This window comes from Salmo salar, chromosome 05 (genome assembly GCF_965601325.2).
Source record: "Salmo salar chromosome 05, fSalSal1, whole genome shotgun sequence".
NCBI lineage: Eukaryota > Metazoa > Chordata > Actinopteri > Salmoniformes > Salmonidae > Salmo > Salmo salar.
Window position 1 is genome coordinate 30,004,518 of NC_138295.1, and position 72,089 is coordinate 30,076,606.

Sequence of the window (72,089 nt, forward strand, 5' to 3'; positions counted from 1 at the left end):
ATACTGCATGATAGGCGGATGGTGTATCCAGGTCAGCGGAAGTCAGTCAGTCTCTGTAAGGGGAAACTTCCCTTCCCTATCGTTGCATCGGGGCTAGAAGCCAACTGGATCAGTGTCTAGTGTTTACTGTCTTTAAGGCATGCTTTCTGTCTAAATCACCACAGTGGAAGCCAGAAAGGAAGTGTTGACCCAGAGGTAAAAAGACAATGGAAAAAGTGTTTACTGTCAATGGCCAAGTTTTAAATTGAGACTGCTCGCGCAACTCAGACTGTGGTGCGAGTCCTCCGTTAACATCAATGTATGACTTAACGCAAGTGTGTTTCAGTGTAGAATTTGGCCCTATGACAGGGTTCCACAGTAGCAGAGGATGGGGGTGGATAGTCTGTGTTAAGATTCCACCCAATCCTAATCAGCTCCTCCTTATCATCAGAAAGGAAACACAGACAGTTTGAAGACTAAAATGGGACCCTTGTGGCAGTGTGTGTTGTAGTTTTTGCTTGTTGTCATAAGTCTTTATCATGTTTCTGTACTAGTTGATGTCTTGCCATTTTTCCGTTGCTGTACCAACAACTGAATTCCTAGTACCCCTGGTTGGGAACCACTGGATTAGGCTAACAAGACCTTATTGTGGAGGGATTTTTGTGATTTTTGATGATTCAATTCATTGTTATGAGTGGGAATGTGTTCACAATCAAGTTACTGGTGGAAATGAAGTTAAATGAAAGTCAAGCTCATTTGTATCCCACCTATTCCTTCCTCTTCCTATAAGCCCAACCCCTGCATTCTCTATTATCACATAAATAAAAACACTTCTGTTAAAGTGTCATAGTCAGTAAGGAAAACAATAAACCATAAAGGTGAATGAAGCAACAAGGACTGTGGTAGGTGATTGTTCGGGCTGGTGTTACAATATCACAGGCAGTGTGGTATAAAGTCATGTTTGGCACGGCCACGCACAGGAAGTCAAAGTGCAGGTTTATCACTGTGTTGTGTCTGGGTTGTGTAATGCCTAGTGCTAATGCTAAGGGGCTAACAGCTGGGGCTGTTTATAGCATTTTGTTAGCATTTAGCATGCTAGGCCTAGGGCATGTTAATTAATAGACAAGAGTTGGTGTAAACGCCAAAGAGTGGCCATGCTGCATAACCACCATAAGAAAGAAGACATTTAGTAGCCTTTGTTCTCACTGAGTTATATAGTGTCGTCAACCCCATGGGTTTGGAGGAGGCCGGGGAAAACACAAGGCTGTTAGATCATTGGGAAAGGAAAGTGACCACTTCACCTTGCCGTTGACCACTGCACCCTGCCGTTGACCACTGCACCCTGCCGTTGACCACTTCACCCTGCCGTTGACCATTTCAACCTGCCGTTGACCACTTCACCCTGCCGTTGACCACTTCACCCTGCCGTTGTCCACTTCACCCTGCCGTTGACCACTTCACCCTGCCGGTGAGCCCTTCACCCTGCTGTTGACCACTTCACCCTGCCGTTGACCACTTCACCCTGCCGTTGTCCACTTCACCCTGCCGTTGACCACTTCACCCTGCCGTTGACCACTTCACCCTGCCGTTGACCACTGCACCCTGCCGGTGAGCACTTCAACCTGCCGGTGACCACTTCACCCTGCCGGTGACCACTTCACCCTGCTGGTGAGCACTGCACCCAGCACTGCACCCTCCACTGCACCCTCCACTGCACCCTGCCGTTGACCACTTCAACCTGCCGGTGACCACTTCACCCTGCCGGTGACCACTGCACCCTCCACTGCACCCTGCCGGTGAGCACTGCACCCTCCACTGCACCCTGCCGGTGAGCACTGCACCCTCCACTGCACCCTGCCGTTGACCACTTCACCCTGCCATTGACCACTGCACCCTGCCGTTGACCACTGCACCCTGCCGGTGAGCACTGCACCCTTCACTGCACCCTCCACTGCACCCTCCACTGCACCCTGCCGGTGACCACTTCACCCTGCCGGTGACCACTGCACCCTCCACTGCACCCTGCCAGTGACCACTTCAACCTGCCGGTGACCACTTCAACCTGCCGGTGACCACTTCACCCTGCCGGTGACCACTTCACCCTGCCGGTGACCACTTCACCCTGCCGGTGACCACTGCACCCTCCACTGCACCCTGCCGGTGACCACTTCAACCTGCCGGTGACCACTGCACCCTGTCGGTGACCACTGCACCCTCCACTGCACCCTGCCGGTGACCACTGAACCTTGTCTGTGACCATTGCACCTTGTCTGTGACCAATGCACTAACAGCTGATATGAATTTGAAGAATGCTGATGGGTTGACATCTGAGACAAAGCAGAGTGCTTCTCTAGCCAGAATAGATTCAGACCCTACACTTGCTTACAGCTGGAATGGCAGTGCCAGCCAATCAGCCCCTTTGTTGTTCAACGTGAGGTGCCATTCCATAATGGCTGCTGTGGCTACTGCTAGCAAGCATGAGAATGAAAACAGCAACAATCTTCTCTGTGTAACAGTTGGGATAATAGGACAAGTAAAGAAAACCTGTGGATGTCCCTGCCATCTTATTAGTGCACGGCCACAACATTCTCTCCCCTTTCCTCACCTCTCTCTCTCTCTCCTGTAATTGACATTGGTGTTTCAACACCACCATCCCGGCTCCAGGAAGTCTGTTTCTGGCACTGACCACCAGATGGGATTTAGCTTCTTCCTGTGGCAGGAAGCTGGTTCAAGGATGCTAGGTGATGGTGAGGAGAGAGGGGGCAGAAAGGTTGAACGGGAGAGGACAGGGTGTTTGGGGGGAGGACAGGGATAGAGTGGGACTCAACGAGGGTTGGAGCTATGTCAACAAACAGCTCCAGGTTCTAACAAAGGCAGTGGGACAATGGTCGAAGGGTTAGTGGGTTCAGATCGCTGAGTGTTTGGGTGTAAACGGGCCGTGTCATTGCCTGTTGGTGTTGTCTATAGGCTAGCTATCCAATAGGCTTAAGGCTTAGGGTAGAAGATTCACTAAGGAAGCTAAGGTAGCAGAGCTAGCATCCTCAGAGCTTAGCTTGGGGATTGGTCATGTGTGGTTGGGTTGGGCAGAATGTGTTAGGGATAGTGGTTAAACAGGCTGTTGTGGAAAAAGTGTACTGCCACTACCTTGCATGAATTTCAGAACAAACGGAATAGATAGCTTGAGTGTGTTGTATAGTTGTGTGCATGTGTTGGTAAGCGTACAGACTCAGATTTAGGTTAAGAAAAATGTTAATATAGCAGATGAGTGGCATGACCTTTTCCACACCTGCATCCTCCCTGGGGAGTGGTGTCATACAACCTCTATCCTGTCCCAATGATCACTGTAATACAACCTCTATCCTGTCCCAATGATCACTGTAATACAACCTCTATCCTGTCCCAGTGATCACTGTCATACAACCTCTATCCTGTCCCAATGATCCCTATCATACAACCTCCATCCTGTCCCGATGATCACTGTCATATAACCTCTATCCTATCACAATGATCACTGTCATATAACTTCTATCCTGTCACAATGATCACTGTCTCACTTCCAATATGTAGGTCAGTAGTCCAGCTACAATATATCCTGTCTTTACATATAGCCAAATCACTCACACACACACATGCGCACACGCGCACACAAGCACCCACACACACACACACACACACACACACACACACACACACACACACACACACACACACACACACACACACACACACACACACACACACACACACACACACACATACACACATACACACACACACACACACACACACACACACACACACACACACACACACACACACACACACACACACACACACACACGCACACACACACACACGCACACACAACCTCACTTGTCTGAGTAGGCACTGAGAGAGACTGAGCCAGGTAAGACTACTTAATTGTGTGTGTGGATGTTTAGAAGAGTTCCTGGTCTTGTAATCATGGGGCCTTAGCAGGACAATAGGAAAGTATTGGGTGCTGACTGCACTCACTCTGCACTCTGAATGGGAGTGGAGGGTCAAAGGAAGAGCTTCTCTAAATGTAGCCTGGAGGTGACCCCTTAACTGGACACAACATGTTAATATATTGAGGGCTGTGAGGGGTGACTGTTAATACTAACTTCTTTGGGGAATTGTGTTTTATTTCTGAATTCATGCAACATACTGGACATAATGTCAGCATGATTGACAAAGTCGAGCAATTTCTCTCATCTCTAGTTAAAGATTTATATTGTGTATCCATTCAAATGTGTGATTCAAGGCTATTGTGTGTATGTGGGGGTGGTGGTTGGGGGGGGGGGTGTTGGAGAGGAGTTTGAAGAGTTTCAAAACATTTTCTCCCTCTCCGTTCCTACTGAATACCGCTGCTGGTTTGGAGTGTGGCTAGATTCTACCAATATGACTGGAAGTCAGAGAGATTCGGTTTTCCTTTTCTTTTTCTAAGTGCATTAGACCTCTCTAGGCCTCTCTGTCCTGAGTTGTTCCTGCCTTCACTGGGTGACGACCACACACACACACAGCTGGACTACAAAAATACACATGCACGCACACATTCACACGCACACACTTACATACCAACACCCTGTCTTGAGGTAGACTAAATTCCTCTTACCAATTCAACATGTTTCATACAAAACAACATTTATCACAAGTGTTATTTCTGTATTGGTACACACTGTATCATCACTGAAAAATGAGGAGCAACTCTGATACAGAAACGAGGTCACAAAATCACCACATCCCACAAAAAGCTGGGAAAACTAGTGGGTGGTCACGAGGGGTGTGAAAGTGGCACTTAGAAAAAGAAAAGGAAAACCGAATCTCTCTGACTTCCAGTCATATTGGTAGAATCTAGCCACACTCCAAACCAGCAGCGGTATTCAGTAGGAACGGAGAGGGAGAAAATGTTTTGAAACTCTTCAAACTCCTCTCCAACCCCCCCACCCCCCACCCCCTCCCTCCCTCCCTCCCCCACACACACACACACACACACACACACACACACACACACACACACACACACACACACACACACACACACACACACACACACACACACACACACAATAGCCTTGAATCGCACATTTGAATGGATACACAATATACACCTTTAACTAGAGATGAGAGAAATTGCTCGACTTTGTCAATCATGCTGACATTATGTCCAGTATGTTGCATGAATTCACAAATAAAACATGATTCCCCAAAGAAGTTAGTATTAACAGTCACCCCTCACAGCCCTCAATATATTAACATGTTGTGTCCAGTTAAGGGGTCACCTCCAGGCTACGTTCAAATGGATGTAGAGGTCAATGCCTTGGTTAGAGAAGCTCTTCATTTGACCCTCCACTTCCATTCAGAGTGCAAAGTGAGTGCAGTCACCAACCAAGACTTTCCTATTGTCCTATACATTTTTTTCACCCATCTATACACAATACCCCATAATGACAAAGTGAAAACAAGTTTTTATAAATATTAGCACATTTAGTGAAAATTAAATACAGAATGAACTCATTTACATAAGTATTCACACCCCTGAGTCTGTACTTTGTAGAAACACATTTGTCAGAGATTACAGCTGTGAGTCTTTCTGGGTACCGTCATTTCCGGACTATTAAGCGCACCTGAATATAAGCCGCATCCACTGAATTAATTTTTTTTATTTATTTTGAACATAAATAAGCCGCACATGTCTATAAGCCGCAGGTGCCTACCGGTACATTGAAACAAATTAACTTTACACAGGCTTTAACGAAACACGGCTTGTAACAAAAATAAATAGGCTTTAACGAAACACGGCTTGTAACAAAAATAAATAGGGTTTAACGAAACATGGCTTGGTACAAAAATAAAACATTTGCAGTAAGCTTTACCGGTAGTTGTCTTTTTGCACTGAGTCAATTCCTCACGCTACTGTTTCCAACATCTTATCATCGACTCATTAAGACCAAGCTCCCGTGCAGCAGCTCTATTTCCTTTTCCAACAGCCAGATCAATCGCCTTCAACTTGAAAGCTGCATCATATGCATTTCTCCATGTCTTTGCCATGATGAGGGTGACAAAATGACTACCGTAATCAGAATGATGGGAAGTTTGAGAGCGCTCGATTTAATCTAAACAGTAAACAAAAAAGTTGTTTGACCTTAACCTGTTCGACAATTTCATTGGTCTAATGAAAGCTTCATGCTGCCAAAAAACTGAGCACGTCACAGAATGTGTTTTTTTTTTTTTTAATTGAAAGCGGGAAAAATCCATATATTAGCCGCGTCATTGTGTAAGCCGCGAGGTTCAAAGCCTGGGAAAAAAGTTGCGGCTTATAGTCCGGAATTGTTCCTTGTGAAATTGGTTGTTGATCATTGCTAGACAACAATTTTCAGGTTTTGCCATAGATCTTCAAGTAGATTTAACTAAAAACTGTTATTCAGCTACTCAGGAATATCTGTCTTCTTGGTAAGCAACTCCAGTGTATATTTGGCCTTGTGTTTTAGGTTATTGTCTTGCTGAAAGGGGAATTCATCTCCCAGTATCTGGTGGAAAGCAGACTGAACCAGGTTTTTCTCTAGGATTTTGCCTGTGCTTAGCTCCATTCTGTTTAGTTTTTATCCTGAAAAATTCCCCAGCCCTTAACGATTAAAACAATACCCATAACATGATGCAGCAACCAATATGCTTGAAAATATGTAGAGTGGTACTCAGTAATGTGTTGTATTGGATTTGCCACACACACACATTTACACACCCCAACTGATTAATGGACTGCTGAATGCCTTCCCTATATCTGTCTATCCTGACCTGTTTCATGTCTGTTTATTAATTAAATGTTCACTCCCTGTACTTGTTTCGCGTCTCCCAGCATCGGTCCTTACAGAATGCTGACACCACAATTTTGAGCATCAGGAAGCTTTTGTTTTTTGTTTTTGTTGGTGACATCGGGTCCGGGTGCCGCTCCAGATGGAACCGGGGGTGCCTCAGCTGGCTCGTCGGGCTTCCACGCCTTAGCTGGCTCGAGAGGTTTCCTTGCCTCGGTTGGCTCGGCAGGCTCCCGTCCCACTTTATGCCTCAGCCGGCTCGTCAGGCTCCCACGCCTCAGTCGGCTCGTCGGGCTTCTACGCCTCAGCCGGCTTGTCCAGCGCCCATGCCTCGGCCGGCCCATCAGGCTCACCCAGGTGGGACGCCGGGTGGCGCCCCTGGGGGGGGGGGGGGGGGGGGGGGTACTGGGCCTAAAATAGTGTATACAAAAGATTTTGCTGTGACTCTTATCTGGATAATATTAAAAATATATGTTGGTCTGATGTGATTCATAAGGAGCATCCAGACGCTGCACTTGATTCATTTATGAAATTGCTTCTTCCAATTATTGATAAACATGCACCTGTTAAGAAACTCACTGTTAGAACTGTTAAGGCTCCATTGATTGATGAGGAATTTAAAAACTGTATGGTTGAAAGAGATTAGGCAAAAGGAGTGGCTAATAAGTCTGGCTGCACATCTGGCTTACTGCATATTGAGCAATGATGTGACTAAACTTACCAAAAAGAAGAAAAAATTGTATTATGAAGCAAAGATAAATGATATACAGTGGGCATAGAAAGTCACCACTCCCTTTCAAAATGTTCACCTTTTGTTACCTTACAGCCAGAATTGAAAACACATAAAATTATACTTTTTCGGACTTTATTTACACACAGTAACCCACAATTTCCAAGTAAAAAAAACATCTTTATTAATATTAAAACAATAAAATTCTCTATTTGGATAAGTGAGTGGCCTAGTCAGAGCCTTGATCTTAATCCCATTGAGAATCTGCGGAATGACTTGAAGAGCGCAGTCCATGAGTGGTCACTATGCAATTTGATTGAGTTTGAACAATTCTGCAAGGAAGAATGGGCAAACATTGGACAGTCTAGGTGTGCAAAGTTAATAGAGACATATTCAAAGACACTCATGGCTGTAATTCAAGCATGGCTGTAATTTTTTTTCTTCTCACTTGGATATTGTGGGTTACTGTAGGTAAATAAAGCCAGAAAAAGTCTGATTTTGTGTTTTTATTTCAGGCTGTAAGGCAACAAATCGTAAACATTTTGAAAGGGGGTGGTGACTTTCTATACCCACTGTAAGGAATTATGTAAAAAATACTTTGTTATACTTGAAATGCAATTATGGGCAGAAAGACACATTCAACTCCATCTTTCATTGAATCAGATGCAGTGGTATAACATACTTAAGTAAAAATACTTTAAAGTACTACTTAAGTAGTTTTGAGGGGTATCTGTACTTTACTATTCATATTTTTGACAACTTTTACCTTTACTTCACTATATTCCTAAAGAAAATAATGTACTTTTTTATACATTTTCCCTGACACCCAAAAGTACTCGTTACATTTTGAATCCTTAGCAGGAAAGGAAAATGGTCCAATTCACTTATCAAGAGATCATCCCTACAACTTAGATGGAAAGCTACTGAGGATGGTAGCTGACTCTATAGCCACTCCTATCTGTCATATCTTTAATCTGAGCCTGGAGGAAAGTCTTTGTCCTCAGTCCTGGAGGGAAGCCAAAGTCATTCCGCTACCCAAGAGTGGTAAAGCGTCCTTCACTGGTTCTAACAGCAGACCTATCAGCTTTCTGCCAGCTCTTAGCAAACTGTTGAAAAAACGGTGTTTGACCAAATACAATACTACTTCTCTAAACTAATTAACAACAGACTTTCAGCATGCTTATAGAGGGTCACTCAACACACAAATGACTGATGATTGGTTGAAATACATTTATAATAAGAAGATTGTGGGAGCTGTACTGTTAGATTTCAGTGCAGCGTTTGATATTATTGACCATAACCTGTTGTTGAGAAAACATATGTGTTATGTAATTTCAAACTCTGCCGTATCGTGGAATCAGAGCTATCTCTCTATTTTCACCAATGACCTGCCACTGGCATTATACAAATCATGTGTGTCCATGTATGCTGATGATTCCACCATATACGCATCAGCAACCACAGGTAATGAAGTCACTGAAACCCTTAACAAATAGTTGCAGTCTGTTTTGGAATGGGTGGCCAGTAATTAACTGGTCCTGAACATCTCTAAAACTAAGAGCATTGTATTTGGTACAAATCATTCCGTAAGTTCTAGCTCTCAGCTGAATCTGGAAATGAATGGTGTGGCTGTTGAACAAGTTGAGGAGACTCAATTACTTGGTGTTACCTTAGATTGTTAACTGTCATGGTCAAAACATATACACTGCTCAAAAAAATAAAGGGAACACTAAATTAACACATCCTAGATCTGAATGAATGACATAATCTTATTAAATACTTTTTTCTTTACAAAGTTGAATGTGCTGACAACAAAATCACACAAAAATAATCAATGGAAATCCAATTTATCAACCCATGGAGGTCTGGATTTGGAGTCACACTCAAAAAAAAGTGGAAAGTGGAAAACCACACTACAGGCTGATCCAACTTTGATGTAATGTCCTTAAAACAAGTCAAAATGAGGCTCAGTAGTGTGTGTGGCCTCTACGTGCCTGTATGAGAGACTGACTGCATCACTTCTTATTTTTATAAGAAACATTCATGTGTTGAAATTTCAAAATTGTTTGCATAGTCAACTTACACACAGCTCTGACACACACACTTACCCCACCAGAGGTCTATTCACAGTCCCTAAATCCAGAACAAATTCAAGAAAGCTTACAGTATTATATGGAGCCATTATTGCATGGAACGCTCATCTCATATTGCTCAAATGAACAGCAAATCTGGTTTCAAAAAACAGATAAAGCAACACTTCACACCACAACGCCTCTCCCCTATTTGATCTAGATAGGTTGTGTGTATGTACTGATATGATGGCTATGTGTGCTTTTTTAAAATTGATATAGTTCTGTCCTTGAGCTGTTCTTGTCTATTAATGTTCTGTATTATGTAATTTTTATGTTTTGTGTGGACCCCCAAGAAGAGTAGCTGCTGCTTTTATAACAGCTAATGGGGATCCTAATAAAATACCAAATAACACTTTGTATTCAGGACAAAAAGTGAATTGCTTTGCCACGTTTTTTGCAGTATTACTTTAGTGCCTTGTTGCAAACAGGATGTATGTTTTGGAATATGTTTATTCTGTACAGGCTTCCTTCTTTTCATTCTGTCAATTAGGTTAATATTGTGGAGTAATGTTTTTTTTAATCCATCCTCAGATTTCTCCTATCACAGCCATTAAACTCTGTAACTCTTTTAAAGTCACCATTGGCCTCATGGTGAAATCCCTGAACGGTTTCATTCCTCTCCGACAACTGAGTTAGGAAGGATGCCTGTATCTTTGTAATAACTGGGTGTATTGATACACCATCCAAAGTGTAATTAAAAACTTCACCATGCTCAAAGGGATATTCAATGTCTGGATTTTTATTTGTATGTTTACCTATCTACCGTTATTATCTGACTCATTAAGCACATTTTTACTCCTGAACTTATTTAGGCTTGCCATAACAAAGTATTTGAATAATTTTTGAACAAAGACATTTCAGCTTTTCATTTTAAATTAATTTGTACAAATAATTCCACTTTGACATTATGGGGTATTGTGTGCAGGCCAGTGGCAAAATAAATTCAGGCTGTAACACAACAGAATGATGAAAAAGTCAAGGGGTGTGAATACTTTCTGAAGGCACTGAATTTCCCTCTGCTGGCTTTCTTAATTTCCCTAATCTGCTATCTTTTCTCTTTCTTCATTTCCCCAAACTGCTTTTGTCACTTGTGCTCCCTCTCTGGCCTCTAGGTCATCAGGCTGCTCGTTATGGCGGACACCTGTCACCATTGTTACGCGCATCTGTGCATAATGACTCTCACCTGGACTCCATTAGCTCCTTGATTACCTGCCCTATATATGTCACTCCCTTTGGTTCCTTCCCCAAGCATCATTGGTTCAGTTCATGTCTGTGTGTTGTTCGTGGTTCGTTTATTCATATATATTTATAATATATTCACTCCCTGAACCTGCTTCCTGACACTCAGCTCACATGTTACAGCTATCTTTTCTCTTCCTTCATTGCCCCAGTTCATTGCCTCAGTCTGCTAGCTTTTGAAGCTCTCTATTTTGCACTTTCTACTTTAGGGCAATTCCATGGTAACGGAATTATGCTGAGACTCAGATGTTTCACTTTAAAATGTATGCCAAACTAAACACTGGTTTAACAAACCATACAACTCTATGCCCAATGACTACCTTGAACAATTGACACAGTATGTGCACAGTTTTTTCTGTAAATGTGTCTTTGTAAAATGTTCAGTGGAAATTATTCAAAGTAGTCATTGTGCATAGAGTTCTATGGTTTGTTAAACTTTGAAATCAATGTTTTTTGTTTGCCATACATTGTAAGGTGAAAAAATCTCTGCTCGAATCCAAATGTTTTCTTTAGGTGTCGGTTCAGTAAGTCAGTAATTCTGTCTTTAGAAAAGCATGTGTGTGTCTGTGAGTGGTTATGCATTTATGTGTGTGTTGGTGTGTAATCACTATGGTCAGACAGAGCCTCTCCCGTAGAGACTCCAGCAGCTACTAGACAGAGGCAGGGAAATTGCACTTGGCCTTGCTGTCTTGTTTACCAGCGTCCATATCCTTTATCTGTCTGGAAAACAACTCAAATAGCTGGTTTCTTCCAGTGTCCCTATGTGGCTTTGTCGACTCACTTTCCTGTTTTTCCAAGTATCACCAGCTATTGTTTTCACTTCACAATGATGTTTAGATTAGATATGCAACCCCGGTCCGAACTAAAATGAGAATGAAAAGGAAGGTGTGTAGGAGGCTCTCTGTTGGGGGTCTCCAACGTGAGACGTGGGAGCGAGAGGGATGGATGTATATGTTTAAGTGAGGGGGAAATGCTCTACACACACAAGAAAACTTGCATCTTGACGGGATGTACACACACTCACCACAAATGTGGCAACCAGACTACTACCAGCAGGAAGTCTCCCCCACATGAAAAGTCTTGTCAGATGCCAGTCTACATTGGCAGAACAATTTTAAGGGGGTTGAGGAAGGAAAAGGAGGGGGGAGATAATAGTTCGTTAGATGCTCTCTGATCTGTTGTTTCCACATGCTCTGCTTATCTGCATTTTGGAACAGAAGAGCACAACTCAAGCCAGAGCCAAATGTTACCATCTCCCTCTGGTCCTACTGTGTTACACTCCCTGAGGCTGTCTGTGCTTTTGGCTGAATGTTTTCCTCCTTCTCCTTAGCTGCTGTGTATTTGTCTGTATTGACGAGCGACAGATGAATTATCTGAGTGCCAAAAAGGGGATTGAGCATTATTCTAAAGCAGTGTAGCAGTAGCTGCTCTGGAATGTGTATGTGTGCTGCAGTGGAGGCTGCTGAGGGGAGGACGGCTCATAATAATGGCCGGGATGGAGTGAATGGAATGGTGTCAAACATGGTTTCCATGTGGTTTTTACCATTCCATTCTCTCCATTCCAGACATTATTATGAGCCGTCCTCCCCTCAGAAGCCTCCACTAGTGTGCTTGTAATGCATACTAAAGTTAAGGATCAGACTATAACCTAAGAGCAGTGTTTCCCAAATGGTCACCGGTGGTCACTCGGCAAGGTGTGTGATGCCATGTGTGTGTGTTTGTACGTGTATCTGTATGTAGGAGGCTTTCCTTTGCTTTTCCTGTTCTACTCCAGTGGTGAGGATGACAAGTGGCTCAGGATTGTTTGTAGGGAACGAAATGCTTCAGTGGTGCATGTTATTGGAATGCAAACAAACTCTAAACAGGGATGGTAGACACACACACACACCACTACCTTGCTACATTTTTCTCTCCTTGATGTCCTCCACTCTATGAATTCTCAATTGGTCCTAAGAGTCCAGCTTTATGTCCACTTCTAGGTTTTCTTGACTGCTCGACTTCTCATAGAGCCTGCAAAATATCAAGACGCTTATGTCTGACAGTATGACAGCAATTCCAATCAGAGCCCTCCCACCGGGCAAAAACTGGTTGAATCAATGTTGTTTCCACGTAATTTCAACAAAAAAAACTACATGTGATGACGTTGAATAACGTGGAAAACTGATTGGATTTGAAAAAAGTAATCAACTTAAGGCAATTTGGTCGTTTTTTTTTTACCCAACTGTTAACAGAAATCCAATGACAAGGTGACACTTTATGATTTCGCGTTGAATTCACATTAGTTGATAACTCAACCAAGTGTAAACCAAAACTAGACGTTAAAATGACGTCTGTGCCCAGTGGTGGCGTATTCTTATTCTGAAATCTTTCAGGTAACAGCGTTTTTTTTGTTGTATAAACCATTTCAAAAAGTTTGCTTTGTAGAAGAAAAAAAAAATAGGGCTAATCATTACCACACACTAACCACACGCCCTCCCGCTGATGTGGAGGTTGAGACTGTTGAAAGTTACAACACAGCTTCATACACGTTATGTATATAGGAGAGGGAGTAGTGATGTGTTTGCCCGTGTGTGTGTGAATGTGCATGTGTGTTTATACTCTGATAGAGAGACAGAACTGTTAAGGACTCCCACCAGCTCTCCAAATGGGAACAGCTTTATGTGTGAAACGGATCCCCTGTTTGTTTAGGAGATAGAACCTAATCGCATTGGCCGACCTCTGCTCTCTCTGGCCGCACAGAGACGGTCGCTCTGAGGGGAGTCAGCCTCCCCTTTTGGCTTTTTACGAGGTCTGGGGACCCTTAACTATGTCTCTGAAAACATACAGTGGAGAGGGACTGGTATCTTTAGCATCATCTTTCCCAGAGTTATCACCCTGTCCGGTGTTATCACTCTGTGAAAAGCTTTTATTGGCCTGCACAGTGATAGGTTTGTTGATGTCCGAGCTGAAAGGGAAACTTCCCATGCTATTGTTTCTGGTATAGGTTATAGGCCTACGGTTCCTTCGGTCCAGCTCATCAAATAACTGATAAGCATTGTGATAATACAAACAGGATATTTATGTTAAAGTAAACATTGATTGATCAGGTTGATTGGTCAGGTTTTACATGTTGTGTTAACCGTAAAGAGTATAACAAACTTTGTCTATGTAGGCTATTAGATCATTTCCTGTCACACATTCAACTTTTATATATACATGCAGAGCTAAGATTAGGCCATTTCACGCTCCTTTATCATTTTCCTATTGTGGAGATCCATATAATTGGCAAGATGTCTGTTGTTTATCAGGATTGTTTGCCCTGTTTGTTAGCATCTATATTATCTGAAACTGCAGTTTTGCATTATACACTACATTGTTGCTAGCCCTTCAGTATGGATAGCTTCTACTTTTTACAACAGAAAAAATGTTATGTTCTTGACTGTGCTATGTGTGATAAAAAAAAAAATGCTCAACAATTGCAGCTTACTGCTGAGAAACCCAACAAAAACCATATGATATTACAATAAAACATGAAAGAAGACAAAGTAATCCAGAAATGGGCATTTGACAATCTAAAAGACGTTTTCTACTGACAAGTTTGAAGTTGCCCACACATTTATCAGCAAGTGCTATCTAGTGTTTAGGATTTCTGTCGTGAGCCCAGACCGTAGATCATGCAGCTCTGAGTGGAGAGCAGGCCTGGTTACAGCTAAAAGTCCCATAGGGGCGGCGCTTCAAGCCCACTACTGAGTTAAAGATCCACAATGCAAGGTTCTGATGTTTTTTTGAAAATTGCAGGAAAAAATTAACAAGGCAAAATGTGGTCTGGGGGCAGAGAGGGAGGAACACATTTCTTTAAAGCACTCAAATGTTGTTTCAACTCCTGCTTCATTTCCTGAGACCATTTTTTTTCTGTTTTAGGTTGCGGAGTCCAGATTTGCATATGCTCCATGCCTCCTGTTCTGATTGGCTGGGTCCTCCCCTGCTTGTATCATCACAGATCCAAACTTCCTCAGTGTTCTCCTAACTTTACTTTGTAGCTACAGGCTGATGAACCGAGAGGCTGGGAGCCAGCAGCTGTGTGAGTGAATAATGCAGTGAGCTATGAGTGTATGTATGTGTAAGAGAGGGAGGCAAGAGTTATAGTTATAGGGTTCTGTAATTTGGTTCTCTGACTCAACTTAAGGGTTGTAAGGTTGTTGGTATAAAAAGGATGTAGGGTTATCTTTAATTTCATTTTAATTCTGTTTTGTTCGGAAATACATTTGATTGTTTCATTGATAGATTTAGCTGTAATTGTTGGTATATTTTGTGCTGATATTCAGAGCTCTGTAAAGGTGTAAGAATATGGGTGGATGAGCTGTTTGATTCATGGTTTATACTGATAAAAACATAATTCTATGTTTTGTTGATTTATAACTCAGATATTGAACTATCAATATTTTACTGTAGTAGGCTATTTTCAAAGACATATTTTCTATCAAAAGGTTAAACTTTTTTCATCAGTCATCAGTATTTAAATTGAAGAAGATAATTTTAGAGTAGGGGAAAACAAATACACTACCTTATCGCAGTAGTTTATAGTGGGTGTTAGACATGCCCTTTTAAATGCTGAACAGGACAGTAATATCTCACACAGTCATGCTGCTGGCTCTACTGCTGGTTCTGTGTCTTGCTTCTGGGGCCCAGTCTTTAGACCCGGCCCCATTAACTGTTATGTACAGAGTCTGGGAGGAGCAGCCTGTGGGCACCAGGGTCGGCCATCTGGTCGATGACCTGCGTCAGAGAGGCGAGACAGAGGTATTGGAGGATTTCCAGGTCGTGGAGCACGGTCAAGCCCTGCCTTTCTCCATCGGAGCGAGAGACGGAACTATCTCCACTCTGGGACAGCTGGACCGGGAGGAGCTGTGTCGAGGCTCGGACCTGTGTGAGCTGGCCTTCAGTGTCCTCTACAGGAAAGGTGGTGCTATCCACTTTCTGAGGGTGCGGGTGGAGGTGATGGACCTGAATGACCACAGCCCCACCTTCCCCAGCGGCAAGCAGGAATTGGAGATCTCTGAGACGGCCACATTGAGGATGCGGATCCCCCTGGACCGAGCCGTGGACCCGGATGCTGGCCCCAATGGACTGCAGACCTACTCACTGTCTGTTAACCAGCACTTTGCCCTGGATGTAAGGAGCACTGCGGATGGGCCAAAGCAAGCAGAGCTGGTGGTGATCAAGGAGCTGGACAGGGAGGTGCAGTCCTCCTTCGAGCTGACTCTGGTGGCTTGGGACAAGGGGAACCCTCCCAGGTCGGGCAGTACTCTGGTCAGAGTCAAAGTCTTGGACTCTAACGATAACAGCCCCATGTTTGAGGATAGCACCCCCACCGTGGAACTAACCGAGGACACAGCCCGTGGGACTATCGTCATCAACCTCAAGGCCATGGACCCTGATCAAGGGGCCAATGGGGAGGTTGAGTACTCTCTAAGCAAACATGCTCCACCTGAGGTGCAGAAGCTTTTCAGTGTCCACCCCCAGAGTGGGGCAGTGACCTTAAAAGGCCAACTGGACTATGAGGACAAACACTCTTATGAGGTGGACATCCAGGCTCGCGATCTTGGGCCCAACGCCATCCCCTCTCACTGTAAACTACACGTCAAGCTGAGGGACGTCAATGATAATGCACCAAGGATCCACGTGACTTGGACACCTCCTGATTCCCCAGTGGCAACTGTTTTAGAGGGTGCACCGGAGGACACATTCCTTGCACTGGTGATGGTCTCTGATGCAGATTCCGGGGACAATGGGAATGTGCATGCCCACATCCAACACGGATCAGGCCACTTCCGCCTCAAGAAAATCCATGGCGACAACTACATGATCGTAACCAATGGCACACTGGATCGCGAAAAGGTCATGGAGTATAATCTCACGTTACTTGCCCAGGATTACGGTGACCCTCCACTGTCATGTGTTAGATACCTAGTTGTCCATGTGTTGGATGAGAATGACAATGCCCCTGTGTTCTCCAAGTCCCACTACAGGGCTTCCTTCAAGGAGAACAATGCCGTAGGCCTACAGGTCCTCAAGGTAGAAGCTAATGATGTGGACATTGAGCTCAGCGGAAGGGTGTCCTACTCCATCCGAGAGTCCAATGAACTGGGAACTCCCACAGCGTCTTTTGCCATCCACCCCATCAGTGGTGTAGTCAGCACCCAGGAGTCATTGGACTATGAGGAGTCTCCCACCTACTCCTTCATCGTGGAGGCCATAGACCATGGGCATCCACCCCTCACCAGCACTGCCACGGTACTCATCGAGATCCAGGATGTCAATGACAACTACCCCGTCATCAAGGAGCCAATGCCAAAGAAAGGCATAGCCTTTGTGAGCGTCCCGGTCAACGCAGAGAAGGGGGAGATGGTGACAGAGCTAGGGGATGGTGCTGAAGAAGGCTCCACCTATCCTCCGATCGATCGCTCTGCACAAAATGGACTTTATGGATTCCTGGCCACTACCATCAAGGCCAACGATCTAGACTCGGGCCTCAATGGAAGACTAAGCTACATGATCACAGATGGAAACCCCACAGGACTGTTCAGACTCGACGACACTACCGGACAACTGTATGTTAACACGACCAATGCTACAGAGCTCATTGGGAAGACTTTCAAAGTAGATATCGCTGTATCGGACATGGGCTCTCCAAGGCTAGTGACAAAGGTCACTTTGAAGGTGACTTTTGTCAACTTGCAGGACCATCTGAAGAACTCAGCCCCTGGTAACCGTGGCCATCTGAGTTTCACCATGATGATGGCCATCTGCCTTGGGGCCAGCTGCCTCCTGCTTCTCCTGGCTGTTGCCCTGGTGACCACCTTCTGTCGCCCCACGAAACGAGACAACCATGCCTACAACTGCAGGACGGCTGAGTCCACCTACACGCGTCACCCTCGCCGTCCACAGAAGAACATCAGGAAGACGGACATCCAGCTGGTGCCAGTCCTGAGGGGACGAAGGGAGGACCCTCCGGAAGATGAGGATGAAGCCCAGCCCTTCTCCCCTATGCCCCTGGTGGTTGAAGAGCAGCACACCGAAAGGCAATACAGCATAGCCACCTCCATGCATCCAACAGTCCACTCCCAGGCCTACCCTGATGGGGGCGCAACACTGCCAGTCTCCCATACCAGAACACTCAGGAAACCTGGGAGCATCGAGCTGGACGGCACTCTCCCTCGAACCCCCACCACTCCTTACCGAGGCAAGGCAAGAAACCCTTCGTTGTCCTCCTCACTCTCTCAGACCGGCACCCTGAGGCGACACGGGAACTCTGAGATCCAGGCTAGGCCTGACGTTGAAGAGCCAGAACCATCCTCCCCAGTGTCCCAGGTAGCAACACTTAGAAGGTCCAAGAACACAGACACCAGAGGTGGACATGATGCTGAAGACCACAGACGGATGCTGAGGAACTTAGTCCGTCTCTCCATGGCTGCCTTCGGAGACAACTCCATCGAGCTGTCTGCTGCCTCTCCAGAAGTACAGGTAATAAACATTTTAGTTATAAATACTACAAACATGAATGCACATTTGGTATATATCATGCAATGCATTACCTTGATTTCCATCATTCTCATGTTAGATGATACCGTATATACATCTAACTAATAACAGACTTTTGCTTTAGAAATAGGCCTTATTTTTTTTCACTTAAAGAATTACTGTACGTAATTAAGTGTAACCTACAGGAATATAAATTGAATGTCCTGAGAGAAAATATTTTTCCCCCCTCTGTTCCTCTCTGCTATTTTGGCCTGGTGTATAGCTTACATGTAGGAAGCCTGAGGGGACAGCTGACAGATGATGCTGGAGCCAAAGCATTGAGTTCATTCAGGTGCTTATGTGTCAGCCACTGTAATCCTGTCTACTTCTGTGCCCCCCGAGCAATCTCTCCTTTTACTCAATATCACATAACAGATTCATACACGGGAGGAAAAATGCCAGGAAGAATCAGTAGACCACTCTTATTCTCTAAGGGGGAAACCCAGCCAATGTAAGCTCTGATATGTCTGTAGTGTAAGGTAATACTGCTTTGACATGTAAGGACCTCGAGTCGTCAGTTACAAATGGCCCAAATTGCTATTGCTGAGCTCACTTTAAGCAAGAAAAACAGCAACTGTAAAGGTCTGGTTTCCAAATACTCCAGAAGTGCTGTGCTAGTCAAACGATGCATCCTCATTGAGGGAGAATTCACGCAGTCGACAATGCCAACACCCAATGGGCTTAGAACATAGAGTCTGGCAAGGTCTAAAGGCCTCACGTGAATTCCATTTTAACAGCAGGAAGAGGCCTGATTCTTGACCCACCTTTCCTGCACCCCCGCTCGCTCGCCCCACTTGGCACTTTGGCTTTAGAGTCCCCCCGTCCTCCTCCTCCACACGTTCATATTTCGGAGGTTCATCCTGGAAGGAAACTGGTCAGAGAAGAATAGTCCTTTATGTTAAAACACTTTCCTGTCCACCCTCGGCCCTCTGAGTGCAACACATACATGTGCCTACGCACGCACACACACACACACACACACACACACACACACACACACACACACACACACACACACACACACACACACACACACACACACACACACACACACACACACACACACACACACACACACACACCTCCCTCTCTTCACATCACAGAGGCTGTTTCCTCTCTGAGCTTGGGGCCACAGTTAGCAGCACATCCGGTCCTATAAAAAAGATGCCAGCACAAATCGTTCCAATTGTCTAATTGAATGACACCCATTCCCTTTCCCACAAGTCACCTTTCTTTCACATGTTGCAACAGTTAAACCAACATATACCATGAACAAAGATAAACAATGAGAACCACAGCACTTCATGGTATTTACATGCTGTTCAATTTAGTATATTAAAAACTGATGTTTGTCGGCCTTGCCTTTGTCAGGGAGTAAAACGATATCCCATACAGTTGGTATAAAACTGTCCAAACAGCATACACCACATTCCCCAAGCCCTAGTTTTTACTCTGACTTCTGTTTTATAATATCAGTAGCTGGTTTCCATCCAATTAGTGACATATTTTCATGCGAATATTCTCAAATCTGAGAATTTCCCCACTAGAGGAGCGCTTCCATCAAATGGACTTTTTGCGAATAAAATGCTGTGTGTGATGATGAAGTGGACATAAAAAACACTTTTGGGCTTAAGTTTCCATGTACCGAATAAAAAGTTCTATGTGTTTCCATTCAATTGTTATCTTTGTCGATGATTTTGGCACAAAAGGTATTTGATAAAGAGCAAATGTGCCCACTCTGGTCTTGGCACCAACAGCTTGCAGATTGGCTACAGTGCAGACGGTACATGATGCGGTTATGGATAAGAGCGAGATCATTTTTATTAGTAAATTAGCAGCCAAGCACCGATTATCATTTCACCAGCAGTATTTATTTCATCTGTAGCCTAATAAACTGCATGGTTTTCGAAGTCGTCGTGGGAGGACCACAAAACATAGTATTTTGTGACTGCAAGTTTACTTCGACATGATGGTTATTCTATTAATATTTGCGCTTAAAAACTTTTCCATTACAATTGTTGCATAATTAGTTTTACAGACACAAAAATATCGCACCATGTCCAACGAAACAAAAAATCTATCGACATTTATGAAATTGTATCGACACTTAGTCTTTCCATCACACCTGTCGTTTACATTTTTTTTTTATAAGGCATGACTTAACATAAAAAGGGGGACTGGAAACATGGTTACTGTCTCCTAACCCCTCTCTCCTGCAAATTTAAATCATGGTTACTGTCTCCTAACCCCTCTCTCCTCCTGCAAATTTAAATCATGGTTACTGTCTCCTAACCCCTCTCTCCTCCTGCCAATTTACAGCAGATCTCCCAGCTCCTCTCCCTGCTCCACCAGGGCCAGCTGCAGCCGAGACCCAACTTCCGAGGCAACAAGTACTCCCATCGCGCTGGCAGGTGAGTACATTTCCTCTTTCTTTTTTTATTTTCTTCCCTTTTTCTTTTAAGTATCCCTCCTTTGTTTCAGAGCCATTTGGCTGTTGATCACTTTTACCACTACATGCATAATTTATTTGAGATTTTCATTATGTATTTCTTCACAAAATGTTCACTTATCTCAAAAACGTATATTTACAACGTTATGTTTTTTATTTATATGTATCCTTTATATGTACAAGTGATCCTATTGAGATTTTTTTTTCTGCTCGAAGGCACCCTATAAATAATTATAGTTTCAAATGCTCCAATGAATAGGCAATAGAGCTCAGGTTTGTGTCTGATAAACCGGAAGACCTCCTCTGCCTTCAGTCTGCCAGTAACAGGAAGAGTGTCTCATAACCTAGGTGGTCTGCCAGTCAGTCAATGTGTCAGGGGGCATGTTAGAGCATGACTCACTGCCCTGACTCATGCCTCTAGGGAAGGAACCAGCCCATCCAATGACCACAATGTTATTATCATCTATAGTATGGCGTGAAGAGTTTATATCTGGTTCGGCTTCTTTGCTAACACGAGGAATGAAGTCTGTCATAGTGTTTTCTTTAATTGATATCTTAAAACCAGACACAGGCACAATGCAGACTTTTCTCCTCTACTCGGGTATCTGTTTTTATGTGTCATCATGACCAACTATGTGGGATGTTGTGACCCCCCCCCCACTGAGAGGTGACATTTGTCTACCTGACTGGATGAGACTTCCTGTCTCTGGCCTAATTGGCCAAGCTATCTCCCTTGGGTCCAGGTCTGTCTGGCTCTGACTAGCTCAGATAACGTCTCTGAGCATGTTCTGTTATCAGTCTATACCTCAAGTCTCTGGTATTTTATCATTAAACACTAAAACACCTAGAAGTACAGTGCATTCGGGAGGGTATTCAGACCCCTTGACTTTTTCCACATTTTGTTACGTTACAGCCTTATTCTAAAATGGATTAAATCGTTTTTTCCCCTCATCAATCTACACACAATACCCCATAATGACAAACCAAAAACATTTTTTTTTTTTTTAAATGTCTCCAAATTTATTAAAGATAAAAAACTGAAATATCACATTTACAAAATAATTCAGCCCTTTACGCAGTACTTTGTTGAAGCACCTTTGGCAGTGATTACAGCCTTGAGTCTTCTTGGGTATGACGCTATAAGCTGGGCACACCTGCATTTGGGGAGTTTCTCCCATTCTTCTCTGCAGATCCTCTCAAGCTCTGTCAGGTTGGATGGGTAGCCTCACTGCACAGATATTTTCAGGTCTCTCCAGAGATGTTCGATCGGGTTCAAGTCTGGGCTCTGGCTGGGCCACTCAAGGACATTCAGAGACTTGTCCCAAAGCCACTCCTGCGTTGTCTTGGCTGTGTGCTTAGAGTCGCCCGAGTCGCCCCAGTCCTGAGCACTCTGGAGCAGGTTTTCATCAAGGATCTGTCTGTACTTTGCTCCGTTCATCTTTCCCTTGATCCTGACTAGTCTCCCAGTCCTTGCCGCTGAAAAACATCCCCACAGCATGATGCTGCCATCACGATGCTTCACTGTAGGGATGTTGCCAGGTTTCCTCCAGATGTGACGCTTGGCATTCAGGCTAGAGTTCAATCTTGGTTTCATCAGACCAGAGAATCTTGTTTCTCATGGTCTGAGAGTCTTTAGGAGCCTTTTGGCAAACTCCATGTGCCTTTTACTGAGGAGTGGCTTCCATCTGGCCACTCTACCATAAAGGCCTGAATGGTGGAGTGCTGCAGCCTTATTAAATTGTAAAAAAAAAATGCTTCTTAGCAAAGAGCAATTTCTCAAGCAATAGTTTTGCTAGGACTGTCTGGGAGGAGAGAGGTTAGGAACTACCTTTCTTATTGGTCTATTAACTCATTTACCCCCCTGGTGATGTCACAAGGCAGGCCAAAACTCCATCCCACCAAAACAGGCTGAAATTTTGGGCAGTCTTTATTAACAGGGCTTACACTAAAAGGGCATTATCATAATTTTCAGAGTATTGTTCCAACCTCTTGTTGTGGCAATATATATAAAACACAGGAAAATCAAGGTTTTGACTGCACTGGTCCTTTAAACTATTATATTGAGCTCAGGTCAGCATATTTCCAGAATGGAATCAACTTTCTTCCATCACATTTTTGGAAAATTGAACAGGACAGTCATAATGATGGTTCCACAAGATGGCTGTCGTTGGTTCTAAAATGTCTTCCCTCACTGTCCCTGACACTCCCCTGTCTGTTTCCTCTGCTTCCCCGAAGGACCGGCGTTCAGGACACTGATTGTCAGAGCACCAAGGACAGTGGCCATGGCGAGAGTGAAGCCGGAGACATGGACTGGGACACGGGCCGAGACTCCCCTGTCGACCTGCTACTGGAGGAGGACCTTAACACCCTGCTCAACAACCCTGGTAAGAACCTTTCTTATTTTTTTATTAAACCTTTATTTTACTAGGTTGTCCCATAGACATCAGAATACCCTTTCACCACTAAAGAGAACTTATACTATTTTATAGTCAACAAACAACAATAACTTTGAAGAAAACCTAAAACAAATAATGGTCAACACTAACAAAGAGAAAATACTTTTAGTTGCATTCCTAGCTCTCTGTGGGGCTTCATTCTGTTCTGACAATTCATAGCTGACTTAAAATGACTAACAATGGGTGTTTTCACTCAGCCGTAAAGAGTCACATTGTGATATACTATATGTGATACAGTAGTGAGCACAGCGCTCCGTATGGTCGAACAGACTAATATGTTCAACATACACGGTAAATATATGTGTGGAGTTCCTTCCAGGTATTGTTCAGGTCATTGTCTCGTTCTGACTAGGGGCCCTGTCTTTATTCCTTTTCAAATTAAAGACACACCCCATAGTTTTTCTCACTTAAGACCTCTGGGCAAATACAGGGATTTCTATCTTTCTGTTGATCTTCAGTGAGAGCATTTTAAAGTCTATGCTGGTACAGTGATCTCACACAGGGGTGTTACAAAGACCTGCGTGTGTGTCTGTGTGTAATCCTTGAGTCACTCGTGCACAAAGGCAAACGGGTCCTCCATTAGCGTTGTCACACAATATTTGTGAGACACGCGAATGGTGAGAAGCTCAGGCTCTTTGAGGATTCCTGACTATGTTTAAGCCACCTGTTTCTCAGATGTTTTGTGTTCTCACCTGGAGAGTCTTTCTTTCTTGTATATTGCTATGGTAGTCCCATATTTTAAGTTGTATAGAACAACCAGACAGACACACACACACACACACACACACCGTCACCACCACCCACTCTGCCCTGAGGCAGTGAACAGATAGTCTCAACCCTGACATCATGTTTCAAATCAAATTTATTTGCCACATGCTTCGTAAACAACAGGTGTAGTGAAATGCTTACTTACGGGGCCCTTCCCAACGATGCAGAGAGAAAGAAAATTGAGAAATAAAGAAAAGTAAAACACATAATAATATAAGTAAAAATAGACACACAATAAGTAACGATAACTTGGCTATATACATGGGTTACCAGTACCGAGTCGATGTGCAGGGGTACGAGGGAATTTAGGTCGACTGCTACCTTCATGTACAAATTACCTTGACTAACCTGTACCCCAGCACATTGACTCGGTACTGGTACCCCCTGTATATATTCTTGTTATGTAATTTTCTGTTACTTTTAGATTTTATTGATTACATTTTTTTACTTTAGTTTATTTAGTCAATATTTTCTTAACTCTATTTCTTGAACTGCATTGCTGGTTAAGGACTTGTAAGTAAGCATTTCACGGTAAGGTCTACACCTGTTGTATTTGGTGCATGTGACAAATACAATTTCATTTGATATACATATGAATAGAGTGACAGATAATAAACAGTAGCAGAAGCGTATGTGATAAGTCAAAAAAATGTAGTGCAAAACAAAATGGTCAATACAGATAGTCCGGGTAGCTATTTGGTTAACTATTTAACTAACTATTTAGCAGTCTTATGGCATGCGGGTAGAAGCTGTTCAGGGTCCTGTTAGTTCCAAACTTTGTTCATCGGTACCGCTTGCAGGGCAGTAACAGAGAACAGTCTGTGAATTGTATGGCTGGAGTCTTTGGCAATTTTTATGGTCTTCCTCTGACACCACCTGGTATAGAGGTCCTGGATGGCAGGGAGCTCGGCCCCAGTGATGTACTGAGCCCTCCAAACTACCTTCTGTAGCACCTTGTGGTCGGCTGCCAAGCAGTTTCCATACCAAGCAGTGATGCAGCTAGTCAAGAGGCTCTCAATGGTGCAGCTGTAGAACTTTCTGAGAATCTGAGGGCCTATGCCAAATCTTTTCAGCCTCCTGAGGGAAAAGAGTCATTGTCGTGCCTCTTCACAACTATGTTGGTGAGTTTGGGCCATGACAGATCCTTAGTGATGTCGATACAGAGGAACTTGAAACATTCGGCCCGCTCCACTACAGCCACGTTAATGTGAATGGAGGCGTGCTCGGCCCTCCGCTTCCTGTAGTCAACAATTTTTTTTCTTTCGATCAACTCCTTTGTCTTGCTGACATTGAGGGAGAGGTTGTTTTTCTGGCACCACACTGCCAGGTCTCTGACCTCCTCCCTGTAGGCTATCTCATTGTCGTTGGTGATCAGGCCCGTTGTGTCTTCAGAAAACTTTAAAAGGATGTTGGAGTCGTGCGCATCCATGCAGTCGTGGGGGGAACAGCGAGTACAGGAGTACAGATTTGCCAAATGGAGGGCGAGTGAGTGCTTTGTATGCATCTGTGTGAGTGGAATAAAGGTGATCTAGAGTTTTTTTCACCTCTAGTTGTATAGGTGACATTCTGGTAGAAATGAGGTAAGACTGATTTCAGTTTTCCTGCATTAAATTCACCGGCCACTAGGAGCGCCGCCTCTGGATGAGCATTTTCCTGTTTGTTTATGGCCGTATACAGCTCATTGAGTGCGGTCTTAGTGCCAGCATCTTAGTGCCAGCTCCAACTTCTTAATCATAGCCTCAATTTTGTCCCGCACATTGAATATAGTTGTGGAGAGTTCCTGTAATCCTAGATTCAGATCATTCAGGCGAGAAAAACATCACCCAGATAGGCCAGTCCTGTGAGAAAGTAATTATCATGCAAGACAAGTGAAAATCATGGTCAGTAAAGAAAACTTTAAGCTCGTCTCTCAATTCAATACTTTGCCCCTTGATAACCAGCGCACTTCTGTATGTTGTAAAAGCGTTACATGGTCACTGCCTTTATCATTGCATAGTGCAGAAAATACACGAGAGTTCAGGTGCCTTGCTTTAACAAAATTAATCATGTTCACTGTAGTGTCCAAAATGTCTTTCAAGCTGTCAGGCATTCCCTTGGCAGAAAAAGCCTCTCAGTGGATGCTGCAGTGTACCCAAGTGGCGTCAGGAGCAACTGCTTGCATGTCATGGCTTTTGCACCATCACTAAAGTTACCAACCCATCTTGACCACCAAAGTCCATTTGATGTCATAAAGCTGTCCAATACTTTAAAAAATATCCTTTCCTGTTGTCCTGGTTTCCAGAAGAGAATGTCTTCCTTAATTGACCACCCATAAACGTAACAGACATATACCAGGAGCTGTGCCAGGCCCGCCACGTCTGTTGACTCATCCAGCTGTAACGCATAGATTTCACTGGCTTGTATGCGAAGCAGTAATTGTTTCAAAATCTCCTGCCATGTCATTGATGCATCGTGAAACAGTGTTGTTTGATGAAGTCACTGTCTGTATAGTTTTTTGGGGCTTTTTCCCCCAGCATTGTCCCAGCCATATCCACGGCAGCAGGAATAATTAAGTCCTCCACAATAGTATGGGGCTTGCCTGTCCTAGCCACTCGGTAGCTCACCATATAAGACGCTTCTAGCCGCTTCTTATTAATGGTATCTGTTGCTTTTATACATGTCTTACTACTCGAATGTTGTCTTAATTCTCGCAAAAAAAATAGGCATGTTCAAATAGGCTTGTTTTGTTTCTAAATGTCTGCGCAAGAGTGAAGGTTTCATCGAGTTGTGAGATAGTACTTTTGCACATATAACACACTGTGGCTGAGGAAAGGCACTACTCCCAATATAAGTGAACCCCAAATCAATGTAGTTCTCATCATATTCGTCCCTGTCTGTTGTTCGGTGCTTTCCTGGGAAAGGGGGCAGTAGCTCTTCAGCTGCATGAGATTCACAACTGTCAGTGTCCATGCTAGCTGAGCTAACAACAAATGTAGAATTACTGATGCTAGCGTTGGATGTGCTCATGGAAGCAGAACAACTTGTGTCGTCAACAGGTGCAGGTGTAGTACTGCTGGTAGTAGCAGTACTACGAGTAGAGCTGGTATGTGTCTCTATGGACGCGGGCCTCACTTTTTTTTAACCATTTAGCCATTTTAGAGCAAACGGAATGAGCAGCAGCTATGTTTGGCTACATACGGACCATTAATGAAATTCCTGCTAGAGAGTAATGGTTAATGTGATTGAATGTTAATTATGCGACTAGGCTACCTGTATTTGACATTGTGTTGTTATTTCGCTGAACACTAGATGGTTTCATTTTATTTTATTATGTTATCCGTGTCAATGTCCCGTCGGTAGGATATTTGTGATCGTAGCTAGTCTATTTTGTTATCCAATGATTGTACGTTGGCTAATAGGACTGATGGTAAAGGCAGATTGCCCACCCGCCATCGGATCTTTACAAGACACCCCGACCTACGTCCCCGATATCTCCGTCTCTTCTTCATGCGAATGACTGGGATTTAGCCTTGTCGGGTGTCTGAAGTAAATCCTTCGTGTCTGACTCGTTAAAGAAAAAATCTTTGTCCAGTACAAGGTGAGTAATCGTTGTCCTGATATCCAAAAGTGCTTTTAGGTCATAAGAGACGCTGGGAGAAACATTATGTACAAAAGAAGTTTACAAATAAGGCGAAAAAACACAATAGCACAATTGGTTAGGAGTCCGTAAAACGGCAGCCATTTCCTCTGGCGCCATTCTTCTTGGAAGATTTCTATGGGCACAAGCACTGTTCATGTCACAATCTGTCAATCTGTTCACACCCCTCTTCTTGGTGGAGAGAATTTAGCTTTTTTTTTAAAGCTTATTTCCTGCAATTCTACACATTTTGTCATGGGGCGCAAAGAACATTTAGCAGTTTTAAAGCATATTTTCTTGCAAGTCTATACATTTTGCTATATCTAATGTGTATTCATGTGATATTTGAGTGACAAAAAAATTACAACTATATCTATGGGCTAAAAAACCTAAATAAAAAAACATTAGCTGAGATGGGCTAGTTGTTCTGGACATTTCTGACAAGTTATAAATAGCTCTCTAATGTATGCAATGACTGACATGACAAGAGGAAAACTGATGATGCACTACCCAATTTCGAAATTGCACCTCGTGCATTCTACTATTACAACTTTCAAGAGTACATTTAAAGCCAGACTGAGTTCCTTAAAAACTCAGCCGAGTGTCTGCGGGTTTTCTCCTCCCATGTACTTAATTGATGGTCATTAATTAGTAAGGAATTCCCCTCGCCTGGCTGTCTATGGAATGAGTTTTAAACCCCTGGGTTAAATGGAAACTGAAATCTGGAGACTGACTGTAGGTCTGTAACACGTGTCAAACTTATTCCACGGAAGGCAGAGTGTCTGCGGGTTTTCGTTCCACCCTGGATCTTAATTGATGAATTAAGATCGCTTATTAGTAAAGGACTCCCCTCACCTGGTTATCTAGGTCTTAATTTAAAGGGAAAACCCACGGTTGCTAGGCCCTCCATAAACTGAGTTTGACATTTAACATTGACTCCTGCAGAACTACGCATTTCTTGCAGTAAAATAAGGCACTAAATGTAGGCAACATTTTGACTCGGGAACAGGAGTGGAGAAACATCATTTCTTTCTTTCAGCATCTTGAATGTGAATGCGCAGTTAGATACCGTCTGTAGAGGTGCTATCTTTATCAGCATCATAAAAGCTGATCGTATTTCAGCTACATGACATTATGCTGGTGAGCAAGGGTTTAGTTAGTCTTCTAGGGCAACATATAATGACAAAAGAGAAGCTGCATGTTTCTAACTATAGACAAGTTGACTAACACAGGGTTTCCCAAACTCAGTCCTGGGTCCCCCCTTGGGTGCATGTTTTGGTTTTTGCCCTAACACTACACAGCTGATTCAAATAAACAACTCATCATCAAACCCTGGACTAACAAATAGCCTACCAAAATGTCGGAAATTATAAGCAGAAACATATCTAAATAAGGCAACAATGAAAAAACTTTCCACAGTTTCTGACTGCATTTTCTAAATTAGGGGGTTAGGGTTGGGTGCAGGCTTCAGATTTTCACTTTATCCTTTATCACATATAGTCTAGTCAGGCGGTTGTGGATGGGTTATGACCAATTGGGGATGGGTTATGACCGGTTGTGGATGGGTTATGACCGGTTGTGGATGGGTTTTGACAGGTTGTGGATGGGTTTTGACAGGTTGTGGATGGGTTATGACCGGTTGTGGATAGGCTATGACCGGTTGTGGATGGGTTATGACCGGTTGTGGATGGGTTATGACCGGTTGTGGATGGGTTATGACCGGTTGTGGATGGGTTATGACCGGTTGTGGATGGGTTATGACCGGTTGTGGATGGGTTATGACAGGTTGTGGATGGGTTATGACAGGTTGTGGATGGGTTATGACCGGTTGTGGATGGGTTATGACCGGTTGTGGATGGGTTATGACTGGTTTTGGATGGGTTATGACCGGTTGTGGATGGGTTATGACAGGTTGTGGATGTGTTATGACAGGTTGTGGATGGGTTATGACCGGTTGTGGATGGGTTATGACCGGTTGTGGATGGGTTATGACTGGTTGTGGATGGGTTATGACCGGTTGTGGATGGGTTATGACCGGTTGTGGATGGGATTTGACAGGTTGTGGATGGTTATTAGCAATTGCGTGCGGGTGAACAAAAAACTGAACCGCGCACCACTGGTGTGTAGATCAGTGTGTTTTCAGCACCCCTTGTTCAGAATGTGGCCTCACAATCTCTATCTCTCCTTGAGCTCTGCTATTTTCTTTCAAATCTTCATTCTTTTGTTTGGTAGCCATATCACCCATTAAAGGGACAGTTCCCTTGAAAATCTAAGTTGAATCAAAGTCTTAGAGGCGATAGAAGATGAATCACATATCACCAATTGCTTAAACCGATGATTATGACCATTATTAAAGCTGAGCTCTGACTTTAAATAGGTTTGTAGATCTAACGCTTGGCGGTATGCTTTAAACTGCTTCCATATTTACGGGTGTTTGGTTGTGGTTATAGTCGATCTACCACAGAAGGGATGTTCTCCACATCAAACCTGTTTGTGTGATGTGGTGTGTGGGGGTTCCTCTGGTTCCAATAAGAGGGTAATTGTTTTCTGAGGATTTAGGGGTTCCCTGCTGGTGGGTCCAGTCTAATTAAGTTTGCAAGGGGGCGAGCAATGGATCGCGGAAGATAGAGACAAGAAGGGAGTGGGAGAGGGAAATGAGATATAGAGTGGGGGGTGTAGAGAGAGGGGGATGAGTTATAGAGTGGCGGGTGTAGAGAGAGGGGGATGAGATATGGAGTGGGGGGTATAGAGAGCAAAAATCTTCTCTCCTTCCCATGGCAAAATGTGTATAATTGCAGCAAACTTGCTTTAGAACTGCAACATTTTCTCTACGCCCCATGGCAAAATGTGTAGAATTGCAGGAAATAAATTCTGGAAAAAAAAAATTCATTTTCTGAATACATTTTATTGCTTTATACACATTTTGCCATGGGGCGTAGAGAAAATGTTGCAGTTTTAAAGCAAGTTTGCTGCAATTATACACATTTTGTCATAGGTTGGAGAGAAATGTTTGTCGTTTTTAATATGATATTTGAGCGACTAACAAAATCAATCGGGGCCCCACGTCAGTAATTAAACCATGACTACTACAAGTTTAGATAGCTGACATGGCTAATTGAGTGACTGCCAGTGACTGACATAGCAAGAGAAAAACTGCTGATGCACAACCACATTTCCAAATGACCCTGTGTATTCTACTATTCTAACTCTCAGAGCCAAATGACCCTGTGTATTCTACTATTCTAACTCTCAGAGCCAAATGACCCTGTGTATTCTACTATTCTAACTCTCAGACCCAAATGACCCTGTGTATTCTACTATTCTAACTCTCAGACCCAAATGACCCTGTGTATTCTACTATTCTAACTCTCAGACCCAAATGACCCTGTGTATTCTACTATTCTAACTCTCAGACCCAAATGACCCTGTGTATTCTACTATTCTAACTCTCAGACCCAAATTACCCTGTGTATTCTACTATTCTAACTCTCAGACCCAAATTAGTTCCATTTGTTTTTTGGAAATTGATCCGCGGGCCTAGTAACCCACCCCTGAATTAGTACAAGGGCCAGCCTGCCCCATTAGTTACTGACAGTTTATATGCATGCTAGCCCTGTTAGCAACGCTCTCTTCTGAGGTCTCCGGGAGACAACAGACATGAAAGATGGCCTTAGAAGTAATGGTGGTTGACTGATTCAGAGCCACTTCGTTTGATTATCCGTGTGTTTGGTTCAACAACTCAAGAGTTTAAAAAAAATGCTTACTCTCTTTCATTCAAAAACCCCCACATACATGGAGCTCAGTCTTTGAACATTCCAAACAAATACCGCAGAGGATAACTATCTTACAGGGATTTGGGGCGAAACATGAAGCGTCTGAACGTCATGTGGGATTTGTGTAGGTTACTCTTTAGTGATGTGTAGGGTAAACACAGAGGGATAAGGATTGTTTAGTTTATGGATTGAGATTTAAGTCAAGGGCTGTCAGTGTCACAGTGGGGGGAGAGTGTGTGTGTGTGTGTGTGTGTGTGTGTGTGTGTGTGTGTGTGTGTGTGTGTGTGTGTGTGTGTGTGTGTGTGTGTGTGTGTGTGTGTGTGTGTGTGTGTGTGTGTGTGTGTGTGTGTGTGTGTGTGTGTGTGTGTGTGTGTGTGTGTGTGTGTGTGTGTGTGTGTGTGTGTGTGTGTGTTTGAGAGAGGGATTTAGGGTGTGTGTACTGTATGTATGTGTGTGGGGAGAGATGCTAGCTGCTGGGGTCGTTCAGTGACTTCTCTGCAAGTGTGTGTGTGTTGCTGAGTGTGTGTGCACCAGGTCTGGTTGTGATTTAATGAGGACCACAGGGTGAGTGATCCACAGCAGGCACTTTTTATAGGCCACGAGCGTAATCAGATTGAAGTGAGGAGATTCAAGATAAAGAGTTGGGGAGGCCAAAACAAGAGGAGTCATTCAGCAGCTCTCTAGCCCTCTGGTTCATGGCATTGTGCACAGCTGGCCTATGATTGCGGTGTTTCACTAATCAATATGAACCTTTGAATTCTGCTGTGTATTTTCAGTCAAACTGGTGTTTTTAAAAAAAAAATTATTCCTGGGGTTGTAGCCTTTAGCATGTTGCTTGTGTTTTTCCATTTAAAAATGTCTCTCGATAGTCTCTATCCATTTTGTTGAAATGTGTTTTTTTTCAACATCCAATTTAAATGTAAATGATGTGCTCCATTTTTGTCATACCATACAGTTAATGTCAGTTATACTACAACTAACCCCCCCCCCCAAAAAAAAAGAATTAGAAAATAGATATGTTGTTCAAGATAATCAGGCATGGACATCCCCATAATAAAAATGATACAAAAATGCCTGGAATGCTTAACTCTGGAGAATGGCTAAGCTTTAAGTGGATTTTCCCCCGTTCTGAGTGTGTACATGCTCATTATGTGTAAAACCACTTGGCCACTTTACTTGAGTATAACTCAGGATATAGCCAGGAGATGACAGGAAATGCCAGATAAATATACTCCTCCTGTGATTTCCTCCATCCTGCCCCCCCAAGGAAATTGTTTTTCAGCAAGATTGGACTTTTACCTCCATAAGCTTATTTTTATTAACTTATTTTTCTCTTTGTTGTCTTTAACATACCAGATAATCATTCTCCCATCTTCAGATTTCATTTGTTGTTTTCACAGGAGGAAATGCATTTTCTCAGGAGCAAACAACAACACTGGCCAACAACAACAAATACTATAACAAAGGACACCCATGTGGTGCTTTGTGTCACATCCAGCGGTGTATTGCTGTAGAGCTGTTGCTTTGTCTTATATACATGTTGTTAAACTGTTTTGCCAGTTTTATACTTTATGTTCTCATCTCTTTCCTTGTCTCTTATCAGATGACGTCTTTGCTGACATAGAGGACCCTGCATGGATGGCCCGCCTCTCCCTCCCCCTCACTGCAGACTACCACAAGAACATGTTTGTCCCCAACGGGCCACCGTCCTCCGACACCCATTGCTCCCCAGACACCCTTGACTCCTCCTCCTTCTCCACCTTCGGCAAGACGCCGGAGAAGGATGGCCCGCTGGATGGGGCCTTGCTCTCTGAGGTCAACACCTTGTTTAACATGCTCCTCACCCAGAAGGGCGACTCCCAGTCCCGCCCCTCGCCAGATGTGCTCTACAGATTGTCTGCCGCCTACCGGCGCTCGCTGGGGCTGGATGGAGCTGCCAATGCGCCACGGATCTCTGGGAACCCCGAAAAGACGTCCCCTCTGGCTCAGTGCTCGGCGCAATTCCCGTAGGCCTTGTCTTAACGTGGTTTTGTCATGGAAATCAGTCTGAAAGAAGTTGCTGTAAAAAAGACAATAGTCTCTACTAGCCAGAATGTTGAATACAATGATATTCAAACGTACTTTGCCGGTGGTCTGTGCTGTTGGTCCTTTGGCGGTAGGAAGTGTAGATAGGTATCCACAGGAAAGTGTTGTTTACACAACTTTTTGCCTCGCCGGTAGTTTCTGTCACTTGTATTTTCCATCTCCTGATGCATTTCATGTGATGCACAATATGTAAACATTAGCCGAATGTAACTGAATGTTGTTGACCAATGCGCATCACTTCAAAAGCAGCTTGAAGTGCTTGTGAAATTTGCCAGCTGATTACGTGGGAGATTTGGTCTGTGGCATTTTTGACATATTGTGCATGTCGCGTGCGGATTTCGTCAGCATTGAAATAAAAACCAACACACAGACCAACGTACTGAAAGTTGGGTTAATAACACTACTCTGTGGATATTTTGTCTCAGATTACCTCCTACATCAGGACAAAATCAGCAGACAACAGGTAAATTACATTAAAATGAAGTTTATTCAACAGTCTGACTTGTGACGTGACTGTTCACAAAAAGTGAGCCTACATGTTAGAGACGAGAGAGTCGTCCACTCTTGGATTCGTGGAGGCTATTTTAGGCCAAACTCCTGGTCTGAGAAAAATTGCCTCAACTTCATTTGATTGGTTCCTGTGTGTTTGGGCTATTTAGAATTTCCAGTATGTTCTTACAATCCCCCCAAACTGGTGACTGTGTTTTCCTTTTTGCTGTGGTTGCAGAAATGACTGAACTGCTCAAGCTTACAACAGCAACCTCTTCTCCTAACATATCCCCATTAGGAGACGTCAATTACACTATAAGCCCCCAGTCAGACTGCTTCCCTGTCTGGAACAGGCCAAGGCCAGAAAAGGGAGAGGAGTTAACCTAAGGCCTTTGTTCAGTGCTGGAACACGGTCAACGTACTATACAGTACTCCCTACATAGCACAGTGTACATTTAGCTTGAGATAAATGTTACACAAGTAAACCGTTTTCCTCATGTGGCACATTCTCCTCTGTATCACTCTGATTAACTCTCTCTCTCTCTCTGGTCAGAAGTGTTTATCAGTGGGAGCAACAACACGGTGCTATTCTTTGTTAGCGTTGTTCATGGTATGAATGGCTGAGTTTGGCAACCCAAGCAGAGTCCAAGAAGGAAACGGCTCTTTGTCTTTTCTTAAGAGAAAACACTAGCAAAACTAAGTCCTGTTCCTGAGGATGTCTGCCGCCATTTCCTTCAACACCATTTTGAGAAATGTCTCCATTGTTGATTACTTTTTGTATTTACTCAAGTAAATTCCTTAGCTACTGAAAAATGTCATATTTACAGAGGTAAAAATGTTGTTTATTGAGGTCTGTGTAAGAAAACATACACAGGATTTGGCTTCAGATATTTGAATGGCTGTAAAAAGTGTTATAAATGAACTTTTTTGACTAAAGGTGTAATTTGTAACTTTGCTCGGGAAAATATGGATTTTTTTGTGCCATAAATCAAACCAGCAGCACTTTGTACATAATATTTTCTAAAACATTTAAATAAAATTATTTGAAAACAGCATCATGCTCATTTCATCCTACAAATTCCACAACGTTGAGGATTTTGACTTTTATTTTGAATGTTTGCGAAATTAGATTTTCTTTGGGTGAGAACATGGAGACTCACTGCAAAGGAACATCTCTAGGAAAAATCTTTGTAAGACAACGACCTCTGGTGCTTTTACCATGTCATTTTTGTATATTGACTCGTGATGAGCCAGTAGCTGGAGTTGTCCTTATTCATTCTTCAGATACCTAGGCCTTATTGGAATTCTTTCAAAGTGCATCCTTCATTCCTCCCTTCCTTGAACAAATAATGGGCTCGATTCAATCCGTATTGCGGAAGTTCTGCGTTACAGCGCGATTGAAATGTAAAAGTAATTTCAGATTGAGCCGACATAAGCAGTGGGTACTGTCTCCACCAACGCGGGAACACTCTTTACATTTGCGCAATACGGATTGAATAGAGCCCTCAGACTAGACATGACTGGACAGGTGAACGCAAGTGTGCCAGTACCAGATGCTTCTCGTCTGTCCAGTCATTAATAGTCTGGGATTTGACCAATCAGATCAGCTCTGAAAAAGAGCCGATTTGAAAATATCTGATGTGATTAGTCAAAAGACCAATTAATGGCAAAAATAAAATAATAATTGGGCAGCCTTTGAAAGCTCTGTCCAAATGGTCTAATCAGTCGAACAGGACCCAGCTGTGTTTTGAGGGCGGGACAAAATGTGAATGGTTGATTGAAACCTAAATGGGCAGAGATTGCAGTGACAGGTGAGAGTAAAATACAACAAACACCATCAGGGAGGTATGCGGTTCAAATGGTTCCCTGGTTCGAATCAAACCACTGTCTTTCTTTTCCAACTTAAACGGTATAACTAATTAGACCCCCCCAGATCTTCTCCCTCAATGTGTTTTTTAGGAGGCAAGTAGAGAGGATGCGAGGAATCAAGGAAATACAAGTACAATTAAGATTAAGCCAAAATGTTACAACCCCAGCACACTGGATCCATGGCAAAGAGAAATTACATAACATTTGATCTTGTTTTATTATTTACATCATTGATGTATTTGCACCTTGCACTTACAGTATTTCACTGAGTAATCGTTACATGTTTTCATAGGCAACGGGATCTACATTATAAGAATAAACAATGTTAAAATGTGACATCTTTATGTATGGGACATGAAGTTATTTTGATGTTAACAATATTGTTTGTTAATTTGTTGAACAAAAAATACCTACAATGACTAAGGATACTGATATTCTATTTGTCTTTCCTCTTCAGAACATTGATGAAGGCATCCTTGGGGACTTGCACGGTTCCAACATACCGCATCTTCTTTTTACCTTCCGCTTGTTTCTTCAGGAGCTTCATCTTTCTTGTTATATCACCTCCGTACTAAAAGAGAGAAAAGCCCTGTTTACACCTGGTTGTCCTGATCCTGTCCACATTCAGATTGTGCCCACATTTCCAGACAGGTGTAGATAAACAAAAAGACACATTGTGATCAGGACTTCCTGCCCACCTCCAGAGGTAGTCAGACACATATTGTGTCTGGATATCTTAGAAGTGTAGCCGGATCTGGACAGTGAAACCATTTAACTTACTATTATCCACCTAAAACCATTGACACATGGCATAAATATGTGTCTTGTAAAAAAGAAATAGTATTTTGAAAGATTGTCTGTCAAATAATTTGCATAAATTGAGGGACCAGGAAATCTAGTCACAATGTAAACACAGTGGACGGATAACAGACATATTTTAATACCATGTGTAGACATCTGTAAATATGGGCACAATCAGAATGTAAACAAGATCAGGACAAAGGACCCATGTTAGCACCAGTTATAAAATGGGGCTATAGAGACTCAAGGATCAGCTAACATACTAAAACAATACAATGTGGAACAATAGTGAAGGCATCAAAACTATGAAATAACACATAGCAACCAAAACAATTGTTCAATTATAGATTCTTCAAAGTAGCCACCCTTTATGACAGCTTGGCATTCTCTCAACCTGCTTCATGGAGGTAGCCACCTGGAATGCTTTTCCAACAGTCTTGAAGGAGTTCCCACATATGCTGAGCACTTGTTGGCTGCTTTTCCTTCACTTTGCGGTCTAACTCATCCCAAACCATCTCAATTGGGTTGATGAGTGGAGGCCGGGTCATCTGATGCAGCACTCCATCACTCTCCTTCTTGGTCAAATAGCCCTTACACAGCCTGGAGGTGTTTTTTGGGCCATTGTCCTGTTGAAAAACAAATGATAGTCCCACTAAGCACAAACCTGATGGGATGGCATATTACTGCAGAAATCTGTGGTAGCCATGCTGGTTAAGTGTGCCTTGAATTCAAAATAAATCACTGACAGTGTCACCAGCAAAGCACCCCCACACCACCTCCTAGCTTCACGTTGGGAAACACACATGCAGAGACACGGCGGCTGGAACCAAAAATCTCAAATTTGGACTCAGACCAAAAGGACAGATTTCCACCGGTCTAATGTCCATTGCTCGTGTTTCTTGGCCCAAGCAAGTCTCTTCTTATTATTGGTGTCCTTTAGTAGTGGCTTCTTTGCAGCAATTCGACCATGAAGACCTGATTCACACAGTCTCCTCTGAACAGCTGATGTTGAGATGTGTCTGTTACTTGAACTCTGTGAGGTGCAATCTGAGGTATAGTTAATTGCCGATTTCTGAGGCTGGTAACTCTAATGAACTTATCCTCTGCAGCAGAGGTAACTCTGGGTCTTCCTTTCCTGTGAAGGTCCTCATGAGATCCAGTTTCATCATAGAGCTTGATGGTTTTTGCGACAGCACTTGAAGAAACTTTTAAAGTTGTTGAAATGTTCCGGATTGACTGACCTTCATGTCTTAAAGTAATGATGGACTGTCATTTCTCTCTGCTTATTTGAGCTGTTCTTGCCATAATATGGACTTGGTCTTTTACCAAATAGGGCTATCTTCTGTATATCACCCCTACCTTGTCACAACACAACTGATTGGCTCAAACGCATTAAGAAGGAAAGAAAAGCCACAAATTCACTTTTAGCAAGGCACACCTGTTAATTGTAATGAATTCCAGGTGACTACCTCATGAACCTGGCTGAGAGAATGCCAAGAGTTTGCAAAGCTGTCATCAAGGCAAAGGGTGGCTACTTTGAAGAATCTCCAACATAAAATATATTTTGATTTGTTTAACACTTATTTGGTTACTACATGATTCCATATGTGTTATATCATAGTTCTGATGTCTTCACTATTATTCTACAATGTGGAAAATAGTACAAATAAAGAAAAATCCCAGAATGAGCAGGTGTGTCCAAACGTTTGACTGGTACTGGATTGCTGACGGTATGTATTGTCCATTGAGAGGCCTTGAAGACACCGGTCGGCCATATTGGCATTCCCCAGTGGGAGCAGTCCTTCATAGGAATTCTACATTATTTCAATTAAATCTTTCAAGGACAAAATTACATGCATTTAAGTATTTTTGTTGTTGTAGTGGGGACAGTAATATTATTAATCTTATATTATACTTTAAAGGCAAATGTTTTTTTAAATATATTTTGTAATTTTTTATTTGATGTTTAGCTCACATAATATAATTGAAAAGTATGCATTAAGGTGTCTGTAATATAATAAATGTGGCAAAAAATTAATGTAAACATTAATAAATGCATTTCTAGTTTTTACAATGGTGGGGGAGTGCCAAGATTGAGGCATAGTGTATATCTAAATCATTGGTACAAACCAACATTTTAATTAAAAGAACACATTTACTTACACATTTTGCGAGCACATTTTTCTTGTAAGCCTTTATTCTGCAAGAGAGAGAGAGTGGGTGTCATGCAATCTGAAAAGCTACCAACTTTCCAAATGACTTGGTCTTGTGTGTATTCTTCCATGTTTGGCCACTACACTTACGTCTCCCTGGCGATGACTTTGCTGCCGATGGCTGCTTGTACTGCGATCTCAAACATCTGTCTGGGTATGGCATCTTGCAGGCGCTCACACATGGCTTTGCCTGCACTGTATGCCCGATCTCTGTACATAGGAGAACAGAACAGAAGACACCCAAGGCTCACATCATTACGGTACTCAAATACATCATAGTATTAGTAGCCCTTGAAAGATCGATACATTGAGCCAAATAATAATTTGTGAAGAAGATACTGCTTTTTTACTCAAGAGTTGAATCACACAGTAATATCAACGGGAGAGATTCACAAAAGTTTGAGTTAGGATTCAGTCAACATTTGTTTTTCAACCGTAGGGGTCTGAGCCCAAAGATTAGCTGATATAGGTCTAAGCACTAAGTATCAAAGACTTACTTGTGAACAATAGTGGTGAGTTCCTCCACAGGTTTCCCGTTCAGCAGAATATCCATCTTGATCACATGGGCAGCCTGGTACCCTGCATCCTCATAGTCAAAACTGATGAACATATTACAACATACAATGTCTCATGTTGTTCTAATCATTCAGGTTTCCAAATCAATCTGAAAAGTTGGGCCGGAACAATACCAGTATCGCGATACTCGTTCGTATGCTGGCAAGGAAACAAAACACAAAGCGGATTTCATTTCTTCAGGAAAACAGGCATAATGTTGGAAACAAACATTATGTTGTCATCCAGAGTCACATGTATTTCTTTTCCAAGAACTACAGCACACAATATTTTATATCCAGCAGGTTTTTAAAGGACCAAAGAGTTTGGTCTGCTTTGTGTTTTCATTTTTGCCATGGAAAAAATATTGCGATACTGGTATCGTCCCGGCCCCACTGAGAAGGTTCCCTATGCAACATAGAATTACCTGGCATATCCTGAAGACATGGATTTGAGGAGGTCATAGAAGTCCACGACAATTTCATTCAGAGGGAAGAGATATTTCATCATCACTCGGTGGTCGTCAATGTACACCATGTTCTTCTGGACAGCTCGGCGATTCTACACGAACGGTCCAATTAGGAAATGTAAAAAAAAAAGATGATTTTTGTTTTGCAAAGTGAAAGTAATCAAAACACATTTTCTTAAATGTCTCTGTTACACAGAGATCCTAAAAACCAATAATAAGCAACACCTGAAAGCCAGGCTGGCTTACCAAACAGATACTCATGATTTTCCCAATGTAGTCATCAGGGGTGATGATGGTCCCCATAACCATGGGCTCCAGGTACTCTTTCACTACAGACCTGTCTGGGAACTGGGCTGGGTTCACTATGGTGATCTCCTCCTTCCCATGCTCCTACAACACAACAGTTAGAACCTTTACCAAACAACGGCTACCATATATATATTTTTTTCACATGACAGTGTATGAAACGGGTTCTACATTTTTTTTTTCACTGTTTGACAATAATAGTTGACGTACAGTACCAGTTAAAAGTTTGGACACACCTACTCATTCAACAGGTTTTCTTTGTTTTTACTGTAGAATAATAGTGAAGACATCAAAACTATGAAATAACACATATGGAATCATGTAGTAACCCTCCCAAAAAAGTTTTAAATAAATCAAAATGCATTTTATATTTGAGATTCTTCAAAGTAGCCACCCTTTGCCTTGATGACAGCTTTGCCCACTCTTGGCACTCTCAAACAGCTTCATGAGGTAGTTACCTGGAATGCATTTCAATTAACAGATGTGCCTTGTCTAAAGTTAATTCCTTCTTAATGCGTTTGAGCCAATCAGTTGTGTTGTAACAAGGTAGGGGGAATATACAGAAGATAACTCTATTTGGTAAAAGACCAAGTCCATATTATGGCAAGAACAATTCAAATAAGCAAAGAGAAATGAAGGTCAGTCAATCCGGAACATTTCAAGAACTTGGCTTCATGTGCAGTCGCAAAAACCATCAAGCGCTATGATGAAACTGGCTCTCATGAGGACCGCCACAGGAAAGGAAGACCCAGAGTTACCTCCGCTGCAGAGGATAAGTTGATTAGAGATACCAGCCTCTGAAATCAGCAATTAACTGCACCTCGCAGAGTTCAAGTAACAGACATCTCAACATCAACTGTTTTTATTTATTTAACCTTTATATAACTAGGGAAGTCAGTTAAGAACAAATTCTTATTTACAATGACGGCCTACCAAAAAGGCCTCCTGCGGGGACGGGGGCTGGGATTAAAAATATAGGGCAAAACACACACACTTGTTCTGAAAAGCCCCAGAGTCTGCAACACCACTAAGCAAAGGGCACCACCAAGCAAGCAGCACCATGAAAACCAAGGAGCTCTCCAAACAGGTCAGGGACAAAGTTGTGGAGAAGTACAGATCAGGATTCGGTTATAAAATAATATTCGAAACTTTGAACATCCCACGGAGCACCATTAAATCCATTATTAAAATGTTTTAAGAATATGGCACCACAACAAACCTGCCAAGAGAGGGGCGCCCACCAAAAATCATGGACCAGGCAAGGAGGGCATTAATCAGAGAGGCAACAAAGACCAAAGATAACCCTGAAGGAGCTGCAAAGCTCCACAGCGGAGATTGTAGTATCTGTCCATAGGACCACTTCAAGCCGTACACTCCACAGAGCTGGGCTTTAGGGAAGAGTGGCCAGAAAAAAGCCATTGCTTAAAGAAAAAAATAAGCAAACAAGTTTGGTGCTCGCCAAAAGGCATGTGGGAGACTCCCCAAACATATGGAAGAAGGTACTTTGGTCAGATGAGACAAAAATTTAGCTTTTTGGCCATCAAGGAAAACGCTATGTCTGGCGCAAACCCAACACCTCTCATCACCCCAAGAACACCATCCCCACAGTGAAGCATGGTGGTGGCAGCATCATGCTGTGGGGATGTTTTTCAGAGGCAGGTACTGGGAAACTGGTCAGAATTGAAGGAATGATGGATGGTGCTAAATACAGGGAAATTCTTGAAGGAAACCTGTTTCAGTCTTCCAGAGATTTGAGACTAGGACGGAGGTTCACCTTCCAGCAGGACAATGACCCTAAGCATAACGCTAAAGCAACACTCGAGTGGATTAAGGGGAAACATTTAAATGTCTTGGAATGGCCTAGTCAAAGCCCAGACCTCAATCCAATTGAGAATCTGTGGTATGACTTAAAGATTGCTGTACACCAGCAGAACCCATCCAAGTTGAAGGAGCTGGAGCAGTTTTGCCTTGAGGAATGGGCAAAAATCCCAGTGCCTATATGTGCCAAGCTTATAGAGACATACCCAAAGAGACTTCCAGCTGTAATTGCTCTATTGACTTTGGGAAGGGGGGGTTGTGTAACTCAAATGACAGGAATTATGGAAAAATGCCAAGGGGGGGGGGGGGGTGAATACTTTCACAAGCCACTGTATAGAGTGCAGTGATGTGTCCTATAAGGAGCATTGGTGGCAAATCTGATGGACGAATGGTAATGAACATCTACTTTTAATCAGGGCAAGGTGACCGGAAACATGACCGAATACCAACAGTGTAGCTATTCCCTCTGCAAGGCAATCAAACAAGCTAAGCGTCAGTATAGAGACAAAGTAGAGTCGCAATTCAACAGCTCTGACACGAGAGGTATGCGGCAGGGTCTACAGTCAATCACAGACTACAAAAGAAAAACCAGCCCCGTCGAGGACCACGATGTCTTGCTCCCAGACAAAGTAAACAACTACTTTGCTCGCTTTGAGGACAATACAGTGCCACTGACACGGCCCGCTACCAAAACCTAAAACATTTAAACGTGTTAACCCTCGCAAGGCTGCAGGCCCAGACGGCATCCCCAGCCGCGTCCTCAGAGCATGCGCAGACCAGCTGGCTGGTGTGTTTACGGACATATTCAATCAATCCTTATCCCAGTCGGCTGTTCCCACATGCTTCAAGAGGGCCACCATTGTTCCTTTTCCCAAGAAAGCTAAGGTAACTGAGCTAAATGACTACCGCCCCGTAGCACTCACTTCCGTCATCATGAAGTGCTTTGAGACTAGTCAAGGACCATATCACCTCCACCCTACCTGACACCCTAGACCCACTCCAATTTGCTTGCCGCCCCAATAGGTCCACAGACGACGCAATCGCAATCACACTACCCTAACCCATCTGGACAAGAGGAATACCTATGTAAGAATGCTGTTCATCGACTACAGCTCAGCATTTAACCCCATAGTACCCTCCAAACTCGTCATTAAGCTCGAGACCCTGGGTCTCGACCCCGCCCTGTGCAACTGGGTCCTGGACTTCCTGACGGGCCGCCCTCAGGTGGTGAGGGTAGGTAACAACATCTCCACCCCGCTGATCCTCAACACTGGGGCCCCACAAGGGTGCGTTCTCAGCCCTCTCCTGTACTCCCTGTTCACCCATGACTGCATGGCCATGCACGCCGCCAACTCAATCATCAAGTTTGCAGACGACACTACAGTGGTAGGCTTGATAACGAACAACCACGAGACTGCCTACAGGGAGGAGGTGAGGGCCCTTGGAGTGTGGTGTCAGGAAAATAACCTCACACTCAATGTCAACAAAACAAAGGAGATGATCGTGGACTTCAGGAAACAGCAGAGGGAGCAGCCCCCTATCCACATCGACGGGACAGTAGTGGAGAGGGTGGAAAGTTTAAAGTTCCTCGGCGTACACATCACAGACAACCTGAAATGGTCCACCCACACAGACAGTGTGGTGGAGAAGGCACAGCAGCACCTCTTCAACCTCAGGAGGCTGAAGAAATTTGGCTTGTCACCAAAAACACTCAAACTTTTACAGATGCACAATCGAGAGCATCCTGTCGGGCTGTATCACCCACCGCCTGGTATGGCAACTGCTCCGCCCACAACCATAAGGCTCTCCAGAGGGTAGTGCGGTCTGCACAACGGATCACCGGGGGCAAACTACCTGCCCTCCAGGACACCTACACCACCCGATGTCACAGGAAGGCCAAAAAGATCATCAAGGACAACAACCACCCGAGCCACTGCCTGTTCACCCTGCTATCATCCAGAAGGCGAGGTCAGTACAGGTGCATCAAAGCGGGGACCGAGAGACTGAAAAACAGCTTCTATCTCAAGGCCATCAGACTGTTAAACAGCCATCAGTAACATTGAGTGGCTGCTGCCAACATACTGACTCAACTCTAGCCACTTAATAATGGAAAAATTGATGTAATAAATGTATCACTAGCCACTTTAAACAATGCCACTTTATATAATGTTTACATACCCTACATTACTCATCTCATATCTACTGCATCTTGCCTATGCCGTTGAGCCATCACTCATTCATATTTTTATGTACATATTCTTATTCATTCCTTTACACTTGTGTGTATAAGGTAGTTGTTGTGAAATTGTTAGGTTAGATTACTTGTTAGATATTACTGCATGGTCGGAACTAGAAGCACAAGCATTTCGCTACACTCGCATTAACATCTGCTAACCATGTGCATGTGACGAATAAAATGTGATTTGATTTGAGCCAAGAAACACGAGCAATGGAAATTAGATCGGTAGAAATCTGTCCTTTGGTCTGATGAGTCCAAATTTTACATTTTATAATTCCAACCACCATGGCTTTCTGAGACGCAGAATAGGTGAACGGATGATCTCCGCGTGTGTGGTTCCCACCGTGATGCATGGAGGTGGTGTGATGGTGCTTTGCTGGTGACACTGTGATTAAGAATTCAAGGCACACTTAACCAGCATGGCTACCCCAGCATTCTGCAGCGATATGCCATCCCATCTGGTTTGCGCTTAGTGGGACTATCATTAGTTTTTCCAACAGGACAATGGCCCAAAACACACCTCTTGGCTGTGTAAGGGCTATTTGACCAAGAAGGATAGTGATGGTGTGTAGCAGCAGATGACCTGGCCTCCACAATCACTCGACCTCAACCCAACTGAGATGGTTTGGGATGGGTTGGACCTCAGAGTGAAGGAAAAGCAGCCAACAAGTACTCAGCATATGTGGGAACTCCTTCAAGACTGTTGGAAAAGCATCCCAGGTGAAGCTGGTTGAGAGAATGACAAGAGTGTGTAAAGCTGTCATCATGGAAAAGGGTGGCTACTTTGAAGAATCTAAAATCTATTTTGGTTTGTTTAACACTTTTTTGGTTACAACATGATTGTATGTGTTATTTCATTGTTTTGATGTCTTCACTATTATGCTACTACGTAGAAAATGGTGAAGAAAGAAAAAGTAGGTGTATCCAAACTTTTGACTGGTACAGTACATTTGCAAATATATGTACTCGTGTGCATTTATTTTGCTATGATATCATGTCAACTTTCGACAGCAAAATATGTACAGTTGAAGTCAGAAGTTTACATACACCTTAGCAAAATATATTTAAACTCAGTTTTTCACAATTCCTGACATCTAATACTATTAAAGAATCCCTGTTTTAGGTCAGTTAGGATCGCCACTTTATTTTAAGAATATGAAATGTCAGAATAATAGTAGAGAGAAATATTTATTTCAGCTTTCATTTCTTTCATCACATTCCCAGTGGGTCAGAAGTTTACATGCACTCAATTATTATTTTTAGTATTTGGTAGCAATGCCTTTAAATTATTTAACTTGGGTCAAACGTTTCAGGTAGCCTTCATCAAGCTTCCCACAATAAGTTGGGTGAATTTTGGCCCATTCCTCCTGACAGAGCTGGTCTAACTGAGCCTCCTTGCTCGCACACGCTTTTTCAGTTCTGCCCACAAATTTTCCATGGGATTGAGGTCAGGGCTTTGTGATGGCCACTCCAATACCTTGACTATCTTGTCCTTCAGCCATTTTTCCACAACTTTGGAAGTATGCTTGGGGTCATTGTCCATTTAGAAGACCGATTCGCGACCAAGCTTTAACTTCCTGATGTCTTGAGATGTTGCTTCAATATATCCACGTAGTGTTCCTTCCTCATGATGCCATCTATTTTGTGAAGTGCACCAGTCCATCCAGCAGCAACGCCGAAATAAAAGATTCCAGAAATGTTTCAATTCGCACAGAAAGCTTATTTCGCTCGAATTGTGTGCACAAATTTGTTTACATCCCTGTTAGTGAACATTTCTCCTTTGCCAAGATAGTCCATCCATCTGACAGGTGTGGCATATCAAAAAGCTGACTAAACAACATGATCATTACACAGGTGCACCTTGTGCTGGAGACTATAAAAGGCTACTCTAAAATGTGCAGTTTTGTCACACAACACAATGCCACTAATGTCGCAAGTTTTGAGGGAGTGTGCCATTGACATGCTGACTGCAGGAATGTCCACCAGAGCTGTTGCTAGAGAATGTAATGTTAATTACTCTACTATAAGCCGCTTCCAAAGCCATTTTAGAGAATTTGGCAGTATGTCCAACCGGCCTCACAACCACAGACCACGTGTAACCACGTCAGCCCAGGACCTCCACATCTAGCTTCTTCGCCAGTCGGATCGTCAGACCAGCCACCCGGACAGCTGATGAGACTGTGGGTTTGCGACCAAGCTTTAACTTCCTGATGTCTTGAGATGTTGCTTCAATATATCCACGTAGTGTTCCTTCCTCATGATGCCATCTGTTTTGTGAAGTGCACCAGTCCATCCAGCAGCAACGCACCCCCACAACATGATGCTGCCACCCCGGTTGGGATGGTGTTCTTCGGCTTGCAAGCCTCCCTCTTTTTCCTCCAAACATAACAATGGTCATTACGGCCAAGCAGTTATATTTTTGTTTCATCAGACCAGAGGACATTTCTCCAAAAAGTACCATCTTTGTCCCCATATGCAGTTGCAAACCGTAGTCTGGCTTTTTTATGGCAGTTTTGGAGCAGTGGCTTCTTCCTTGCTGAGCGGCCTTTCAGGTTATGTTGACATAGGACTCGTTTTACTACGGATATAGATACTTTTGTACCTGTTTCCTCCAGCATTTTCACAAGGTCCTTTATTGTTGTTCTGGGATTGATTTGCACTTTTCGCACCAAAGTACGTTCATCTCTAGGAGACATAACGCGTCTCCTTCCTCCTTTCCTCCCAAGGATGAACCAGAGGTTTTGGCTGATTTCTTTTGATTTTCCCAGGATGTCAAGCAAAGAGGCACGGAGTTTGAAGGTAGGCCTTGAAATACATCCACAGGTACACCTCCAATTTACTCAAATTATGTCAATTAGCCTATCAGAAGCTTCTAAAGCCATGACATTTTCTGGAATTTTCCAAGCTGTTCAAAGTCACAGTCAACTTAGTGTATGTAAACTTCTGACCCACTGGAATTGTGATAGTGAATTATAAGTGAAATAATCTGTCTGTAAACAATTGTTGGAAAAATGACTTGTGTCATGCACAAAGTAGATGTCCCAACCGACTTGCCAAAACTATAGTTTGTTAAAAAGAAATTTGTGGAATGGTTGAAAAACGAGTTTTAATGACTCCAACCTAAGTGTATGTAAACTTCCCACTTCAACTGTACATGTGAGTTGAAGCCCCTAGAGGTGGTGCTGTCTATTACCTTAATGAGCTTGGCGGAGGACAGGATAGCCTTGTAGGGCACGGTGGGGGCTGTCACTATGACAGAGGCGTTGTACTCCTGCTCCAAGCGCTGGTTAAACACCTCCATGTGGAGCAGGCCCAGGAAGCCTAGTCTACAAAATGAAGGAAAGAAAGACAAAGGAAAAGAATAACAGTCAGTGAGAGGGACAGAACAATTTAGGAGTCAGGGTCACACAGGGGTCATGATCACGGCTGAAAATGGTATCCCTCAAAGCAAATTAAGAATATAAAGCATAGCAGTGCAGTCACAGACCAGGGTGGTTATAATGCATTGACCCAAAGCTATGTATCCTGTCAAGGTCATCCCCATTTGTACAGCTTTAAGTAGTAGATGATTGTAGTTTAGTTGGTCATGTTATGATCTGACCTCCAGCCTGCTCCCAGTGCCAAACTGCTGTCTCTCTGGACTGTCACACTGGAGTCGTTGAGCGTCAGTTTCTCCACGGCACTGCGGAGGGCGCTGTAGTCTGACTGGTCCATAGGGTACATCCCTGGAGAGAGATGCCAACATGCACACTCAGGATGGAAATCAGTGACATTTGCTACTACTAATGTTTGGTTATAAACTATTTCCTATTGACACTGTGTAAACGCAACATTATGGGACCAGTTGTATTGTGTTTTCACTTATATGTCTGTCTAGCACATGACCAGTTTGGAATGCTTACCGGCAAACACCATGGCCTTGGCTGGCTTGAACCCCGGCAGAGCTTCTACCGGATGTTTCTGATGGTAGAGGGTGTCACCGATCTGGGCCTCTTTCACTTCCTTCATACCTGCTATCACATAGCCCACCTGGCCAGCGTACCTGCACATCACACCACAGCCACAGTGTCAGGAATGAAAAGAAGAGTGATTGTTCATTTACAGCCATGTGACCAATATGATATGCCTATATAGCAATATAGTAGTGTACCAAACAAGAAGAACAGATACAAGATGCTAATAATTGTATCTTACTACCACGAGGAAGGGAGTGTGCATTTAATACAACAGTCACCACCAATGATGTGGAATCAGACAAGATGAATATTATGCAGGATAAGACACTCACAATCTGTCTGTGGGATGCTCATCTGGCCTGAGGAGGCCTAGCTCGTTGACTTCGTAGCTTTTCCCCAGATACGCAGATATGATCCTGTCTCCTTTAGACAAACAGCCTCCGAACAGAGCAATGTTCGCCACCACCCCTCTGTAGTGATCGAAGTTGGAGTCAAACACCAGGGCTTTGAATGGGTCCTCTTTTTTAAAGGTTGGTCTGAGAACAAAAAAATCACTATGTTGAGTGCATTCAAAACGGCACTCTAGTGCACTATGTAGGGAATACTTTTGACCAGATCTCTACAGGCCCTGGTCAAAAGTAGAGCACTATAGGAAATAGGGTGCCATTTGGGAGGCACCCATTGATTCAATGAGGAAGTGCATTACATTGGAAGACATTTTCTTCTGTTTTTCCAACAGGAAGTAAGGAGTCAAATAAAACTTACGGTGGTAACCGTTTCACCACCTCTTGAAGGACTTGTTCTACATTGGTGCCCAGTTTGGCAGAAATCTAAAGAGAGGTGGAATCATCATATTTAGACAATTGTCCAAACTAAGATATTGGCAATTATCAACATCTCAGTCAATAAACTCACCCTAATACATTCTTCAGTTGGAATATCAAACACCTTCTCAATCTGTTTTTCTACCCTCTCTGGATCAGCATTTTTCAAATCAATCTGAAAAAGAAACACATTAGAACATGATGATATTTGTCAATCACTTATCTAACATAGATTAATCGGGAAATGTACCTTGTTTATGACAGGAATGATGGTCAGCTGAGCTTCGAATGCCAAGTAGAAGTTAGCCACAGTCTGTGCTTGAATCCCCTGATCCACACAAGAACACATCAATGACACTCTACCTTGGATACATTTTCCAGGTAATGTGTCTGTCAACTGCACATTATGCCGAAAATAAAGTTTTACCTTGCTGAAAAACCTACCTGATTGGCATCAACGATCAACAGTACACCTTGGCACGCTGAGATGGATCTAGACACTTCATAACTGAAGTCAACATGACCCTGAAAACAGAGAAGACTAGGAGTGCTGTAATTAAGACTAATACAAACAAATCCCTTGTGTCACTGACGGTATCTAGTCCCATCTACACTGAACAAAAATATAAAACGCAACATGTAAAGTGTTGGTCCCATGTTTCATGAGCCGAAATAAAAGATTCCAGAAATGTTTCAATTCGCACAGAAAGCTTATTTCGCTCGAATTGTGTGCACAAATTTGTTTACATCCCTGTTAGTGAACATTTCTCCTTTGCCAAGATAGTCCATCCATCTGACAGGTGTGGCATATCAAAAAGCTGACTAAACAACATGATCATTACACAGGTGCACCTTGTGCTGGAGACTATAAAAGGCTACTCTAAAATGTGCAGTTTTGTCACACAACACAATGCCACTAATGTCGCAAGTTTTGAGGGAGTGTGCCATTGACATGCTGACTGCAGGAATGTCCACCAGAGCTGTTGCTAGAGAATGTAATGTTAATTACTCTACTATAAGCCGCTTCCAAAGCCATTTTAGAGAATTTGGCAGTATGTCCAACTGGCCTCACAACCACAGACCACGTGTAACCACGTCAGCCCAGGACCTCCACATCTAGCTTCTTCGCCAGTCGGATCGTCAGACCAGCCACCCGGACAGCTGATGAGACTGTGGGTTTGCACAATCGAAGAATTTCTGCACAAACTGTCAGAAACATTCTCAAGAAAGCTCATCATCCTCACCAGGGTCTTGACCTGACTGCAGTTCGGCGTCGTAAAAGACTTGTGGGCAAATTCTCACATTTGATGGCCACTGGCACGCTGGAGAAGTGTGCTCTGCACGGATGAATCCCGGCTTCAACTGTACCGGGCAGATGGCAGACAGTGCGTATGGCGTTGTGTGGGCGAGCGATTTGCTGGTGTCAACGTTGTGCACAGAGTGCCCCATGGTGGGGTTATGGTATGTGCAGGCATAAGCTACGGACAACGAACACAATTCAATTTCATCGATGTCAATTTGAATGCACAGAGATACCGTGACGAGATCCTGAGGCCCATTGTCGTGCCATTCATCCGCCGCCATCACCTCATGTTTCAGCATGATAATACACGGCCCCATGTCGCAAGGATCTGTACACAATTCCTGGAAGCTGAAAATGTCCCAGTTCTTCCATGGCCTGCATATTCACCAGACATGTCACCCATTGAGCACGTATGGGATGCTCTGGATCGACATGTACGGCAGTGAATTCCAGTTCCCGCCAATATCCAGCAACTTCTCACGGCCATTGAAGAGGAGTGGGACAACATTCCACAGGCCACAATCAACAGCCTGATCAACTCTATGCGGAGGAGATTTGTTGCGCTGCATGAGGCAAATGGTGGTCACACCAGATACTGACTGGTTTTCTGATCCATGCCCCCCCCTTTTTTTTTAAAGGTATCTGTGACCAACGGATGCATATCTGTATTACCAATCATGTGAAATCAATAGATTGGGGCCGAATGAATTTATTTGAATGGACTGATTTCCTTATATGAACTGTAACTCAGTAAAATCTTTGAAATTGTTGCAATGTTAAAAAAAATGTTCAGTGTACTTACTGGTGTATCAATGAGGTTGAGCAGGTAGGTCTGTCCCTGGTACTTGTAGAACAAGGAGGCTGTCTGGGCCTTCACAGTTATCCCTCGCTCTCGCTCCACCTGCAGCTTGTCCAACACCTGTTTGTTCTTATCTGTCGTGGTTATGGCACCTGTGAAAACCAAGCAATGAGCTGAGCCATATCATACAAGAAACGAAATGCATGAGTACTTGTGTGATCCATGTGTATGAATATGGTAATGAACCAGCATGGAACCCTAGACAAAGATGCAGAGTAGCCCACATTTTGCGAGAATGGAGAGGCCAGAGATAGCCGGAATAATAAATTGGGCTATGGAACCGAAGTTGGGTATTGGAGAAAGGCCATTAGTGCGTGTTCTGCAAACAATACGGTGGATGAAGGCGTGGCATGAGTGTGGTGAACGGATAGATGTGATTATGGACAGCCAGGAAGAAGGAGAAGAGCCATGTGCAGAGGGAAGGTGTGTGTTGAGGAAGAATGGCACCAAGTACAAAACGTAGTCTGCTGTCTCTGATGGCTCAGAAATTGAACCTGACGAGAGTGATGAATTACCTGCGGTGGCAGGTGTGGTGAAGAATTGAGTCTGAGCCTCACCCAGATGGTCATGAAAAGGATCATTCTGGCCCAGCGGAAGTGACATTTTTGGAGAAAGTGGATCCCTGCCTTTTGGCTGACCCATATGTAGTCTCAGGCTAGGTAGATAATAATTTGGGTACTGTTAAATGGATTTCAAAGTGGACCTTTACTCTTTTCTGTGATGCCTGCCGTTTGGCGCGATATAGTGGCGAGCATGGTGAAACTGAGAAGACACGGGCTGTCCTTTTGAGTTTTGAAGAGTCTTTACTTGACAAAGTCATGTTAGGATATGTCAGCTATCCCATGAGAGCTTTTGTGCCAAACCCACTAAGGTGTTTTAGATGCCAAGCTTATGGTCATGTTGCAGCAGTGTGTAGGAGGGAGATTCTGAGATGTGAGAAGTGTGCAGGAGGGCATGGGACAAAGTAATGCATAGTATCGGTGGAAAAAACTGTCAATTGTGGGGGTGCCCATGTTGTTGGGAATCAGAAGTGCCCGGTGCGAGAGAGACAGGTTGAGGTTGCCAGGGTCAGAGTAGAAAAAAAAGTGTCTTATGCTGAGGCAGTGAAGAGAGTAGAACAGGGGTATTCAAACTACGAGATCCAGAGCCTGCTGGTTTTCTGTTCTACCTGATAATTGCACCCACCTGGAGTGCCAGGACTAAATCGGCCCTGATTAGAGGGGAACAATGAAAATAAGTAGTGGAACTGGCTTCGAGATCCAGAGCTTGAGGGGAGTATAGGACCATGGGTCAAGGGTGAGTAGTAGACTAGGCCAATACAAATGTGTTTTAGTAAGGTTGGCTTCTTAGAATTCATTGCCATGGTTATCAACTGTACCACAAAAATTGACATTAAATCACTGAAAATGAATGCTGTTGTGGAAACTGCAGGGAAGTACTTGGGTGTACGAGGTTTTACTGCAGAATATCTAGACGGTGTGTTGAATGAAAGAGTCCTGTCTTCCAGGTGTAGGATCAGTTAGGGTCAAAGTAGTGGACTTAAAAAATATATATATATTTGAGCTTTTATTTTTATGAAATAGTGGTATATACAGTTGAACTTGGACGTTTACATACACCTTAACCAAATACATTTAAACTCAGTTTTTCACAATTCCTGACACTTAATCCTAGTAAAAATGCCCTGTCTTAGGTCAGTTAGGATCACCACTTTATTTTAAGGATATGAAATGTCAGAATAATAGTAGAGAATGATTTATTTCAGCTTTAATTTCTTTCATCACATTCCCAATGGGTCAGAAGTTTACATAGACTCAATTAGTATTTGGTAGCATTGCCTTTAAATTGTTTAACATGGGTTAAACGTTTCAGGTAACCTTCATCAAGCTTCCCACAATAAGTTGGGTGAATTTTGGCCCATTCCTCCTGACAGAGCTGGTGTAACTGAGTCAGGTTTGCTCGCACACGCTTTTTCAGTTCTGCCCACAAGTTTTCTATAGGATTGAGGTCAGGGCTTTGATGGCCACTCCAATACCTTGACTTTGTTGTCCTTAAGCCATTTTGCCACAACTTTGGAAGTATGTTTGGGGTCATTGTTCATTTGGAAGACCCATTTGCAACCAAGCTTTAACTTCCTGACTGATGTCAGGAAGTTGCTTCAATATATCCACCAAATTTTCCATCCTCATGAAGCCATCTATTTTGTGAAGTGCACCAGTCCCTCCTGCAGCAAAGCACCCCCACAACATGATGCCGCCACCCCCGTGCTTCACTGTTGGGATGGTGTTCTTCGACTTGCAAGCATCCCCCTTTTTCCTCCAAACATAACGATGGTCATTATGGCCAAACAGTTCTATTTTTGTTTCATCAGACCAGAGGACATTTCTCCAAAAAGTACAATCTTTGTCCCCATGTGCAGTTGGAAACCGTAGTCTGGCTTTTTTATGGCGGTTTTGGAGCAGTGGCTTCTTCCATGCTGAGCGGACTTTCGGGTTACGTCAATATAGGACTCGTTTTACTGTGGATATAGATACTTTTGTAACTGTTTCCTCCAGCAACTTCACAAGGTCTTTTGCTGTTGATTTGCACTTTTCGCACCAAAATACATTCACCTCTAGGAGACAGAACGCGTCGCCTTCCTGAATGGTATGACGGCTGTGTGGTCCCACCGTGTTTATACTTGCATACTATTGTTTGTACAGATGAACGTGGTACCTTCAGGCATTTGGAAATTGCTCACAAGGATGTACCAGACTTGTGGAGGTCTACAACTTTTTTCTGAGGCTGATTTCTTTGGATTTTCCCATGATATCAAAGAGGCACTGAGTTTGAAGGTAGGCCTTGAAATACATCCACAGGTACCCCTCCAATTGACTCTAAATATGTCAATTAGCCTATCAGAAGCTTCGAAAGCCATGACATCATTTTCTGGAATTTTCCAAGCTGCTTAAAGGCACAGTCAACTTAGTGTATGTAAACTTCTGACCCACTGGAATTGTGGGTCACCTACAGTGAATTACAAGTGAAATAATCTGTCTGTAAACAATTGTTGGAAAAATGACTTGTGTCATGCATAAAGTAGATGTCCTAACCGACTTGCCAAAACTATAGTTTGTTATCAAGAAATGTGTGGAGTGGTTGAAAAACGAGTTTTAATGACTCCAACCTAAGTGTATGTAAACTTCCGACTTCAACTGCAGGGTTAGTTGGTGGTGCCATTTCTTCCCTTCCCTTTTATATCACAAAATGTAATGTGATCGATCACACACTCCTGCAGTTGGTGCCAGCTTGCACAAAAAGTTACGAACACCATGATACCAATGAAGAAGAATATGGTAATGTAGGTGATAGCTACCTGTTAGTTCCAGAAGCCTGTCAGCCAAGGTGCTTTTCCCATGGTCAATGTGAGCAATGATGCTGAAGTTTCTGATCCTCTCCACTGGGAACTTTGACATATCTATGCTCTCCATCAAGAAATAACAAAATCAAATCAAATTTCGTCACATGCGCCGAATACAACATGTGTAGGTAGACCTTACCGTGAAATGTTTACTTACAAGGTCTTAACCAGCAATGCAGTTTCAAGAAAATATTTACTAAATAAACTAAAGTCAAATGTAAGTCACACAATAAAATAACAATAACGAGGCTATATACAGGGGGTACAGGTTAGTCGAGGTAATTTGTACATGTAGGTAACGTTAGGGGTAAAGTAACTATGCAACAAAGTTAGTGCAGTTAGCTACAATAAAGGCCATGACTTGTAAGATAATGAATACTGCACGGCACGCTGTCTGTTTGCAATGTAGAGTTCATTACTTTGTCAGCCTGTGTACTGATCATCTTGTTGATTGTATTGTGTGTGCAGAAAACCGGTGCCCTCTTCATCCATCGGTGTCTAATGACCGTGCAAGCTATGTTACAGCACTGGCTCCTTTGTCTTGTTTGATAAACTCTGAAGTCCAAAAGATGCCTTAAAAAAGGTGTTGCACACCCTTGATGTTTTATTAAAGACAGCTGCATGTTAACGTTCGTTAGTTAATCATTTCGTTAGCTAGCTAAAGCTTCTGTACAGGGCATTCACATTAGCCCTGATAGCTAGCCAATTTAACGCCGCAGACCCTGTTAAATCGTGTCAACATACGCTACATTTCTTTACATTTCAATCGCAATGTATGAATTCTTAGAGGTGTGATGAAAAACCCAAAGCAGATAAATATCCCTGTGTCTAAAGGAGAACTAGAGTTCATCAAATAAAAAAACATGCTTGGTAGGGCGCAGCCATGTTGGGTTGTAAGGTTACTAACAATGCATCCTGGGAAATGTAGTTTGGCGTCGTGCGCTCTAAAAAGCCACCTCTGTTGGTTCCACAGGTCGATTTTCAAAATTACGAAAAACCCGATTTTTGCTTATATTAGGGGGAAATTACAAAGAATGGATTCAGGTTGAGTGAGTAGGGATATTACAGGAATATCATACAAACTAATAATTTAGGAATCCGTTGACTATAACAGATGAGCCATCTAAAAATGAACTACAAATACTGTTCCACTCATTAACCAACTGGGCTTGGGCCAGAATAAGAGGTGCCACCATTCCAGGAAGATAGCTGCATCCTGGTTGAAGAGCAAGAATACCTTGTGGCAGTTCCTAACCTCGTTGTCTCCACTGACCTGGATAAAGCTCTCTGCCTAAATTGCAGCAGGAACATTTCAAACATGGTCATAAAGCCAGATAGGCGACTGACACATCTTGTGAATACTGACAGTGTACCTTTCTTGTGTTGGGCCCACACATCCGACAGTTCCAATTCTCCTTTGGGATGAGTTTGACACCTAATCAAAGCCTTAGAAGAACGTTAGGAATCAAAATGCAACCCATAAAAAGTGAGGCTGAAAATATGTTTTGGGGTATTTGTTGTTGTTTCTTATGGTAACCATTACAGTGAACCTTGAGAGGAAATATCTATTATTGAGTTGCAGGGTGATGACAGATGTTCCAATAATGTAATATATTGTGTAGCAGCCTATACTATGAATGGTGCTGTTTCTAGGCTATTCCATTATTTTCCACATGGTGTCCCCTTGCACAGATGACAAGAATAGGGGTAGAGGGTGGAAAAATCATTGCCATGGCAACATAAGACAGCAGCCCACTCATACTGAGTAGGTCCCCAGAATAATGTTCAGATAAGAAATCAAATGAAATATCTTGCCACCGCTTTCATCTCTGACTTCTGTGTGTGTGTGTGCCTCTTTCTCACGTTGACGTCGCTATTACAATTCTCCTTCCTTACCAATTGTGATACATCAAGGGCAATTGTACTGTTTTTCTAGGTATTCTACCAATATGAAAACGCTAAGCTTTTTCATAATCAGTTTGTTTCCAACTCGTTAATTGTAATAATCAATTAGCTCAATCGGTTGCTGATGGATGCAGGTTTTTCAGTGCCAGCACACTCATTAAGATTCGGATTAATTCGGCAAGCAGATAAAACGAGGCTTCAGACTACCTGTCACAAGTGAATTATTCAACATTTATTGATTCTCTATGCTATGAGGGTACTCATTTTAATTTGTTGATCAACTACCCAATGACTCAGGCAAGACACTCAGGCACTTTATCTGATTTCATGAATTTGGGATTCAAACAGGTTCTGAGAATCTTTAATGCAGCACCACCGACCAAATAGGACTGTGAGAAAATGTGGGTTGATTTATTTTATTCAAATAATTAATAATAGTTTAAAGTTAGAGATTTTCACCATTGAGTCCTCATTGTAAACAGTCTCAACTCATTCTTGATGTACCACAGTATTCTATGACTGTAAATATCTAAAACTATTCTTATGTTTTTTTTTACACCTAAAATTGATATATTGAGTGATTAGTTAAAGGTCCAATGCAGAAGTTTTTATCTCGATATCAAAATATTTCTGGATAACCATTGAGTACCTTTCTGTTAAACAAATCGTTTCTTACCAAAGAGCAATTTCTCAAGCAAGAATTTAGCTAGGACTGTCTGGGAGTAAAGGAGGGGAAAACTGAAAATGAGGTGTTATTGGCAGAGAGGTTTGGAACTCTATTATTGGTCTATTAACTGCCCAACGCATCACTGTGGGAAAACTACCTGCCCTCCAGGACACCTACAGCACCCAATGTCACAGGAAGGCCAAAAAGATCATCAAGGACATCAATCACCCGAGCCACTGCCTGTTCACCCTGCTATCATCCAGAAGGCGAGGTCAGTACAGGTGCATCAAAGCTGGGACAGAGAGACTGAAAAACAGCTTCTATCTCAAGGCCATCAGACTGTTAAATAGCCATCACTAGCACCTTAGAGGCTGCAGCTATATATAGTCTATATACATAGACTTGAAATCACTGCTCACTTTAATAATGGAACACTAATCCCTTTAATAATGTCTACATATTTAGCATTTCTAATCTCACGTGTATATACTGCATTCTATTCTACTGTATTTTAGTCTATGCGCCTCCGACATTGCTCGTCCAAATATTTATATATTCTTAATTCCATTCCCTTACTTTAGATTTGTATGTATTGTGTGTATTCTTGTGAAATTGTTAGATATTACTTTTGAGATATTACTGCGCTGTTGGAGCTAGAAACACAAGCAATTCGCTACATCTGCAATAACATCTGCTAAACATGTGTATATGACCAATAACATTTGATTTGATTTATGTCACCAGGCGGGCCAAAACTCCCACCAAAACAGGCTGAAATTTCAGGCAGTCTTTTCAAACAATGCCCAAAAGGGCATTATCATAATTTTCAAAATGTTACACTGTTATTCTAGTGCTTCTACATCTGTATTGCTTGCTCTTTGGGGGTTTAGGCTGGGTTTTTGTTAATGCACTTTGTGACAACTGCTGATGTAAAAAGGGCTTTATAAATATATTTGATTGATTGATCATGTGTGGAAATATAAGTGTGTGTGTGTGTGTCACTCAGATTTCATCCAGACAGTGTACGTCCTGCATCCATGAAAAGCAGTGAACAGCTGTCTGTATACTGACTCAGGACTGTACATTGTACTGACTGATGAGTGATAGATTGCATTAATATAGGCTAGTACTAGGTTAGCTAGGGCACTTGAAATGGGACAAATAAAATTACGCACATTGTCCTGCCACCATGTTTACATCCAAATACGCTACAATGTCCACTAAGACTACCTGTGTAGTAATATTCTTTACTAACAACATTGTATTAGCGGTCTAGGGCACTGCATTGCTACAGAACCGTGTTTGATCCCGGGCTGTGTCGCAGCCGGCCACGACCGGGAGATCCATGAAGTGGCGCACAATTGGCCCAGCATCGTCTGGGTTAGGGGAGGATTTGGCCGGCCAGGATGTCCTTGTCCCATCATGCTCTAGCGACTCCTGTGGCGGGCCGGGAGCATGCACGCTGACACGGTCGCCAGTTGTACGTTGTTTCCTCCGAAACATTGGTGCAGCTGGCTTCCGGGTTAAGCGAGCAGTGTGTCAAGAAGCAGAGCGGCTTGGCAGGGTCGTGTTTCAGAGGACGCATGGCTCTCAACCTTCGCCTCTCCTGAGTCCGTACAGGAGTTGGAGCAACTGTAACTACCAATTGACTATCTACAAATTTGGGAGAAAAAGGGTAAAAAAATAAATAATAACTGAAATAAAATGTTATATTTGAACAAGTTATGAATGAGAAATTGGCTCTAAATCCCTAGTTCCATATCACCTCCAAGAGGCCATTATTATCCAGGAAGGGTTTTTCATATTGAGTTTGTAATCAATCAAATCAGTCAATGTAAAGGTTGTACCCTACCTGGAGGCAATTTGACTGTATATTAATATTATGCTCTTCTATTTCCAATTACTTGATATGATTGATTCACTCAGGCCCCTGTGCATCCAGATACCAGAGCATCTATCTGCCATGTTACTGCTCTGACAAGTTTTGTGTTTTCAAGGCCTGGTCTCAGAGACTAGACGTAATATAGTAAATGTAAATCAGGGAAGTTCAAATGAGTATATGTTAAGTTTGATATGGTTACTTAAGACAGATGCTTACTTAAGGCAAAAACGGTGGTTAATTGGGGTGGATGGGTGGTCGTCTATTGCTAAGATCTAACAACACAAAGGTTGCGAGTTCAGGCTGCAACTTTAGTATTTTAGCCAATTAGCAACTTTTCAACTACTTGCTAATTTACAACTACTTAGCGTGTAAGATAAACATTAACCTTTAAGCTAACCCTTCCCCTAACCCTAGCCCCTAATCTTAACCCCTAGCATAGCTAACGTTAGCCACCTAGCTAGAATTCGTAACATATTTCATACATTTAGCAAATTTGTAACATATTGTACGTTTTGCTAATTCTTAAGATATTGTATGTTTTGCAAATTCGTAATATAATCAGAATTGTAATTCTTAACATATTATACATTTTGCTGATTCATAATATATCATACTAAATGGAGTGTCGCGGATTTACGTTGCATATCTTGCACTTCAAAAGTATTTGAGTGGGAGGTGCTCTACAAATCAACACAACAATGAAGATGCGTTCTTATATTCACTTTGGAACAATCTGTTCGTCTTAGCCAAGGCCCCAATATTGTACAGACTGTGCTATATAGCCAAAGTGTTTGTCGGTCAGTTATACAATCGCTCAAGACTACATGTATACCTTTTCATTTATACATTTCATTCAACATAGCAACAGCCTTTCAGTTGATATGCAATTCAGTAACAAAAATGGATAACAAATTAAAAATAGAGATGGGAGATGTATGAAGGGTGGAACTTTGATTGAATCATAGTAACAAATGAAACAAGCAAGCACTAAATTTAACTTCAAACTGTAGTTTAGTCTCTTGAATGAACAATGTTCACCTTTGTTATTTTGTGCTGAATGCTGAATGCACTAGCACGTTGTGAAGCCTGCTTTTTCGGTACCCTCCACTCGTATCCTGCAAAACTACTGGTTTATAATCTCCTAAGGCCCAAGGACTGATCTCACGCTTCTTACCCCATAGTCCATGTGCTTTGCCCCTTTTCTCTTCTGCTGGGCACTCATTCGAGTGGGTACACACATTGAGATCAGAGCAGACCAGGGGGAATCGTGACACAGTATCGTGCAGGGATCATCCACTAGATTCAATAAAAGGGCAAAACATTTTATTTTTTTATTTTCTTGAGTGGATGGTCAGGGGGCCAGAAGATAATGTAAAAATAATTTGTAAACTCCAAATTGACAGCAAGAAGCCCAAACAGATATAATACTTGACTAAAACATAATCATTTCAAACCTTGCTTACACTTATATACAATCACTTGTCACTCTATTATGTGTGGGAATACTTGGGAACAGTTTTTTTTGCCTCAGGGGGCAAATAAAACCAGATGGGGATCCCTGGTATCACAGGAGGTTGGTGGCACTTTAATTGGGGAGGACGGGCTTGTGGTAATGGCTGGAGCGGAATAGGTGGAATGGTATCAAACACATCAAACATGGTTTCCATGTGTTTGATGCCATTCCATTTACACAGTTCCAGCCATTATTATGAGCCGTCCACCCCTTAGCAGCCTCCTATAATTGTGTAGGGTTCCTGTAGGGCTAAAGTCAAACACAAATTTTAATACCCAAGCTATTTATCATTAAAGCATGTTATTCCCAGAGTTCCCTTGTGTTTTCCTAGCACTCTCTCTATCTACGTGTATCTGAGGTGAAAGCTGGTGCAGAGAAGCCACAAAGGGCTGTTTCAAAAAAAATTATATAAAAAAGTAAAATATAAAAGGATTCCAACCAGAACAGTTCCCCTTTGAAGGGGACTAGAAAGAGGGGGAAGGGACAAAGAGAGAGAGGGGGGATGAAATCGTGAAGTAGAGAGAGGGGGATGAGATAGTGAAGTAGAGAGAGAGAATGAGACGGAAATATGTTTCAGAGAAGTTAATGCAGGGTCCTGAAACTGCTGTTGTGACTAAATACCATTAGTTTACCAGCCAACAAGTGTTTTTTTTCTTCCTCATCCCCTGAAGAGATTTCAGTTCACACATTTGTGAGAACTGCCCGGCTGGCCAGTGCACAAAATCTTTAAGTTCTGATTCCATCCCTCTTTGAGCCTTTGATGATTGCCTTGTTAAACAGAATTTCCAGCCATCAATGGTCTCATATCACTTATATCAAGACTTACTGCTATTACTTATACATAGTATTTTAAAGTGCACAACGCATCACCGGGGGCAAACTACCTGTCCTCCAGGACACCTACAGCACCCGATGTCACAGGAAGGCCAAAAAGATCATCAAGGACAACAACCACCCGAGCCACTCCCATTTCACCCTGAGAGACTGAAAAACAGCTTCAATCTCAAGACCATCAGACTGTTAAACAGCCATCACTAACATAGAGAGGCTGCTGGCAACATACAGACTCAAATCTATGGCCACTTAAATAAACAGACTTAATAAAAGTATCACTAGTCAGTTTAAATAACGCCACTTTAATAATGTTTACATAGAGGTATCAATAGTCACTTAAATAAAACCACTTTAATTGTAACGGTCCTCGTAGTAAGTGGACCAAAGCGCAGCGGGTTGAGTGCTCATTATATATTTATTTTGAACACTTAAGAAAACCAAAAAAACGTACGAATGACCATGATTACAGGCTAAACACAGCTATGCAATCACAACTTCCCACAAAACCCAAACAAAACACACCCCTCTATATAGGACCTTCAATCAGAGGCAACGTGGAGCAGCTGCCTCCAATTGAAGGCCAAATCAATAAACTAAACACAGAACTAAAAAGACTAGACTAGAACATAGAAATATACTAACATAGAACATAGCCTAAAAACCCCGGAAAACACTAACCAAACACCCCTCTACATAAACACACACCCCAAACCACATAAAACAAATACCCCCCCTGCCACGTCCTGACCAAACTACAATAACAAATAACCCCTTTACTGGTCAGAACGTGACATTAATAATGTTTACATATCCTACATTACTCATCTCATATGTGTATAAACTGTATTCTGCACCATCTACTGCATCTTGCCTATGCCGCACGCCATCACTCATTCATATATTTATATGTACATGTTCTTATTCATCCCTTTACATTTATCTGTATTTGTGTGTATAAGGTAGTTGTTGTGAATTTGCTCGATTACTTGTTAGATTTTACTGCATAGTCGGAACTAGAAGCACAAGCATTTCGCTACACTCGCATTAACATCTGCTAACCATGTGTATGTGACCAATAAAATTTGATTCGATTTTCTTTAATGGAGCCTAAGCATTAGATCCCACTGTAGCACCAAGTTTCACACCAGGTGCTGATTCAATCATCATCTCATATCATATCAGTTGTACCACAAGCAGATGCTGATATTCAGTTGTAGGTTTTTCTAATTATAGCCAGTAAGAATACAGTAAGAAAGGCGGGAGATAATATTCTAATTTGCACTGCATCTTCAGCATTGCACGAAGAATTTATGATGCATACTTCAGTTTTACAATGATGATTCTATTTTTAGTACACAAAATAGTTGCCCCATTTGGAAGGATAATCAAAGCCATAATGATCTTGGATATAAAGTCTTTGCCTTTGAATGGGAGAATCGAGGCGTTATGTTTAATTTGTGCTGAACTGATTGGCATGTTAAAAAGATGGGAAAGCAATGAAAGGGCCTGAAATGGTACACAATTATGTCATAGTTTGCTTGCTCCAAAATTGGAGCTTTTTACATCTAACATAATTTGATGTATGTGTAGTGTGGAGGCAAATGGAAAGCTGTCCACAGTAATTATACAGTAATTATCCATTGGCATGTCTCTGTGCTCTGTAATTACATTTGAATTAAACCTGTAATGAATACTGATGGTCAGGTCTGACAGTAGATAACGGATACTACTATTATATACTACTATAATACTACATATATACTACTATCCAGAGACAGATCTTTGTCAAGATTACAGCACCCCTTCTGTTCTAATTTTGAGCTATCCGTCAGCCATGTCCTATCCAGAAGCTGTCTTATAAACTGTAGAGAAACTGCAGAAGATAGAATGTGATAGAAGGGGGGAAAGTAGAAGAATGATACTCTCATAAATGAAGGTGCTATCTAGAACCTAAAGGGTTCTTCGGCTGACCCTTTTGAGGAACCCTTTTTGGTTTCATGTAGAACCCTTTTAGTTCCAGGGTTCTTCTATGGGGACAGCTGCAGAACCCTTTTGGAAGTCTTTATTTTAATTATTTTTTAAAGAGTGTATAAGACAACTGGAATGTGATGTATTTCATCAGATGAAAGCGTGTTTTATCTACGGGTCGACTGTGGTAGTCTGTGCACACATGGGATTTAGCCCGTGGTTGGTAGAAACTTCAAACTCAGGCTAGAAGAAGGAAATCTAGATGTTAATTTCCTCTTCAGCTTACTGAAAGGGCCTCACGCACACAGCTTCTATTTGATTTCTGCCAAGCAGACCATGAAGTAACTCTCTCCTCCAATTTCTGGAATGTATTGACAGCAAGGTGAAATAAGGAAAGCACCAATCTCGACCGTGCGCTGGTTAGAAAAATGTGTCTTGTCCTTCTCTACTTCTCTCTTTCTCTAGCTTGCGGCTCCAAAACCATTCAGAAAGTACAGTGGTATCCATGACCCTCACGACCAACTCTCTGTGATCTGTACACTGTGTTCATACAAGATGTCTCTGTATAGTCACATTCATTGAAAGAATAATAATGCTTACAGATTCTTCTCACAGATGTCAACACAGCTGTGGATTGGGTCTGGCTCTGAGTGTTCACATTGTCTGCTGTTTGTCTCTCAATAAGAGGAGCCACAAACTGTGATGTAACTGACAAGTTGAGGCAGATTGCCTGGTGCTTCATGACCCATGGTTCTAAACATCTGCTGCCATTGCACCATTGAAAAATGCATTGAAGAGGCTTTTGTAAATTGCTCTTGTTATTTTACACAAGACTGACCCATAGGGAATTTCAGCTCTTAATAATGAACGGTTAATTCTAATTCTAATCTCAATTCAAGAGATATTCTATATCTTCGCCTACACGTTCTCACTTATCATCCACTGGTAATATGAAGGGTGACCATGTATCACTGATTGGTGACCATGTAGCTACACTCTTAGAAAAAAGGGTTCCAAACGGGTTCTCCAGCTGTCTCCATAGGGGAACCTTTTTTGGTTCCAGGTGGAACTCTGTAGTATTCCATGTAGAACCCCCTGTGGAAAGGGCTCTACATGGAACCCAAAACAGTTCTACCTGGAACCAAAATGGGTTCTTCAAAGGGTTCTCCTATGGGGGCAGCCGAAGTACCCTTTTTGTTCTAGACGGCACCTTGTATGATTGGTGACCATGTAGCTCTGATTGGTGGGTTTGACCTCAGCCTCCTTAATTCCTTCCTTCCAGAGAGTGACTGTAGGTTCCTCTGAGTGACTGGAGCTCTTCCAAAGTGAAGTTACAGACTGCACTGTTGGCATGACAACCGCCAGGATTGTCAGTGACATGACTAGAATTTACATGAGCTTTGGTTTCCTGTTCTAAGGATTATTAAACCCCCCAAAGAATAGGATATCTTTGGATATAAAGGATATTATGTCTGAGGAACTTTATTGAATCAATGAACAATCGACTATTACAAATGCATCTATCTATATAGGCCTACTGATTATGGTTTAGATCAAAGAACTTGAGATAAATCCAGAAGATCATACTCACTAGAATATTCATTTTATATGGTGCATTTTGGATGCCTAGCATTGTCAGGGAAACGGCCACTCTGCTAAGATCCTGTTTGGCTCTTCTCAGACAGCTGAGCATGGGCCATCTGGACTGTCTAGGCTCCAGAGATAGGCCCATCTGGACAGATCATGCCACCCATGCAAGATGCCAAGTCCAAAGGCATGTCAGCAATCATAGGCTCTTATGACCTTGGTCTTTCAAATCTGATGAAGATCGGGCCATATTTACTTCTCCCTTTTTAAAGGGATAGTTCAATTTAAAATGGTCCATCGTTTTCATCCATTAGCAGTCGCTCAGACCTGTAAAACTGCATTATTGTGTTGTTTAAAATAAAATGTTTACCACAGTTATCAAAAAACAGCAATACATCTAACTTTTAACAATAAGTGACTAAATGTGAATTATAATTACACCGTTTTACACATGAAATGTGACTGTCCCATTTAAGTCTTGTCTTACAACTATTTCAGACATGGAGGGCGTATTGAGTATACAGCATTCCATACAGAGCTCAAGAAGTTTATTAACCTTTACAGTGACAACTATATTTATCTTTTATGATTTGTTATGGCATGATGACAGCCAACTGCTTTGGTGTAGCAGACCTCAGTCACTGGTCAGTGACACAGGACACTTGGCATGCTTTGTTTTGTAATACTGCATCATCTAGCATCTGCAGTGCAACATCCAAGTATGAGTCAGGGCAGGAATGGGAAAGTCCTCGGGGGCCTGATTGGCAGTGGTGGAAAAAGTACTAATTTGTCATACTTGAGTAAAAGTCAAGATACCTTAATAGAAAATGACTAGTAAAAGTGAAAGTCACCCAGTAAAATATTACTTGAGTAAAAGTCAAAGTATTTGGTTTAAGTATCAAAAGTATAAACCATTTCAAATTCCTTATATTAAGCAAACCAGACGGCACATGTTTTTTGGGGTTGACGGATAGCCAGGGGCACACTCCAACACTCAGACATAATTTACAAATGAAGAATGTGTTTAGTGATTCTGCCAGATCAGAGGCAGGGGATGACCAGGGATGTTCTCTTGATAACTGTGTGAACTGAACAATTTTCCTGTCAAAATGTAACGAGTACTTTTGGGTGTCAGGGAAAATGTATGGAGTAAAAAGTACATTATTTTCTCCTGAACGTAGTGAAGTAAAAGTAAAAGTTGGCAAAAATATAAAAAGTAGAGTACAGATACCCCAAAAAACGACTTAAGTAGTACTTTAAATGATTTGTACTTAAGTACTTTACACCACTGCTGATTGGCGTCAAACCTTTTCCGAGGGCAGTGGATGAATATGAGTTTTGGTTTTTGGTGTCGACATGGTGATTTAGTGGCAGGGATGCTCTTTGTACAGACAAGCTCTTCTTCATTGGTCATATTATTAGCCCATGTACTGTCAAGGGAAGCTTGGCTGTTAAAGAAAATCCCTTCTTTCTATGGTTGCCAAGGAAACTGTTTAGAGGCTATTTTCTCCTCACATTTTTTTATAGAGAAAAAGACAGATTCTGAGGACAGTTGACCTTCAGCAAACAAAAACACAGTGAATGATTCATATTCTTACAAATCCATTTAATCTTGTGACATTATGTCATAATAACAGTAAATTGAAATGTTGTATGATATTATTTCCCCTCAACCCTACAGTTTAATTATAAGCCATGAGCTTTATTTTTTATGCCTTGTATAGTGTTTATAACAGTTAAATCTGTGAAAGCAGGAAATCCCTATCCATTTTTACCTTCGAAGACAAGACATGATATATTTTTAGAGTTGTTTGGTTCTAGCTAGCTTGTCACTGAAAAGTGTAGGTGTAACTATGTGATATTATCGTGAGTTACATATGTAAAGTAAAAATATAATCAATTCCTATGGAAGAACACCTGCCAAGGAAGGTCACCCTGAAAGTAAAAGGTCATATTTAAATGAGAAAACGCCACAGCATGACCGAGGGGAAGTGTTTACATCGTCTTTGATAAGAATCCATTCGTGCTATTTTGAGGTCTCTTTCAGTTGAGACCTTTGATGTCACCAGTTATGACATCTGTTCAGCCTCTGCTCTGGCCCAAGCATGCTGAACTAATAAGTAAGCCAGCAAATAGTAGTCTGGCCAAGCTTGCAGAGTGGTGAAAAGCCTGCAGCACTTAAGACATCTTCAGTCTACAACAGAATCCTTCTCAATTGTGGTGTGTACGTCGATTCCTGTGGAGCCACTGATGTATGAACAAAACAAACAATTGTTTAATCCGCTCATTTAATCAAGCCCAGTTGTCCAGTGAAATTTCAGGCACTTATGGTAAACCTCCTTCACTCCAATAGTTCTGGGAGATGGGATTCCCCGGTGAGACTATAGGTGTCATCAGTTACCACAGAGTGTGACATGTACTGCTCTACTTCACAAATGAAATCACACCACTCAATAAGGCTTCACACATTTGGGGGAAAAAAGCATTGCTTCCAGGAATGTGATAGATAGACAGACAATGTGTGCATACTGTGAAATGCGGCACCGGTGAAGCCAACCATAAGGGTGGAGAGTCTTCCGCCTCAGTAAGACAGCCACTGAACCAGAAATTACATGGCTTCGAGGATATTTTTTATAAAGTCAGGATGTTATCCAAGATGGCGTAGCAGTCAGACATCTTTGTCTTTGTCCTGTCGTGTCCCTTGTATATATATTTTTATATATTTTTCTTCACATATCTTTTTAAAATATTTTCCTAAACCTCAACTTCTAAATACTCTCATGCAACCCGCCTTAACCAATATGGCGTGGATCTGTATTTTTCTAAAGTATTTCTATTTACTTTGGATCTGGAATCCTTTAACTGAAGCTAGTCAGCTAACAAGCTACCAGCTATCAGTCAGCCAACCACTGCTAGCGGTCATCAGCTAACCTTTAGCTCGGAAAGTTCTCGCCAGTTCGTACAACGTGACTCAAACCAGAGCATAACGGACCTATTTTTTTCTATCCATATCGCCGGATTCCTACTGCAAATCCTGAACATTTTCATCTGGATCTTCGCAACCAGCTAACCACAATCCCGGGTGACTACTCCTGGCTAGCGTTTCCATCCCGGAGCAAGCACCAATTAGCCTAAAGCTAGCCCAGCTAGGGCTCCTGGGCTACCACCGAAGCCCACTCCTGGGCTACAATATCCGGATCCCTTCTACTGCCGGTACGGGGCACGGAACCCCGCCGATCCTCTACGACTGGAATACCGACAATCTGCCCGAGGATTCCAACAGGCCCCTCAGGCGTGACGTCTGCTGAAGGCCCATTCTGCTAACCGCAGCCTGCTAGCTACCTAGAGCTACTTGGAACCCTACTAATCCACGACTGGTCTATCGACGTCACTGCACGAAGAGGCAAAAACGGACTTACCTCCATTGCGACGTCCCCCAAAGGCCCTTCTGCTAACTTGCTAGCCCCGGTCTGCTAACTTGCTAGCCCCGGTCTGCTAACTGCTAGCTTGCTAGCCCCGGTCTGCTAACTGCTAGCTTGTTAGCCCCAACCTACTAACTGCTAGCTTATTAGCCCCGGCCTGCTAACCGTCTGAATCGCCGTGTCCCCAGCCAACCCAACCTCTCACTGGACCCACATGATCACTTGGCTACGCATGCTTCTCTCTAATATCAATATGCCTTGTCCATTACTGTCCTGGTTAGTGATTACTGTCTTATTTCACTGAAGAGCCTCTAGCCCTGCTCAATAGGCCTTAACCAACCATGTTGTTCCACCTCCGACATATGCGATGACATCACCTGGTTTAAACGTCTCTAGAGACTATATCTCTCTCATCATTACTCAATGCCTAGGTTTACCTCCAATGTATTCACATCCTACCTTACCTTTGTCTGTACACTATGCCTTGAATCTATGCTATCGTGCCCAGAAACCTGCTCCTTTTACTCTCTGTTCCGAACGTGCTAGACGGCCAGTCAGTATAGCCTTTAGCCGTACCCTTATCCTACTTCTCCTCTGTTCCTCTGGTGATGTAGAGGTTAATCCAGGTCCTGCAGTGCCTAGCTCCACTCCCACTCCCCAGGTGCTCTCATTTGTTTACTTTTGTAACTGTGAAAGCCTTGGTTTCATGCATGTTCTTAACATTAGAAGCCTACTCCCTAAGTTTGTTTTATTCACTGCTTTAGCACACTCTGCCATCCCGGATGTCTAAGCCATGTCTGAATCCTGGCTTAGGAAAACCAGCAAAAACCCTGAAATCTCCATCCCTAACTATAACATTTTCCGCCAAGATAGAACTGCCAAAGGGGGCGGTGTTGCAATCTACTGCAGAGATAGCCTGCAGAGTTCTGTCTTACTATCCAGGTCTGTACCCAAACAATTTAAGCTTCTACTTCTAAAAATTCACCTTTCCGGAAACAAGTCTCTCACTGTTGCCGCTTGCTATAGACCACCCTCTGCCCCCAGCTGTGCCCTCGACACCATATGTGAATTGATTGCCCCCATCTATCTTCTGAGCTCGTCCTACTCGGTGACCTAAACTGAGACATGCTTACCACCCCGACCATCCTACACTCTAAGCTTGATGCCCTCAATCTCACACAAATTATCAATGAACCTACCATGTACAACCCCAAATCCGTAAACACGGGCACCCTCATAGATATCATCCTAACTAACTCGCCCTCCAAATACACCTCTGCTGTTTTCAATCAAGATCTTAGCAATCACTGCCTCATTGCCTGCATCCGTAATGGGTCTGCGATCAAACGACCACCCCTCATCACTGTCAAACGCTCCCTAAAACACTTCTGCGAGCAGGTCTTTCTAATCGACCTGGCCGGGGTATCCTGGAATGACATTGACCTCATCCTGTCAGTAGAGGATGCCTGGTTATTCTTTAAAAGTGACTTCCTCACCATCTTAAATAAGCATGCCCCATTCAAAAAATGTAGAACTAGGAATAGATATAGTCCTTGGTTCACTCCAGACCTGTCTGCCCTTGACCAGCACAAAAACATCCTGTGGCGTTCTGCATTAGCATCGAATAGCCCCTGTGATATACAACTTTTCAGGGAAGTTAGGAACAAATATACACAGGCAGTTAGGAAAGTTAAGGCTAGCTTTTCAAACAGAAATTTGCATCCTGTAGTACAAACTCAAAAAGTTCTGGGACATTGTAAAGTCCATGGAGAATAAGAGCACCTCCTCCCAGCTGCCCACTGCTCTGAGGCTAGGAAACACTGTTACCACAGATAAATCCACTATAATTGAGCATTTCAATAAGCATTTCTCTACGGCTGGCCATGCTTTCCACCTGGCTACCCCTATCCCGGTCAACTGCCCGGCACCCTCCACAGCAACCCGCCCAAGCCCCCACCATTTCTAGTTCACCCAAATCTAGATAGCTGATGTTCTGAAAGAGCTGTAAAATCTGGACCCCTACAAATCAGCTGGGCTAGACAATTTGGACCCTCTCTTTCTAAAATGATCTGCCGAAATTGTTGCAACCCTATTACTAGCCTGTTCAACCTCTCTTTCATATCGTCTGAGATTCCCAAAGATTGGAAAGCTGCCGCGGTCATCCCCCTCTTCAAAGGGGGTGACACTAGACACAAACTGCTACAGACCTATATCTATCCTACCCTGTCTTTCTAAGGTCTTCGAAAGCCAAGTCAACAAACAGATTACCGACCATTTTGAATCCCACCGTACCTTCTCCGCTATGCAATCTGGATTCAGAGCTGGTCATGGGTGCACCTCAGCCACGCTCAAGGTCCTAAACGATATCATAACCGCCATCGATAAGAGACATTACTGTGCAGCCGTATTCATCGACCTGGCCAAGGCTTTCGACTCTGTCAGTCACCACATTCTTATTGGCAGACTCGACAGCCTTGGTTTCTCAAATGATTGCCTCGCCTGGTTTACTAACTACTTCTCTGATAGAGATCGGTGTGTCAAATCGGAGGGCCTGTTGTCCGGACCTCTGGCAGTCTCTATGGGGGTGCCACAGGGTTCAATTCTCAGGCCGACTCTCTTCTCTGTATACATCAATGATGTCGCTTTTGCTGCTGGTGATTCTCTGATCCACCTCGACGCAGACGACACCATTCTGTATACTTCTGGCCCCTCTTTGGACACTGTGTTAACTAACCTCCAGACGAGCTTCAATGCCATACAACTCTCCTTCCATGGCCTCCAACTGCTCTTAAATGCAAGTAAAACTAAATGCATGCTATTCAATCGATCACTGCCCGTACCTGCCCGCCCGTCCAGCATCACTACTCTGGACGGCTCTGACTTAGAATACGTGGACAACTACAAATAGCTAGGTGTCTGGTTAGACTGTAAACTCTCATTCCAGACTCACATTAAGCATCTCCAATCCAAAATTAAATCTAGAATCAGCATCCTATATCGCAACAAAGCATCCTTCACTCATGCTGCCAAACATACCCTCGTAAAACTGACCATCCTACCGATCCTCGACTTCGGTGATGTCATCTATAAAATAGACTCCAACACTCTACTCAACAAATTGGATGCAGTCTATCACAGTGCCATCCGTTTTGTCACCAAAGCCCCATACACTACCCACCACTGTGACCTGTATGCTCTCGTTGGTTGGCCCTCGCTTCATACTCATTGCCAAACCCACTAGCTACAGGTTATCTACAAGTCTCTGCTAGGTAAAGCCCCGCCTTATCTCAGCTCACTGGTCACCATAGCAGCACCCACTCGTAGCACGCGCTCCAGCAGGTATATCTCACTGGTCACCCCCAAAGCCAATTCCTCCTTTGGTCGCCTTTCCTTCCAGTTCTCTGCTGCCAATGACTGCAACGAATTGCAAAAATCACTGAAGCTGGAGACTCATATCTCCCTCACTAGCTTTAAGCACCAGCTGCCAGAGCAGCTCACAGATCACTGCACCTGTATATAGCCCATCTGTAAACAGCCCATCTACCTCATCCCCATACTGTATTTATTTATTTATTTATTTATCTATCTATCTTGCT

At 42.8% G+C, this 72,089-nt stretch overlaps 2 protein-coding genes across 3 annotated transcripts; one reads left to right on the forward strand and one right to left on the reverse strand.

Annotated features, from left to right (window-relative positions):
- The first annotated feature begins 14,904 nt into the window (after nt 1-14,904).
- Nucleotides 14,905-35,159, forward strand: LOC106604573 (protocadherin-12). Its single transcript, XM_014199343.3, has 4 exons — nt 14,905-18,413; nt 20,790-20,881; nt 23,155-23,303; nt 33,136-35,159. Exons 1-4 carry the CDS (start codon nt 15,498-15,500, stop codon nt 33,540-33,542), a joined length of 3,564 nt encoding a protein of 1,187 aa, XP_014054818.2. The 5' UTR covers nt 14,905-15,497; the 3' UTR covers nt 33,543-35,159.
- A 1,014-nt stretch (nt 35,160-36,173) lies between these two features.
- On the reverse strand, nt 36,174-55,619 carry guf1 (GTP binding elongation factor GUF1). 2 transcript variants are annotated; one of them, XM_082975135.1, is made up of 18 exons: nt 55,135-55,619; nt 54,671-54,779; nt 51,259-51,407; nt 49,598-49,678; nt 49,404-49,481; nt 49,245-49,328; nt 49,095-49,159; nt 48,662-48,865; nt 48,276-48,415; nt 47,975-48,098; nt 47,567-47,699; nt 40,257-40,400; nt 39,969-40,102; nt 39,487-39,588; nt 39,080-39,199; nt 38,940-38,976; nt 37,192-37,402; nt 36,408-36,546 (listed from the first exon to the last, which is right to left on the reverse strand). In XM_082975135.1, the coding sequence occupies exons 1-18, from the start codon at nt 55,336-55,338 to the stop codon at nt 36,536-36,538; spliced, it is 2,130 nt and encodes a 709-aa protein (XP_082831261.1). In that variant the 5' UTR covers nt 55,339-55,619; the 3' UTR covers nt 36,408-36,535. The 2 variants fall into 2 exon arrangements, with proteins under 2 accessions (XP_014054820.1, XP_082831261.1); XM_014199345.3 differs by lacking the exon at nt 37,192-37,402 and having other exon boundaries at nt 36,174-36,546.
- Between the last annotated feature and the right edge of the window lie 16,470 nt (nt 55,620-72,089).

Bases quoted from the DNA above. Each gene is read 5' to 3' on its own strand.
- LOC106604573 (XM_014199343.3), top strand. From the start codon at position 15,498: ATGCTGAACAGGACAGTAATATCTCACACAGTCATGCTGCTGGCTCTA. The intron at 18,414-20,789 runs GTAATAAACATT...GCCAATTTACAG, and splicing joins CTGCCTCTCCAGAAGTACAG to CAGATCTCCCAGCTCCTCTC. The intron at 23,304-33,135 runs GTAAGAACCTTT...GTCTCTTATCAG, and splicing joins CACCCTGCTCAACAACCCTG to ATGACGTCTTTGCTGACATA.
- guf1 (XM_082975135.1), bottom strand. From the start codon at position 55,338: ATGCAGCTGTCTTTAATAAAACATCAAGGGTGTGCAACACCTTTTTTA. The intron at 51,408-54,670 runs GTAGCTATCACC...TGGTTTTCACAG, and splicing joins CAGGCTTCTGGAACTAACAG to GTGCCATAACCACGACAGAT. The intron at 37,403-38,939 runs GTAAGTAAATGT...GTTTTTCAACAG, and splicing joins AAAATGTGCTCGCAAAATGT to GACAATGGCCCAAAAAACAC.